The 52,589-nt window shown below is 40.5% G+C and overlaps 1 protein-coding gene across 2 annotated transcripts; it reads right to left on the bottom strand.

Annotated features, from left to right (window-relative positions):
* Positions 1-13,766: 13,766 nt before the first annotated feature.
* On the bottom strand, positions 13,767-34,389 carry POPDC3 (popeye domain containing 3). 2 transcript variants are annotated; one of them, XM_004264772.4, is made up of 4 exons: positions 33,710-34,389; positions 16,634-17,370; positions 15,599-15,707; positions 13,767-14,599 (listed from the first exon to the last, which is right to left on the bottom strand). In XM_004264772.4, the coding sequence occupies exons 2-4, from the start codon at positions 17,116-17,118 to the stop codon at positions 14,318-14,320; spliced, it is 876 nt and encodes a 291-aa protein (XP_004264820.1). In that variant the 5' UTR covers positions 17,119-17,370; positions 33,710-34,389; the 3' UTR covers positions 13,767-14,317. The 2 variants fall into 2 exon arrangements, with proteins under 2 accessions (XP_004264820.1, XP_049551274.1); XM_049695317.1 differs by lacking the exon at positions 33,710-34,389 and adding an exon at positions 17,681-18,077.
* Positions 34,390-52,589: the final 18,200 nt, after the last annotated feature.

Below are 52,589 nucleotides of genomic sequence, written 5' to 3'. Positions count from 1 at the left end.
CCCCACTTACCATCTAGGTGATTTATGATGGAACAGGAACAAGGTGGAAAAGATAGGTTTGGAAGGAGAGAGAAGAGGTGATGTTAACCCTGAGATGCTCATTCATTCATTTAGAACTACTGAGTGGTCTGAATGGTGGCAAATGCCTGGGGTCAGGAAGCAGCAGTGGGGGAGGAGTGCAGAGACCTCAATGCCACAGGCAACTGCAGGACACGGGGTTGGGGGGGGGGGGTCACCATCCCAGATGCCCAGAGACCAAGTGGCCAAACAACATTCAGTCAATCCAAGGAGGACTCACAGAACAGAGAGAGGCTGAAACACCTCTCCTGCTCTGCCGTGAGGCCTTGTAAATTTGTCCTGCACCTCCCAGAGCAAGGAGAGAAACACAGAAAGACTAATGGGTTCATTTTAAATGACTGTTTAAAACGGGAAGAAATTACTTTTAAGTGGTAGGATCAAGTGTATTATTCTGCCATCCCTGGGAAGAGGGGGTGAGAGCAGGATGAGATCAACTGACAGGTTAAGGGAAAGGTGTGTTTCGCATGTGTCTGATCAGTGTCTCCTCAATTTGCACCTGCTATACATTTTATTCATTTCTTTTTCAAAAAAAATAACGAGCACTAGCTATATACAAATCACTAGACCAGGAGTGATTTTTTCACAGAAAAATATAATTATAATAAAAGTATGGAGACTGGCATTAGGTGAGGTCACTGGAGCTCCCAAACTATAAAGTTTTGAGAAAGGTGAAATACAAGGACCAGTTATATTAGTTAATTTATCACTTTATTTTATTTTTTAAGGGTTTTTGTTTGTTTGTTTTAATTTATTTTGGCTGCGCCGGGTCTTAGTTGCGGCATGCGGGACCTCGTATTTTGTGGGATCTTTTTAGTTGCGGCACGCAGATTTCTTAGGTGTGGCGTGCGAGCATGTGAACTCTTAGTTGTGACATGCATGCGGGATCCAGTTCCCCAACGAGGGATCTAACCCGGGCCCCCTGCATTGGGAATGCGGAGTCCTACCCACTGGACCACCAGGGAAGTCCCTAATTTATCATTTTAAATGGAATTACTTAGAGGGAACACAGTAATCTGTTGCATGTTACCAGCACAAAATTCTCTAAGCTAAGTCAGCTTGCAGGTTTTCAACCCAAAGAATGATCTTGGAACCTGAAAACTAATCACTGTGCATTCTGAACAAGTGCTGTTTAACTCGCTTCAACAATATCGGGAAGAAAAACGGCTTTGAAAGTTATTTAAAGTAATAACAGCTCTGTATCATGCAGAAAAAAAAATGACGTAAAGAAAAAATGACATTATTACATGTCTTACATTTTATTTCATGATAAAACTGCTGATGGCATTGCATCACTGAAGTCAAATTGGGAGGGGGATTCAGTGCTGAAACTCAGATATGGATTCAAGAACAGGTGCAATTACTTTCCTTCTACTCAACAAATATTTACAAAGCAGCTGTCATATGCCAGGCACTGGTTCCCAAATGGTAAGCAAGATGTAGACTAGTAGGGGAGTTTAAAAACAGAATTCTTTTTCTCAGAAAAATAGACATTGTGCTTGTGCATTGGCTAAACTTTTATCTCAGATGAACCAAGTTATATCCCACTTCAGATATATTCCCTGTTCTTCAGAAACCGCCAGTTACCTCACATCAAAAAATACCTTCTCTATCTTGGAAACCTTACCAGTTACTATTTGAAAAAGCTTCAGTTTACAAAGTTTCATTGTACATAACATTTTATCCCATCTTAGAAAAGAGAGAGGGAGAGACCTTCAAGATGGCGGAGGAGTAAGGCATGGAGATCACCTTCCTCCCCACAAATACACCAGAAATACATCTACACGTGGAACAGCTCCTACAGAACACCTACTGAATGCTGGCAGAGGACCTCAGACCTCCCAAAAGACAAGAAACTCCCCACGTACCTGGGTAGGGCAAAAGAGAAAAGAAAAAACAGAGACAAAAGAATAGGGATGGGACCTGTACCAGTAGGAGGGAGATGTGAAGGAGGAAAAGTTTCCACACACTAGGAAGCCCCTTCACTAGCGGAGACGGGGGGAGGCAGGGGGGAAGCTTCAGAGCCACTGAGAATAGCGCAGCAACAGCAGTGTAGAGGGCAAAGCGGAGAGATTCCTCCACAGAGGATCAGTGCCGACCAGCACTCACCAGGCCAAGAGGCTTGTGTGCTCACCCGCCAGGACAGGTGGGGGCTGGGAGCTGAGGCTCAGGCTTCGGAGGGCGGATCCCAGGGAGAGGACTGGGGGTGACTGCGTGAACACAGCCTGAAGGGGGCTAGTGCGCCACAGCTAGCCAGAGGGAGCCCAGAAAAAGTCTGGACCTGCCTAAGAGTCAAGAGACCATTGTTTCGGGGTGCGCGAGGAGAGGGGATTCAGAACACCGCCTTAATGAGCTCCAGAGATGGGTGCGAGCCGCGGCTATCAGCGCGGAGCCCAGAGACGGGCATGAGACGCTAAGGCTGCTGCTGCAGCCAGCAAGAAACCTGTGTGCAAGCACAGGTCACTATCCACACCTGCCCTCCCGGGAGCCTGTGCAGCCCGCCACTGCCAGGGTCCTGTGATCCAGGGACAACTTACCCGGGAGAAAACACGCCTTAGGCTGTTGCAATCTCACACTGGTCTCTGCTGCCGCAGGCTTGCCCTGCATTCCGTACCCTTCCCTCCCCCCAGCCTGAGTGAGCCAGAGCCCTCTAATCAACTGCTCCTTTAACCCCGTCCTGTCTGAGCGAAGAACAGACGCCCTCAGGTGACCTACACGCAGAGGCGGGGCCAAGTCCAAAGCCGAACCCCAGGAGCTGTGCGAACAAAGAGGAGAAAGGAAAATCTCTCCCAGCAGCCTCAGGAGCAGCGGAGTAAATCTCCATAATCAACCTGATGTAGTCTGCATCTGTGGAATACATGAATAGACAATGAATCATCCCAAAATCAAGGCAGTGGACTTTGGGAGCAACTGTAGACTTGGGGTCTGCTTTCTGCATCTAATTTGTTTCTGGTTTTATGTTTATCTTAGCTTACTATTTAGAGTTTATTATCATTGGTAGATTTATTTACTGATTTGGTTGCTCTCTTCCTTTTTTTTTTGTATACAGGTATATATATATTTCCTTTTTCTCTTTTTGTGAGGGTGTATGTGTATGATTCTTTATGTGATTTAGTCTGTATAGCTTTGCTTTTACCATTTGTCCTAGGGTTCTGTCTCTCCTTTATTTGTTTGTTTGTTTGTTTGTTTTTTGTATAGTTTTTAGTGCTTGCTATCATTGGTGGATTTGTTTTTTGGTTTGGTTGCTCTCTTCTTTCTTTTTTATTTTTAATTTTTTTATTTTTAATAATTTTTTTATTTTAATAACTTTCCTTCCTTCCTTCCTTCCTCTGTTCCTTCCTCCCTTTTCTTCTGAGGCATGTGGCTGACAAGGTCTTGGTGTTCTCGCCGGGTGTCAGGCCTGTGCCTCTGAGGTGGGAGAGCAGAGTTCAAGACATTCGTCCACCAGAGACCTCCTGGCTCCACGTAATATCAAAAGGCGAAAGCTCTCCCAGAGATCTCCATCTCAACGCTAAGACCCAGCTCCACTTAACAACCAGCAAGCTACAGTGCTGGACACACTATGCCAAACAACTAGCAAGACAGGAACAAAACCCCACTCATTAGCGGCGAGACTGCCTAAAATCATAATAAGGTCACAGACACCCCAAAACACACCATCGGATGCTGTCCCACCTACCAGAAAGACAAATCGTACCAAGTATCTTTTCCAGCCACAACACTATGAGACTAGATATCAATTACAGGAAAAAAACTGTAAAAAATACAAACACATGGAGGCTAAACAATACACTACTAAATAACCAAGAGATCACTGAAGAAATCAAAGAGGAAATCAAAAAATACCTAGAAACAAATGACAATGAAAATACGACGACCCAAAACCTTTGGGAGGCAGCAAAAGCAGTTCTAAGAGGGAAGTTTATAGCAATACAATCCTACCTCAAGAAACAAGAAGAATCTCAAATAAACAACCTAAACTTACACCTAAAGCAATTAGAGAAAAAGAACAAAAAACTCCCAAAGTTAGCAGAAGGAAAGAAATCATAAAGACCAGATCAGAAATAAATGAAAAAGAAATGAAGGAAACAACAGCAAAGATCAATAAAACTAAAAGCTGGTTCTTTGAGAAGGTAAACAAAATTGATAAATCATTAGCCAGACTCATCAAGAAAAAAAGGGAGAAGACTCAAATCAATAGAATTAGAAATGAAAGAGAAGTAACAACTGACACTGGAGAAATACAAGGGATCATGAGAGATTACTACAAGCAACTCTATGCCAATAAAATGGACAACCTAGAAGAAATGGCCAAATTCTTAGAAAAGCACAACCTTCCAAAACTGAACCAGGAATAAATAGAAAATATAAACAGACCAATCACAAGCACTGAAATTGAGACTGTGATTAAAAATCTTTCAACAAACAGAAGCCCAGGACCAGATGGCTTCACAGGCAAATTCTATCAAACATTTAGAGAAGAGATAACACCTATCCTTCTCAACCTCTTCCAAAATATAGCAGAGGGAGGAACACTCCCAAACTCATTCTGCAAGGCCACCATCACCCTGATACCAAAACCAGACAAAGATGTCACAAAGAAAAAAAACTGCAGGCCAATATCTCTGATGAACATAGATGCAAAAATCCTTAAGAAAATACTAGCAAACAGAATCCAACAGCACATTAAAAGGATCATACACCATGATCAAGTGGGGTTTATCCCAGCAATGTAAGGATTTTTCGATATATGCAAATCAATCAATGTGATACACCATATAAACAAATTGAAGGAGAAACCATATGATCATCTCAATAGATGCAGAAAAAGCTTTTGACAAAATTCAACACCAATTTATGATAAAAACCCTCCAGAAAGTAGGCACAGAGGGAACTTACCTCAACATAATAAAGGCCATATATGACAAACCCACAGCCAACATCATTCTCCATGGTGAAAAACTGAAACCATTTTCTCTAAGATCAGGAGCAACACAAGGTTGTCCAGTCTCACCACTATTATTCAACATAGTTTAGGAAGTTTTAGCCACAGCAGTCAGAGAAGAAAAAGAAATAAAAGGAATCCAATTCGGAAAAGAAGAAGTAAAGCTGTCACTTTTTGCAGATGACATGATACTATACATAGAGAGTCCTAAAGATGCTAGCAGAAACGAATTTGGTAAAGTAGCAGGATACAAAATTAATGCACAGAAATCTCTTGCACTCCTATACACTAATGATGAAAAATCTGAAAGTGAAATTAAGGAAACACTCCCATTTACCACTGCAACAAAAAGAATAAAATACCTAGGAATAAACCTACCTAAGGAGACAAAAGACCTGTATGCAGAAAACTATAAGACACTGATGAAAGAAATTAAAGATGATACAAATAGATGGAGAGATATACCATGTTCTTGGATTGGAAGAATCAACATTTTGAAAATGACTATACTACCCAAAGCAATCTATAGATTCAATGCCATCCCTATCAAACCACCAATGGCATTTTTCACAGAACTAGAAGAAAAAATTTCACAATTTGTATGGAAACACAAAAGACCCCGAATAGCCAAAGCAATTTTGAGAAAGAAAAATGGAGCTAGAGGAATCAGGCTCCTGGACTTCAGACTATACTACAAAGCTACAGTAATCAAGACAGTATGGTACTAGCACAAAAACAGAAATATAGATCAATGGAACAGGATAGAAAGCCCAGAGATAAACCCACGCACATATGGTCACCTTATCTTTGATAAAGGAGGCAAGAATATACAATGGAGAAAAGACAGTCTCTTCAATAGTTGGTGCTGGGAAAACTGAACAGCTACATGTAAAAGAATGAAATTAGAACACTCCCTAACAACATACACAAAAATAAACTCAAAATGGTTTAAAGACCTAAATGTAAGGCCAGACACTATAAAACTCTTATAGGAAAACATAGACAGAACACTCTATGACATAAATCACAGCAAGATCCTTTTTGACCCACCTCCTAGAGAAATGGAAATAACAACAAAAATAAACAAATGGGACCTAATGAAACTTAAAACTTTCGCACAGCAAAGGAAAACATAAACAAAATGAAATGACAACCTTCAGAATGGGAGAAAATATTTGCAAATGAAGCAACTGACAAAGGATTAATCTCCAAAACTTACAAGCAGCTCATGCAGTTCAATATCAAAAAAACAACCCAATCCAAAATGGGCAGAAAAGCTAAATAGATATTTCTCCAAAGAAGATATACAGATTGCCAACAAACACATGAAAGGATGCTCAACATCACTTATCATTAGAGAAATGCAAATCAAAACTACAATGATGTATCACTTCACACCAGTCAGAATGGCCATCATCAAAAAATCTACAAACAATAAATGCTGGAGAGGGTGTGGAGAAAAGGGAACCCTCTTGCACTGTTGGTGGGAATGTAAATTGATACACTGTGTTCTCCATAGTGTTCTCCACTATGGAGAACAGTATGGAGGTTCCTTAAAAAACTAAAAATGGGACTACCATATGACCCAGCAATCCCACTACTGGATATATACCCTGAGAAAACCATAATTCAAAAAGAGTCTTGTACCACAATGTTCATTGCAGCTCTATTTACAATAGCCAGGACATGGAAGCAACCTAAGTGTCCATCGACAGATGAATGGATAAAGAAGATGTGGTACCTATATACAATGGAATATTACTCAGCCATAAAAAGAAATGAAATTGAGTTATTTGTAGTGAGGTGGATGGACCTAGAGTCTGTCATACAGAGTGAAGTAAGTTCGGAAGAGAAAAACAAATACCGTATGCTAACACATATATATGGAGTCTAAAATAAAAAAAAAAAAAATGTTCTGAAGAACCTCAGGCCAGGACAGGAATAAAGACACAGACGTATAGAATGGACTTGAGGATATGGGGAGGGGTAAGGGTAAGCTGGGACAAAGTGAGAGAGTGGCATGGACATATATATGCTACAAAACGTAAAATAGATAGCTAGTGGGAAGCAGCTGCATAGCACAGGGAGATCAGCTCAGTGCTTTGTGACCACCTAGAGGGGTGGGATAGGGAGGGTGGGAGGGAGACGTAAGAGGGAGGCGATATGGGGATATATGTATACATATAGCTGATTCACTTTGTTGTAAAGCAATTATACTCCAATAAAGACGTTAAAAAAAAAAAAAGAAAAGAGAAATAGCACTACAAGGAGCACTGAATTAGTTCACCTAGAATGTAAGTGGGGGAGGTGGCCTGAGATAAGATTTCTGGAGATATGAAAATATCTCAAATGAAATTGGACAGATCCAGAATTTAAAGAATTTATTTAAACTGCATCAAAGAAGCTTGGCCATGCTTTCTTATTATATAAACTTATAGCCATTTTAATAGACTTACATTTAATTGCACATTTCACTTGTAAAGCACATTTGAGCTCAAGGTAGTTGCTGATGATTTGGAAGAAGAAATGTTCGTGTTTGGAAGATGTTCCCCCACTGACAAACCCAGCAAATGTACAACTAGCATTTTGACTTTGAGTTTTCTTTCAGTTCAGACTGGGGGCATTTTACTTCTCTTAGAGTCACTTGGTAGCACCATGGTCAATATAGCATGAAAAAGACAAGGACACTGATTTGGAGGAACTGGCTTGAGTTGAGTGTCACCATTCACTGTGATTCAACCTCTCTAATCTTTTTGAGCCTACTTTTTTTAAAAATTTTTATTTATTTATTTTGCGGTAGGCGGGCCTCTCACTGTTGTGGCCTCTTCCGTTGTGGAGCACAGGCTCTGGACGCACAGGCTCAGTGGCCATGGCTCACGGGCCCAGCCGCTCCGCGGCATGTGGGATCTTCCCGCACCGGGGCACGAACCAGTGTCCCCTGCATCGGCAGGCGGACTCTCAACCACTGCGCCACCAGGGAAGCCCCGAGCCTACTTTTAAAATTCTTTTCCATTATGGTTTATTACAGGATATTGAATATAGCTACCTGTGCTATACAGTAGGATCTTGTTGTTTATTTATTTATATATAATAGTTTGTATCTGCTAATCTCAAACTCCTAATTTATCTCTCCCTTACCCCCCTTCCCCTCTGGTAACCATAAGTTGTTTTCTATGTCTGTGAGTCTGTTTCTGTTTCATAAATAAGTTCATTGGTATCATATTTTAGATTACACATATAAGTGATACCAATGTGGTATTTTTCTTTCTGACTTACTTCACTTAGTATGATAATCTCTAGGTCCGTCTATGTTGCTGCAAATGGCATTATGTAATTCCTTATATGGCTGAGTAATATTCCATTGTATAAATGTATATACCACATTTTCTTTATCCATTCTTCTGTTGATGGACATTTAGGTTGCTTCCATGTCTTGACTATTGTGAATAGTGCTCTGCTATGAACATTGGGATGCATGTATCTTTTCAAATTAGTTTTCTCCAGATATATACCCAGGAGTGGGATTACTGGATCATATGGCAACTCTTTAGTTTTTTAAGGAACCTCCCTACTGTTCTTAGTAGTGGCTGTACCAATTTACATTCCCACCAACAGTGTAGGAGGGTTCCCTTCTCTCCACACCCTCTCCAGCATTTATTATTTGTAGACTTTTTGATGATGGCCATTCTCATCAGTGTGAGGTGATACCTCATTGTGGTTTTGATTTGCATTTATCTAATAATTAGCAATGTTGAGTATCTTTTCATGTATCTTTTATTGGCCATCTGTATATCTTCTTCAGAGAAATGTCTGTTTTTTTGATTGTGTTGTTTGTTTTTTTGTTACTGAGTTGTATGAGCTGTTTGTATATTTTGGAAATTCCGCCCTTGTCGGTCATATCATTTGAAAATACTTTTCCCCATTCTGTAGGTTGTCTTTTTGTTTTGTTTATGATTTCCTTTGCTCTGCAAAAGCTTATAAGTTTGATTACAACCTCTCTAATCTTTATCCATAAAATGAAATTCTTCCAAGGAACAAAAAGATGAAATCAAGTGTAGACACATGCTTTGTAAACTATAAAGTATTAAATATACGTAAGATATTGTTTTGTAATTATATAACTTGGGAGATAAGTTTAGATTGAGTAAGAGTGGTAATCTCAAGTTAGATGACTCATAAAACATCTGGTGTTAAATCAAGTGAAGCTAAAAATCCTACTGTAAAATTACATAGAAACAAATATTTTTGGAATCCTATAAATAAAATTTAATTACATTTATTGAGATCAGCAAAGCTTGAATTGAAAGGGAGTAAAGGGAAGAATTATAGTTCAAGACACAAATGATCTGTTCTAAGGGGGAAAAAATGTTCCCTGTCAATCTTGAATAGCTAGCAGGTTTTAAAACTAGTCAAATTTAGCATAATAATAAAACTTCATTATGTTGAAACCGTGCTAATATTGTATGCAAATGTACAATCCAGCATGAAAATGACGGAAATACTCATAGTGAGATGACTAAGAGCTAAAGGAACTAATTTTCATTCTTGCCACATCTTTTCATTACTGTAAGATTTTTGATCTTGAAATAATACATAGTTTTATCAAATTAAACCTGTATTATAATAGATGCATATGATACTGATATTCGTTATTGATTATGTATGTGTGAACTTTTAGTAGAATGAAGAAAAATAATGGAATTAGGCCCATTGATTTCTCAAATTTGTATAAAAACTTTTAGTCTTTTACTAAAAAATAATATTAATTTGGGAATACCATTTCTGAAGATTAATTTCTTCTATAACCGTATGCAACATAATGGAACGTGGAACCTAGTTTGAAAGTGCAGTCCAATGCCACATATATATTTACGCCCTTGGTCAAACCAGGGGACTCAAGTACATAATGTTGTATAATATATTGCTCTTATAGTAGTACATACTCTCTGCCTAGTACTGTCTGTTTTTCTTATGGCTCTTGCCAGCTTAGTTGAGGGATTTCACTTTGTAACTGCTCTGTCAAATCAATTGTGTCCTGGTTCTGTGCAGTGTAACAGTATGACATCCAGAGCTTATTCAGATGAGCAAAGAGCAAATGAACTTGCTTCTGCTCCTCTGTTGAAGGGAAGAGAAATTTCTTCGACCTGTAAATGCTGAGAGCGTCGTACTATCCTTTACAGTAGATGAATCTCAGCACCGTGAGTTCCTAAGGGTGCAGAGTCCAGGGCGACTCACACTGGTCCCTTTTTATATTTGCACAAAGGTCAGATCAGGTTCAAAGGACTAGCTCCCCTCCACGTCCTGCCCCGAGGGGATAGGAAGCTTCCAAACATCCAGGTGAAATACAGGTGTGTAAGAGGAGCCTGCAGCTTCTGGGAACTGGCCTTGGTGACTGGGGTGGGAGTGTTTATGGGTTCATTTTAAGACAAAGCCCCTCCCTTTCCTCCTCAGGCTACTTCTCAGCTCTTCACAAAGCAATCACCCCAATTCCTTCAAGTCATAGGGATCATTCTTGGCCAGCACCAGCTGCGTGGGCCTGCGACTTATACAGTCACAGAGAGTCCCAGGCTTACAAGAGCCCCACGCTTGGCATAAATGCTCTGCTGTCTCGGTCTTGAAATTCCTAATACTCTGTGGACAAGGCGCTCCATTTATTTTTGCATATACAGATTTTGTATATGAAGCCGCAAAGCATTTTTAACACAAGGAAACAACTGGTTCCTCATCTTATTGCTCTCTTACCAGCGATAGATGAATCAAAGGAATTTAGGGCTGGAAACAATTAGGGTAAGATTAAATTGAGCCCCATTTTTAATAGAGATTCAATTTAAATGCACTGTGATATTGCACTGCTGGGGTACTCTTTCAGGATTATCAGTGCTTTCTTCTTTCCATCTGGGTTGATTAGAGTATTTTGAGATAGTAAAATGTGGTTTGCTAGACATTTCAAAGCAAACATACAGAGTAGAGACATAGAGGTCACTATAGGGTTTTTTATTTTTATTTTGTTAAGTGAGAAAAGCTGGGTGCAGCCAAGGTGTTGGATAGTAACCGAGCTGTTAATACCGAGGGACGGTGCCAGGCCTACACGAAAGTGCGAAGATGGAGAGGTTTCACGGCATCTCTTAGCTTCTCTTTATCCTGTTACGTTTGTACTCCTTCCTCCTCATCCTAAAAATGGTTCGATTTCTGGAAAACTTGTATTTATATTCTTCTCCTCCCTCTGCCACATGATTTGAGCTGAAAGTCTATATCCCATTTCTGTCTGGCTTTGTTCTCAGTTGACTTTCATGGTTAGAAAGCTATCTGATAATTAAACCCTGTTGTGTTGTTAGCCGGTAGTAACTTAAGGTATGACTGCTACTTGGGGTACTCTGTGTTTTGATATCTCCTACCACACAAAGTCTTACAGATGCAAAGAAATGAATTTCTCCCGGAGTCATTGTGAAGCCACTGAAGCCATTAGGCCCCCATATTACCTCTTTGCCCTCTCTCCCGTGTGCTCATTCGGCTCTAATCATGCCAGCCTCCCAGCCGCTCCTGCTTTTGCCTAAAGCCCGTGGGTGCTTTCTGAAGGCCTCCAGTGGCACCAGGCAGACAGCCGCCATTGTGTCTGCTCGTAAGTGCTGCCCACGATGGCCATGTGTGGCTGCGAGACAGAAGAACCTCCTGACTATTCGTCTAGTTCATGCTGAGTTTGAATAGCTCAGTAGCTCATCCAGACTAATGATTCAGACCTTGTCACACTGTCCCTCTTACAGCAGATGCTAACATACAAAGTAATGGACTTTACATAACCCCACCCCTTCTTCCCCATCCTCCTTGCTGACTCTGCTTCCTAGGCCACTGAGAAAATAGAAGTAATTATGAGAGAACTTTCACAAGCTCCCGTCACATCTCTCATTTGCCAGCAACTTCACTCCCATATACTCTGCCTTCTCTCCTTAACTAATGATTGTCTATTGACCTTGACTCATCTGCTCAAGGTCATCACTCCAGCAATTCACCCTTCCCTTCTGGATCATTCCCATCAGTATACAAATATGCTGGTATTTCTCTTTTCTTAAAAAAAAAAAACCCAGCAAAAACATCCTCTCTCTTGATCCCACTTCCTGCTCAGGCTACCAACCATATCTGTTTCCCTTCACATCAACACTTGATAAACATACTTACACTTGCTCTTCCAGCATCTTGCCTCACACTTCCCCTCAACCTCCTTCAGTCGAGTTTTTGTCCCCAGTCACTCCACTAAAACCTCTCCTGTCAAGTTCACCAGTGACCTCCATGCTGCTCAACCCAATGGTTTATTCTCAGACTTCCCATCACCTGACTGTCAGCTACATTTGAAGCAGCTCATCATTCGCTTCTTGAAACACTTTCTTCCCTTGGCTTCCAGGACTGCACACTCGTGGTTTTTTTCCTACCTCACTAGCTGCTCTTTCTTGCACCCTCTGCTGACTCTTTCCCACCTCCCTGTCCTCTTAACAAGGGACTGTCCCAAGGAAAGGTCCTCGGGCCATTTTTTCTTTTGAATCTACATTCACTCCCTTGGCCATTTCAACTAGTCTCATCGCCTTAAATATCACCTATAGGTGAAATACCCCTAATCTTTATCTCCAGCCCAGACCTTTCTCTTGAACTCTAGACTCCTCCAACTATTTCCTCTACTTCAGAGTTGAATAAGCATCTCACACTGAACCCTGATCTCCCCTTCCAGGTCCCCTCCTGTCCCCATCTCACCCAGTCTATTCTCAGCAGACTAGCCAACGTGATTCTATTAAAACGTAGGGCAGATCACATCACTCTTCTATTTAAAACTCTCCAATGGCTTCTGGTCATTCTCAGAATAAAAGTCCAAGTTCTTGTCATGCTTATTAGGCCCCCATATTACCTCTTTGCCCTCTCTCCCGTGTGCTCATTCGGCTCTAATCATGCCAGCCTCCCAGCCGCTCCTGCTTTTGCCTAAAGACCTCATTTGCTCTCCTTTGGCCCAGATGGCTCTTTCCCCAAATAGCTGCATGCATCGTTCCTTTGCTTCTTTCAGGCCTTTGCTCAAACATTACCTTTCTCTCTCGGGCCTTCCTTGACCACTATTAAAATTGCAATGCCCCTTCCTAGCCACCTTCCCTGATTTAGCTTTCTCCATGGTACTCTCTCTTTCTACCTCTAGGTGTTTCTGATTTATTTTATTATCTGTCTCCCTCACCTCCAGAATGTGAGCTCTATGAGGGATAGGATTTCTGTTACCTGAAATATTCCCAGTGCCCAGGTCAGCACCTGGAGCCACAGTAGGTGCTCAGTATACACTTGTTAAATGTAGGATGCTATTATCTTTCCACCAAAGAACACGGCCTGCACATGAGCTTCAGAAAACCAGTGTTTTCCAGGTAGGGATCAGATCTGTCTCTTTACAAAGCTGAAGGAATGGCTGGATGGCAGACACCCATGCTTGCGGCGGCGTGCTTGCGGTGGGTGGAGCTTTCAGTAGGAGTCCCTCACTGTCTAGCCAAACCACCCCCTCTTGCCCTTTCAGCCGAACATGGAAAATTGAGATGCTGTGCTACATTTTTACTATTTATTCACAAGTATTCTTTTTACTCAGTAATTAGTATGCAGCTTTATTTTTCATGAAATGCCTCTTTTAAAATATGTTATTGTAATGATTAGGACTTACTGTAATGTACTGTAATCATTACTGTAATGATTAAGCGGATGAATTATTTGTAGCAATAAAATAGTCTTCAAGATTGGCATACTGTTACCTCTTGCATTTATTCTGCTTTCTAGTCATATTAAATAACTTCACATTTAAAATAAGTAAGTGCTGCTCACCACAATAACACATGTTGCTTTCATCAGAGGTTGTAGCAAAAAGTGAATTCTGGAAACACTGGTGTGGACAGTAGCTACCCACTCTCCTGCTGAGAGTACTTACTGGCTGCTTCTTGAGAAGCAACACCTAACTAACTCAGTAGGGCAAGGCAGCAGATTTGAATAAGTCTGAGGACATATTTGAGAACGCAAAATTGCATTCTCCCAGTGCTGATGCAGAAAAGGACAAACTGCCCACAGTTACTCACCGCCCCCCCATATATTCCAATGAGAAATACAGAAAAAAAACTTGTAAAATGTCTTCACAATGCACACATTGAGATGAATGAAACAGCTGGCAGTGGCATCTCGCCTCTGGGTTGGATTTATAAAAATATTAGTGAGCTCAATTTTCTGTATTTTGCTATTTCATTCGGGGAGTGATGAAGAGAGTCTTTTATCGTTATAAAACTGCAGGCTTCGGTGTCATTTATCACAATGTCGTCTGGAATTCTGAAAATGTTCTGTCAGGGTTGATCTGGACGTTTCAGGACTTGACATTTGATAGAAGTTGGGTAACCGGATATCGTAATGGTATCTTTTTCCTATGTATACCCTGTCATTCAAGGCATAGAGTTTATCTGCAATGTCACTGCCAATTAAAACTGAAAACAGGCGGGAGATGTAACGATGCTGAGCCAAGAGCAAGTACAATTTCTTTCTCCTCCAGGACACATATCGACAGTCAGTTTCTGCTGTGAGCGTTACCTAAACGAACATAAGACCACACGTAATCAGAGATGAGGAAGCAAGAAACATCCTGCCCTGTGGTTTTTTTTGGCCCCAAATTTTAAATGAATTTCTTGTGCTGATTTTAACTTTAAAAAAGCCTACCAACCCACAATATATTGTTAAAATAGAAACTACAAAACTTATTACTATCTGTGTAATTTATAACATGAATAATCACAATGTTGTGCCCATCTCCAGTTTATCTATTTTCTAAGTTTGGGTATCTAGATTTTGCATTTCAGTGAAGTGAGAGTTACTTGATATTAAAACATAATAAAGTTGGCTAGTGTTAGAGAAATATTTCCAAGTCAGTCCTGAAGACTGTAAACATTTAACCCTAATGCAGTTTCTGCAGTACCGAATAGAATTAACCTATTCTGCATATGTATATGAATTTGTATCACAAAGACACACACATGGATACACACACATGTATGTTACATGTTATAACCAGAGGAAGTATACCATAATAGACAGAACCTACTGAAAGGATTATCTTTCAAAACTACCAGATATGGCAGCAGAGTAGTGACAGTAAGCTTAGCATTTTGTTGCTAGAAAACAACTGAAATTCATCAGTATTTTGAATTTTAAAAGTCACTTATTTTGTAATAAGGGCAGATTTTTTGTTCTTGGTGTTTTTCTGAACTGTGACAGGTGGCAGTGTTTAGAGTCAAATATCAATTAATTATATTTGAATTCCCATATACTCAGTTAAGCAAAGAAAAATTTAAGAATATTTATCACAGACTCCTTTCTGTCATATGTAATACCCAATCTTCTCCTTGTTGCCGGACCTATAAAGTGACATTAATCAGCAAGACTCAAGTGGAACTGGGAAGACATGCGTGATACTAAGTACATTCCAAAGTTAAATATAAATCATTCCTATGTCATCTGCTGCTCTGTTTGCTTGTTTGCCTGTTTTTAAACAGGAAGAGGCAGTGTTCACAGTGTGGCCTAGTTATTCTTTACCTGAAAAATGCCTTCCTCTGTGGGTTTCAGTGAGTCCCATTCAGGAGAATCCAGGAACTGGAAGGGGAAGATGTAATGCAGAAATTCGCCATCAACTGTCACTCTGATCCTACAAAGGACATCAGTTATGAGGGAAGGAGAAAGAGAGCACTAAGTTGGGGACGAGGATACGGAACAGTATTTCCGATCTCTGATGTTTTTTATGACTTTTAAAATCTTTAAGGGCAAAATATTAAATTCATACATTACAATAAGTGACAAAAATCCCCTTTAAGATTTATGTACCGCTGTTCCTCCCATGGTTAGGATTCTGGAACAGTGGGTAAGATTCATCAGAAAATTCATCAAACTGTACATTGATGATATGTGCCCATTTCTGTGTATATAATATCTTTCAATTAAAAGTTTCAATGCACTCAGTCAGATTTTAAATTAAGCAGGAGAACACTGAAGAACATAAAGAAGTACCACTGGAAATACCTCTGTAAACTAAATATTTAACCTTTTAAAAAAACATGAATAATCACATTAGTATTTCTTCCTCCAAACTTTCTGTTTTCAAATTTTATATATAGTGCACGTCCCCTTCTAGCAAGTGGGCAATTGCTAGAATTTACTGAAAAAAATGATCATTATAAAATTTAAGTGTTCTTTATTATTTAGAAGAATGCCCTAGCAGAATCTGTTCAAAATACTTTGCGTGCTAACATAAGTATTCTATGAATTTAAGCTGGCATAATCCTCTTGACTCTCATGATTAGCTTGGAAACAAGTAGCATATCCAGACAAACCGATTCATACATTTGATTTCTGTGAAGAAATATTAAGACTCTAAATTATAACCTGCTTCAAGTAAATAATACCCTGTACTCTAAATGCCTATGTCCATGACTCATGTGTTAAGGGCTTTCTCATGCCTCAGCATGCTAAATGCTGCCCAGGACTATGCTGTGTTGAGATGGAAAATGCAGCAGAAAGAAACACAAGCTAGTAAGGAATAAAGAGGAAAGACATGCAAGCGTCAAGAGTACAAACCTTCCTGAAACAAGCAGGGAGAGTTTGTCAATGGAGGTTTTCCCCTGCATGGCATAACAGTGCTCCTTTTCCAAAGTAACCACTTCTGAGCTCATAGCAATAGTTCTGAAGTCAGGCAAAGAGGTCCCCAGAGGCTGGAAGAGGGAGCTGTACAACAGCTGAAATTCTCGCGCAAAGGTTATGCTGCGAACTTGATAGGCGATGTGAACGAACCGCATGAAGCAGATGACAAACAATATAAAATTCCAGGAAAATATGTCAGCTGCACAGACATCTACCCAAGCCCAGATAGCAGAACAGAGAAAACCCAACCCCAGCAAACTGAAGACGTAAAGGAGCCCGAAGAATCCACTGCCACCCATGAAACCTACTACAAATAAAATACTGGCAAGATGATAGATGGCTCCTTCGGCCTCTTGCTTCCAGATGGTGCAGACTGGGTGTTCATCTATTAGGTTCTTCCATAAACTTGAATTTCTTTCCATGGCTGTACTACCGTCTGGTGCACTTCTCAGTTGATGTTAAATGATATCGAAGCAAGTAATTAAGTCCTTTGCTTTTCCATCATCAGAGTTTTGCTCAGTCTTCACAAAACCAGAGAAAGCCCGGACACTGGAGTTGGGGTGATTAAGGGTTTGGTGTGTACGGATCTTGAAAAACTAAGAATCCCATGCTAGCATCCTTAAGTTCATCTGGGCTCCTGATTTAGAACTAGCCCAGAAATATTTTGTGGTTTCCTGTGTGAGAAGAAAACAGAAAGGATTCTAATTAAACAAGGAGAATTGAGAAGTGTATTCAGTGAGTCATCAGCATTCCTTATTCAAGTTGACATCCTATTTTCTATGAAGTTAAAATGTTTTCAGCACAAATACTGAAAGTGTTAAATTTCTAGGATAAAAAAATGCATATTTCAGAGTTAGGCTTATTAATAATAATAAATTATTTACAGAAATTTTAGTACTTGTTACAATTAACTAACTACATATTTTTCAAGAAAGCTAATAAGCGCTATAATCAGCTGGTCCCTGGAAGAGTAATTCGGTATACCTCAGAATCTCTTGGGACAGTGACTAGATAAGCAGATTCATAGACTGTTTCTGGATATACTGAGTCAGAATCTCTGAGGGTGGAGCCTAAGTGTTGGTATTTTGAACAAGCTCCCCACATGATTTTGATGCATCGATCCATGGCCTTCCGTGGCCCACCCTTTTAGAGATACTGTTTGACAATACGTTATTCACTCTTTATAGGTGAAGAATTCGAAGCTCAGAGAGGCCAAGTAATTTATCCAAGGCCACACAGTGGTTGGTGGCAGAGCAGAACTTCAGGACTTGAGCCTGTATGCTAAATCCAATCATGTGGTCTCCCATGAGAGATATTTTAAATCAGGCACTGTAAGGAGCCCTAATAAATCAATAAACATAAGAAACACACAATCAGGAGTCAGATTTTAAGGGCACATAGTAGACTGTGAAAATGTTTAATTAATTAGATCTAAATTATTTGAGAAATAAAAATTCAGTTCTTCTTCACTGTATTAGAGGCTATTTCAGGTTAAGGGTTGCATCCATATAACTAAATAAATAATAGTACAATTCCTGCTACTTACACATCTATTTACCAGATGGTCAAAAATGTTAGCGACTTGTTCCTCTGCACATATATTCTCTACCCTTTCAGCCATATGGTATAAATGCTAATATGTGATCTGACTCAGGAGAGATTTAACCATGATGACAGAGCTATAGGATATGTATCATTTATCACCAGGTTTCTTAACAATAAATGGTTTCAGTGTGAGGCATTCATCAGATTGACTTTTTTGAAACCAAAATAACATTCAAGAACCTTGAACTTGTGTGCTATGTTTAGTGTTTTTATCTTGAGATGGATTTTTCCAGAACACCTGTTAATAAAATATCAGATATCATAGATCTTGTCTCATAGAAAAAAAGTACACAAACAGAGGTGAAAATGACTTAGCTGAAGTGAAAAAAGGAATAGTGTTGCTACCAACAGAACTAGAAATGAAACTAAAGAAGCTGCTGCTGCTGAAGTTCCTGGTTTTTCATCTTGGACAGTGATTCTCTTCTCAGCAAGTAATGACATTAAGAACATCACCAGGGCTTCCCTGGTGGCGCAGTGGTTGAGAGTCCGCCTGCCGATGCAGGGGACACGGGTTCGTGCCCCGGTCCAGGAAGATCCCACAGGCCGCGGAGTGGCTGGGCCCGTGAGCCATGGCCACTGAGCCTGCGCGTCCGGAGCCTGTGCTCCGCAACGGGAGAAGCCACAAGTGTGAGAGACCCGCGTACCGCAAAAAAAAAAAAAAAAAGAACATCACCAGGTGAATCATGAAAAAAAGAAACAACAACACAGACCTATAACTTACAACCATATTGTTATCTCTACTTATGCTGCTTTCAAATACATTTTACACAGTCTGCATCCCTCTAATTATCACTCCACACATCTCTCTGTGAGAGATGAGATTCAAGGCAGACTGGCATGCTGAATATGTTTCATTTCTCCTCTTTAAACAAAACACAAAATTATATATTACTGCACATTCAAAACAAAGAAGCGTTTTTAAAAACTACAATGAGTAGTGACAACTGTGAAATGCAGACTGCAAATGTCAGTCCCCCTGCTGTTTAACTTTTAAAACTTGGGTATTTTAAATTCATCAGTTCCTTAGGATGCCAAGCACAGCCATGAAGCCAATATTAAAAAGCACCGCCAGTAGAGCTCTGAACTTGGGTTTGAACTTCCTGAAAAATTTATAATCCTCAACAAATTGTTAAAATGATGCTAACAGGGAGAGGCCACGTAAAATGTTTGTGGCAATTCAGAAGGGAGCTTATGGGAATCTTGTCCCCTTCAACTCTTGACTTGGGGGATATACTGGGCCACCTACATTCCTGGAGTGTGACCCATTATGATTATATGAGGAACTGTGTTTCCGGCCCTTCCCAGTCGGCTTCTGTTTCAATAAGCTGCTACCAAGCCATCTTCCTATCCTTGACACCGTCTCACTCAACAGGGAGTGCTGACTTGCCCTGATTAAATTACTCCACACCCAGCCTTTCTCTGCTTGGTGTGTTTTTATTCAGTCACCAAAACAGATGTACTTTATTAGAAGAGGAAGAACTGACAGGGGCAGGTGATGAGCCTGAGTGTTCCTCTGACATGTGCCAGCAGCACTATACGAATGCTGCACATGATTCATCAACCAGCTGGCTGCTTGAAAAGCCTGTAGGCCTTAAGTCATGTTTTTGGGTAAATAAATGCTGAAATGCCAAAGGAGCACAATGGATTTCTTAAGCACTAAAGTGGGTCTTCCCTGCAAAAGAAGTTAACACATGGGGATACAAGTGACGGAGACAAAATAAAGGGCAAATAAACAAAATATTTCCAAGTTTGCTCTTTAAATTGTAAGACCCTGAGTTCTAGGGAATAAGGAAATGTAAAGGCAGGCACAAAGATGCTCAGTGAAATGTGATCTAAACTGGGTGGCAAACTGATGAAGATCAGCTCAGAAATGGCAGTTACCGGTTCAGAACGTGGACATTTATTACCTCGTGGCATCACACTTACTGCTGTGAGGGAGGCAGTATCTCAGGCACCACGCTCAGCCTACAGATGAGCAAGGGGGGGCACCAGACAGGTTAGGTAACTTGCTTCAGGGAAAGGAGGCAGTAAGTCACAGGGTGGAAGTTCCAGTCCTCCACTCAGCTTCATGCCCTCTCCAGCAGGCAATGTGTCTTTCAAGGTTGTGAATCTGATTTAATGTGTTGGGAGACCAGTGGGATATTCTGCCAGGGCAGCTTGGCAGTAAAATAATAATCCTGACAGTGGATATTTGAGACCTGCTATATCTGCTTGTACTGCTCAGTCCATAATGCTTAGAATACTGCCAGGGACACAGACATAGAAAGGCACTCATGAAGTAATCTGCTGTATTATTATTCAACATTGACTCACTTCCTCTTCTAGATTCCAGAATTCTTAAGGGGCAAAGACAAATGTTTTTGTACTTCTGACCCTTGGCCCTCAGTGAATGTGGATTGAACACACTGGTATAGAGGTACAAGCCCACTCTGCCTTTTCCATCCCCACTCTCTATCCGATTCAACAGATGTTCTAACATCTTCTGTCACCTAAGGGAATAGAAGTGGAGGAGACCTTGACTGAGGGATTGGGACATCACTTATTTAAGATGTCTGGCACAACTCCAAATTCATAGGAGAATCCTTCTGTCTTTTTAGAACGTTCAGTTCCTTAAGAGCAGTTGAATTCCTGATCTGATTAAAACAACTCTGGTAGCATGTGGTATTGTGTTAGTTTGGGTTGCTAGGCAACGAAGAAGATCAAAATTCCATGAATATTCTACTCATTAATTGGAATCATATCCCAACTTTGGTGTGTGTTCCATAAAGGAAATAATCATGAACTTAAAGCTAGTTTTTGCCCCCCAATATATATGATCATGCCCTAATAGCTGGAAGCTGTGAATGTAATCTTATTTGGAAAAAAGGTCTTTGTAGATATAACTAAGTTAAGGATCTCCGGATGAGAAGACCATCTTAGATTACTTGGATGGGCCAAATCCAATGGCAATTGTTCTTATAAGAGACACACAGAGGATGCGGATAGAAGAGGAGGATAGAAGAGGAGGAAGCAATGTGACCACAGAGGCAGAGACTGGAGTGATGCGGCCATAAATCCAGGAATGCCGACAGCCACCAGACACTGGAAGAGGCAAGGAACAGAATCTCCCTTAGAGCTTCTGGAAGGAGTACACCTACCAATACCATGATTTCAGACTTCTGGCCTCCAGAACTACGAGAGAATAAGTTTATGTTGTTTTGGAAAAAAAAAAAAAAAAAAAAAAAGCTAGTTTTCTCTGCTTTTTTTTTTTTTTGCAGTACGCGGGCCTCCCACTGCTGTGGCCTCTCCCGTTGAGGAGCACAGGCTCCGGATGCGCAGGCTCAGCGGCCATGGCTCACGGGCCCAGCCGCTCCGCGGCACGTGGGATCCTCCCGGACCGGGGCACAAACCCATGTCCCCTGCATCGGCAGGCGGACTCTCAACCACTGCACCACCAGGGAAGCCCTCTCTGCTTATCTTTAAGGAGCTGCACTTATTCAGCAACTATGTGCCAGACATGTTTGAAAAATTATCTCATTTAACCTGCACAACCCCATGAGGAAAGTACTATTATCTCCATCTCACAGATGAGAAGACTCAGAGAAGGCAAGTAAGCTTTTCAAGGTTACCACACTACTCATATTGGAACTAAGATTCCATCCAGGCCTGCCTGACTCTGAAACTCACAGTTTAAACTGCATCATTCTGCTTCCACAGTACCAGGATTTAGAAAATGTAGGCCTCAGTTTCCTCCCTGCTATGTAGATGAACTCAGACATATTTATTCATCAGTAAAGCAGAGGTAATATCACCTATTCTGTCCACTTTAAAGGGTGCTGGAAGATTCAGATGAGAAAATCTTTATTAAAAATTCTTAGCAAATTTTTAAATAACATAGAAATGCCATTGCTGTATTTGTTGCTTGTATGTTATAGAGCTGAGCCATTTGGAGAATACAGTTTTCAAAAGTTTTCTTTCCTCAGAGGATTACAGTTGAAGACGAACCATCCTTATACTGTAAATTCTAAATTTACTCATTTCTGCAGGAGTGATCTCTATCATTCTTACCTATCTTGTGTCCTGGCCACCTACTGCTGGCAGGTATAGACCCAGAACCAACCCATCCTTAAGTCTTCACTTTCCAGTGGCCAAGAAGCCAGTCTCTGGAAGCCAACAACAATCTTGTTCCTTAGATTAGTGTTTAGTGCTTCCCAGCAGGTGTGCCCAGATCACTTCCATCAGAATCACCTGGCCAGAGCCAACATCATCTTCAATGGTGAAAAACTGAAACCATTTCCACTAAGATCAGGAACAAGACAAGGTTGCCTACTCTTACCACTATTATTCAACATAGTTTTGGAAGTTTTAGCCACAGCAACCAGAGAAGAAAAAGAAATAAAAGGAATCCAAATCGGAAAAGAAGAAGTACAGCTGTCACTGTTTGCAGATGACATGATACTATACATAGAGAATCCTAAAGATGCTACCAGAAAACTACTAGAGCTAATCAATGAATTTGGTAAAGTAGCAGGATACAAAATTAATGCACAGAAATCTCTTGCATTCCTATGCACTAATGATGAAAAATCTGAAAGTGAAATTAAGAAAACACTCCCATTTACCACTACAACAAAAAGAATAAAATACCTAGGAATAAACCTACCTAAGGAGACAAAAGACCTGTATGCAGAAAATTATAGGACACTGATGAAAGAAATCAAAGATGATACAAGTAGATGGAGAGATATACCATGTTCTTGGATTGGAAGAATCAACATTGTGAAAATGCCTATACTACCCAAAGCAATCTACAGATTCAACACAATCCCTATCAAACTACCACTGGCATTTTTAACAGAACTAGAACAAAAAATTTCACAATTTGTATGGAAACACAAAAGACCCCGAATAGCCAAAGCAATCTTGAGAAAGAAAAACGGAGCTGGAGGAATCAGGCTCCCTGACTTCAGACTATACTACAAAGCTACAGTAATCAAGACAGTATGGTACTGGCACAAAAACAGAAATATAGATCAATGGAACAGGATAGAAAGCCCAGAGATAAACCCACACACATATGGTCACCTTATCTTTGATAAAGGAGGCAAGAATTTACAAAGGAGAAAAGACAGCCTCTTCAATAAGTGGTGCTGGGAAAACTGGACAGCTACATGTAAAAGAATGAAATTAGAACACTCCCTAACAACATACACAAAAATAAACTCAAAATGGATTAAAGACCTAAATGTAAGGCCAGACAATATCAAACTCTTAGAGGAAAACATAGGCAGAACACTCTATGACATAAATCACAGCAAGATCCTTTTTGACCCACTTCCTAGAGAAATGGAAATAAAAACAAAAATAAATAAATGGGACCTAATGAAACTTAAAAGCTTTTGCACATCAAAGGAAACCATAAACAAGACGAAAGGACAATCCTCAGAATGGGAGAAAATATTTGCAAATGAAGCAACTGACAAAGGATTAATCTCCAAAATTTACAAGCAGCTCATGTAGCTCAATATCTAAAAAACAAACAACCCAATTCAAAAATGGGCAGAAGACCTAAATAGACATTTTTCCACAGAAGATATACAGATTGCCAACAAACACATGAAAGACTGCTCAACATCATCAATCATTAGAGAAATGCAAATCAAAACTACAATGTGATATCATCTCACACTGGTCAGAATGGCCATCATCAAAAAATCTACAAAAAATAAATGCTGGAGAGGGTGTGGAGAAAAGGGAACTCTCATACACTGTTGATGGGAATGTAAATTGATACAGCCACTATGGAGAACATTATGGAGGTTCCTTAAAAAACTAAAAATAGAATTACCATATGACCCAGCAATCCCACTACTGGGCATATACCCTGAGAAAACCATAATTCAAAAAGAGACAATAGCCAGGACATGGAAGCTACCTAAGTGTCCATCGACAGATGAATGGATAAAGAAGATGTGGCATATATATACAATGGAATATTACTCAGTCATAAAAAGAAAAGAAATTGAGTTATTTGTAGTGAGGTGGATGGACCTAGAGTCTGTCATACAGAGTGAAGTAAGTCAGAAAGAGAAAAACAAATACCGTATGCTAACACATATATATGGAATCTAAAAAAAAGAAAAAAAAATGGTCATGAATAACTTAGGGGCAGGACAGGAATAAAGACGCAGACCCAGTAGAGAATGGACTTGAGGACATGGGGAAGGGGAAGGGTAATCTGGGACGACGTGAGAGAGTGGCATGACGTATATACACTACCAAATGTAAAATAGATAGCTAGTGGGAATCAGCCGCATAGCACAGGGAGATCAGCTCGGTGCTTTGTGACCACCTAGAGGAGTGGGATAGGGAGGGTGGGAGGGAGACGCAAGAGGGAAGAGATATGGGGATATATGTATATGTATAGCTGATTCACTTTGTTATACAGGAGAAACTCACACCATTGTAAAGCAATTATACTCCAATAAAAACGTTAAAAAAATTTTTAAAAACTTTATAATCTTAAAAAAAAAAAAAGAATCACCTCGGTGGCTTGTTAAAATGCTCCTTCCCTGGCCCCACCCCAGAACTACTGAGCCAGGAAGGGACCCAGAAAGATGCATTTCTTTTTTTTTTTTTTTTTTTTTGCGGTACGCGGGCCTCTCACTGCTGTGGCCTCTCCCGTTGCAGAGCACAGGCTCCGGACGCACAGGCTCAGCAGCCATGGCTCACGGGCCCAGCCGCTCCGCAGCATGTGGGATCTTCCCGGACTGGGGCACGAACCTGCGTCCCCTACATCGGCAGGCGGACTCTCAACCACTGCGCCACCAGGGAAGCCCTAGAAAGATGCATTTCTGATAGGCTCCCAGTTGATTCTTATGCACACTACAGTTTGAGAGCCATTATTTTATCTTGTTCCTGAAGGATCTTTGAATTATCCTTGCTTGCAGAGCCTCAGCTGTGTCCATTCCTGGCTGACCACTGGCTGTCCTCCCATGCTGGTTACTCCATGTAACGTTCCCTGATCCCTAGTTGTCTGTCCATGGCTGTAGTGCTGGTGTCCGTGCACCGTTCTGCTATCTATTCTGTCCAGTTGGCATTACAACTTAAGAGAAGAGTCCTAGTCTTAGCTGTGCCCCTAAACAGCGTGTGATTTTAAGCTTCCCAGACCTGTTTCCTCATTGATAAAATGAAAGAGTTGGACAAATAATGTACGGTTCCTTTTAGCTCTAAAATAACACAACTCTCCATGATAGGAAATAGAACATTATTCCTAGCATAGGTCAAAATGTAGAGCTGAGGGGCAGAACTGAATTATGACTGCAGATCTTAATACCAGGTTTATGACTGGGGCCCAACTCTAGAGACTGTTTAATTATTTAAGAACTGTGGTAGGGCCCAGGCACTGGAATTTTTTCACAAATTTCCCAGGGATTTTATTATGCAACCAGGGTTACAGACTTTTAGGGGGATAGGGTTGAGAGACACCAGAACATTCTGTAGAGTAAAGGGTCTGAATTTTAATCCTTATTATTATTTTTTAAAAATTTATTTTATTTATGGCTGCGTTGGGTCTTTGTTGCTGCGCACAGGCTTTCTCTAGTTGCGGTGAGCAAGGGCCACTCTTCGTCGCAGTGCACAGGCTTCTCATTGCAGTGGCTTCTTTTGTTGCGGAGCACGGGCTCCAGAGCGCAGGCTTAGTAGTCATGGCACACGGGCTTAGTTGCTCTGCGGCATGTGGGATCTTCCCAGACTAGGGCTTGAACCCGTGTCCCCTGCATTGGGAGGCAGATTCTTAACCACTGAGCCACCAGGGAAGCCCTAATGCTTATTTTTAAAGGGCTGGAAAGGCCCATTTTCTCCTGTGTGTCTTCATTTCCATGCTTTGCTCAGGTCGGGAGGCATTTTTCTTCCTCACCAGTCATCTCCAAGGGGGCTCAAGGTTTGTGGATATGCTGCAGCAGCCTTTCCTTAACATGGTGGCTGAAGTACACCTTCTAGGTTCTGAGTTTTTATGGCCTTTATTATCGGTCTACACGGCTTCCACTATATATTATATTGCCCATTATATATATTTTCCTTTTTAAAGTGTCATAATTTGCTTATTCTCTCAGTTGGGGTATATATTTTAAGTATTTTTTATATAGCAATGATAACAATGCTCAGGGAGAAAAGCAGTGTGTAGAATATAGTTTTGGAACAAGCAGGTTAATAAGCCAGGAAGTCCAAGTGAGATGTGATCAATACCTGAATCAATGGCTTAGGTGTTGGACTAAGAAAAAGCATATATTAGACCATGAGGAAGAAATGAAAGGAAGATGTGTCTCTACTGAGACAGAGGAACAGAAAAGGGATGAAGATGCTTTCATCTTCCTTTCATCCCTTTCTTTCCCGAAGCTCGGAAAGAAATCAGAGGAAAGGGGGACTCATTTTGAGTCATGTTTAACCTGATGCACTTGGTCTAGCAACAGAGTTCACAACAGAAGATAAGGGGCAGGATGGAGGGGTATGTAACAGTTGTCTTGTAATAACACAGGACAATCCTGAGTAAGGACTGGAGCTGGCAAGACTATCTAGAAAGTTGAGTACAAAGAGAAATGAGAGTTGAAATTAAATGCCCATGATCAGAGGCCTTAGAATTCTAGGGGTGTGCTGGCTATTGCAGGAGCCACATGTGGCTGTTGAGCCCCTGAAATATGGCTGGTCTGAAGTAAGATGTGCTGTGCACAAGGGATTGAGAAGACTTAGTACAAAGATAAGGAATAAGTCGTGAATAATTTTTATATTGGTTACATGTTGAAATGATAATGTTTTGGAAATACTGGATTAAATAAAACATGTTATTAAAGCTAATTTCACCCATTTCTTCTTATTTTTTAATGTTGCTACTAGAAAATTTTAAATTACATATGTGGCTTGCATTATATTTCTCTTGGACAGTGCTGGTCTAGAGCCTCTCAAGCAATAAGAGAGAGGAAATGAAAAGACTTGACATGATGCTGTGCAAACAGTGCATATGTATAGCATATAAATGTATAGATATGGAAGAATTATCTAAGATTAAGAGCAAAGAGTTGATATCAAGGTAAATGATATTGGCTACAATATTCATATGCTACAGTCAGATGTTATCCAAGGCATAGATGTGTCACCATCTGGTTTCTGCCTAAAAAGATGGCCAGCTCCACTACAGCTCTTGGCCTCTTTATCCTACCAAGGAAGGCACTACTTTTTCCTTTTCCCTTAGGAGAATTCTACTTTTCTAAGCAATTATATTACATGGTCTTGTTTTATCATTTCATCTTCTGATGATACCTCATGGTATACACTGTAAATCTCAGACAGACAATCTTATAAATTTTATGCTGGAGATTGGATTGTGGCCTTCTGGATTCCAGAAGGTCCACACCAGCCTTTATTTGCACATCATGCCTAAGTCTCTTCATGTACCACTAGGCTTCTAGGCTGGAGTATGCCTTTGACTCTTCATACCATGCCCACAGGCTACGAAGGGCTTCTCTGATTCTCTTGTCTCAGCTAAAGTCACACTTGATTATCTTCAGCCATGTTTGCTTTCTCACTTTATCATGTACGGTGGTAGGGAGAATTCTAAGATTCCTGCCCTGCTTGTGTGCACGCCCTATAATCCCCTTCCCTTGAGTCTGGGCAGAACCTGTGAATGGCATGGGACAGATGCTCCCTTGATTAGTTAACATTATATGGCCAATGGTGCTGGAGTAGTCACCACTGCGATTATGTTAAGTTATATAACACTCCACTGTAGGACTTGAGAGGGATTGGAAATTAGACAAACATATTCTTACTGGCCTAGAATAAAGCAGACACCATGCTATGACATGCCTATGGGGGCCACAAGGCAAGGAACTGCAGGCAGTATCTGTGAGCTGAAAGAAGTACCCAACCAACAGATACCAGGATAATCAGTCCTACAACCACAAGGAGCTGAATTCTGCCAGCACCCTAAAAAGCTTGGAAAAGGACCCTGGACTCCAAATGAGGGGTGCAGTGTGGCTGACACCTGGATTGCAAGCTTGTGAGGCCCTGAGCTGAGGATCCAGTTTAGCTGTGCCTGGACTTCTGACTCATAAAAACTGTGAGATAAAAAATTTATGTTGTTTTAAGCCACTAAGTTTGTGGTAATTTGTTACAAAGCAATAGAAAATGAATACACACACAGTATACACCAATACTAACTATACATGAGGCTTTCCATTAATCTAATAATCTACATTCTATGACGGACTTGGAATATAGGTCTGTGGAGCAGAAGACACTCAATCCTTGCTAGATTTAAATTAGGAAAATCAGGTGGTAACAGGTCTTCAGTCATATCTGGAAAACAGGAGGGCAGCAACGAAGACCCAACGCAGCCAAAAAAAGAGAAAAAAAAGAAATTACAATTTTTGGAGCAACAGAAGGATAGGTTGAGTCCTATGTTGAATCATGCAGTGCCCTATAATTCTTAATTCGAAGACACAGCAGTAAATCTCTCCTTCTCAAGCTCATCATTTGATTGCTTTAAACAAACAACCCCCATACTCTGCTTCAAGTTCTTCTGACTTTCCATGTCCTGGAAATGGTTAAAGGCATAAGCAGGAAGCCATTCACCTTTGATCACCTGTTATCATGTCAAGCAGTAAGTTCACCTAAGATTCCTGATGAAAGAGGCAAGAGAAGCTGGAATCACGAATGCGTTAACAGTTTTTTCTTGATATGAATCCAAGGTAGACACCTTCACTTACCTCTCCTCCAAGTGTCCTATATGCAACAAATGAACTCACTTTTTCTATGTTTATTTACTTCAGGTTCTCATTTTCCTTCCTGGCAAACACACCTATTAAGTTCATGTGTGCTAGCTAATTGGCTATAATCTTTCCTTTGTCATTTTTTCGGGCTTAATGAGCACGTGGATCACACACCAGGGTCAACGATGTTTGAAACCACCAAACCAGCCACTACTGGTGCTAACAGGAGCACTTCTGCAGGGAATGACCATTTCAAGTGTTCGTATATAGACAGGAGCTTTCTCTTTGGCTGTGAGAAAGATTGTTCACTGGTCCTCCATCCACGTGCTGAACGATCTTTCCATTTCTTTGATTTCTTTCAGCCTCGTTATTGACTTTGTAGTACTTGAGCTTATTCCAGCCATAGATGTTTCTTTTTTGTGCATTTCCTGTCATGATCTGCAATGTGTATTATTCCCTTATTCCTGCTGCTCAGGAAATACTACATATTCTCTTGATTCTTTCAAAATATTTGATTATCTCAAGCTTCTCTTCAATATTGAAGCTTTCCTTTTGCATGCACTATTTTTCTTTTTTGAATCAAGATGCTTAAACATTCTTGGGATGTTGAATGAGTGTGTTTTTATGTAGAAAAATTCCTAAGTGCAAAAGAATAGCAAAACACAATCTTGCAGGATACCACATGGTGAACCAAGGTAGCTGGTAAACGTTGAGGTCTCTGTGTGTTGGCATTTTGTGTATTCCTACAGGGCTCAGTTAGCTGCTTGCAGTTTACTGTGTTCACCTGGTGTTTCTGGCTGAGTAAATCATGTATAAGCAAGTGCAAAATTTGTGTTATGCTCAAATTGTTCCCTAATATTTCAGTTGCATTGGAATGACGCTGGTTTTCAAAACAAGCATTATAGCATAATTGACTGCATCATCAACTTTCAAATGGCCAGGAAAATATTACTAATTAACATACGCAGTAATTCAATAAATTCCTGCCCTCATGGGGCTTGCATTATAGTGAATTTCAAATGTTGACATAATTAAAACCCAGCTTCAAATTATGAGATCTAAAATAATCTAAAAGTACGTCTTATATGCAAAAAACTTAAGCTACTTAAAACTCATTTAAAGTCAGTTGTTGCATATTGAATTTTAAAATAAATGCTACATTTTAAAGGACAGTCTAAAGTCTTGAAAACCAAAATGCAAACAAACTTGTTTTTTAGAACTTCCATCAAACACCAAAAGCAAACAGACAAATAAACCCCCAAACATTATATGTGTCATTGGAGTACCACATTACACAGTAATGTGTCTGTATCCTTCTGGTTGTATAAATGCAAAAAAGACATATGGAATGATCTTCACTTAATCTTAAGGGTGGTTATTCTTGTATGGTGGGACACTAGTTTTTTCTTTGCACATACCTGTATTGTTTGCTTACTTTATTTTTTATTTATTTATTTTTTTGGCTGTGTTGGGTCTTCATTGCTGCGCAAGGGCTTTCTCTAGTTGTGGCGAGCAGCAGGGCCTATTCTTCCTTGCAGTGCATGGGCTTCTCATTGCGGTGGCTTCTCTCGTTGCAGAGCACGGGCTCTAGGTGTGCAGGCTTCACTAGCTGTGGCACGTGGTCCCTAGAGTGCACGGGCTTCAGTAGTTGTGGCACGCAGGCTCTAGGGCACAGGGCTTCAGTAGTTGTGGCTTGCGGGCTCTAGAATGCAGGCTCAGTAGTTGTGGTGCATGAGCTTAGTTGCTCCGCAGCATGTGGGATCTTCCTGGATCAGGGATCAAACTCATGTCCCCTGCGCTGGCAGGTGGATTCTTAACCACTGCACCACCCACCAGAGAAGTAACTGCTTCCTTTATAATACTCTTACAAAACCAAAAGGTGGTTTTATATTAATTTGAGAATTTTTAAATACAAAAATTTCAGAGAATAAAAATCCATGAATCCAACAACCAGAATTAACAAATATCATGTGATATTTTTGGATCCTTTTAAAATAAAAAAAATTTTCACAAAAAATTGAAGATCACCACGGATTGCTCTCCAGTATCATTCCCCACCCATCCATTCACTCTATATAATTGTATTTTTCTTTCCTGTCCATATAGAATAATTTTAAAAATTCCAATTAAAAATGAAATGCTAGATTAGAAATATATCTTATAAGGTGGGGTTTTGTTCAGATTCACTCTTAAATTTTTGTTCTGATGAATAATTTTAAACATATTCCAAAACAGAGAAAATAATATATAATGAATCCCTATATACCCATTACCAAGATTCAACAATTGTCAAGATTTTGCCACATGGAGTTTCTGAAATCAAAAGCAAAAAATTGTGACCTACTGTTCAACCTACAGTTTGTTCAGTCAATAAACAAACACCTACTCAGGAAGACAGGGAGAACTAAGATGAGCTGTGCTCTTATTATGTGCCAGACACTGGCTCTTGCCTATGCTGACCCACTTAGGAGTCACAACAACTCTGCAACCCAAATAGTATTATCAGCATTGTTCAGAATGGAAAATGAGGCTCAGAGAGATGAAAGTTCTTCTATAGGCTCAGCTGCTATAGACCATTTTCTAGACCATAAATCCCTCCTCCCCCGCCAATTTCAGAGTGTGTGTGTGACAGTCACTAGAGGTTATTCTGCTGAAAAGCACAAAATGAGAAGATCTCACTTTGGGTCTGTATGAATTGATCCCTGAATTCTCTGGGCTGGAGGAGGATCCAGCATTGTTACAGGAATTTTAAGTCAGCAACTTTTGGTTATTTAATTTATAAAATAACCGGTTGTAAATTTCACTTTAAGACATTTTTGTCTAACTACTTAGATAAAAGAGAGAAATATTTTCCCCTTTTCTTTAAAAAAAAAAATCACATTAATGACTCAATATACTCTTGTAAATTCTTACTTATTCTCTATAGCTCATAATCCCAGCTGACCAACACCCATAATTACAAAAAAAGATTTCAATCGCAATTTGCAGGCTTGCAAATCTATCCTGGATATTTTCCAAAGCTGTTTCAAAACTTCTTGCCTGTCATGTCGCTATGTGTTGTTATACTCACATACTACAGCAAATGCTTCATAACCATTCTTGATCTTTCCTGGGGACTGTTTCAAAATAAGCAGACGTGAATGCTCCAGTGTGTCAACCCTATTAGTCAGTCTTGTGATAAGAAGCATGGGATTTGGGCTTCCCATGACACATTTTTATTTAATAACATAGAACATCACCATTTAGAAACCCAGGATGCACAATGATTCAGCTATTTTGAGAGACTGATGAGATTAAAGAAACTCAATTATCAAATGTCTCCCAGTTTATATGTATAAAATTTTAGGACAGATAACATCTTACTCTAGATTTCACTTAATATTTGTATCCCAAACTCTTCAAAAGACAAACCCAGTCTCCCAGAGAAGGAAAGAGGCTTAAAGATCGTCTGGGATCAGCCAGACCTCTTCATTTTCCAAATGTGGAAGGAGATCCAATTTTTGTTTTGTTTATATTTTGTTTCAGGTAGTTCTTGTTTGGTTTTCTCTTGCCATAAAGAACAGTGCCAAGTTCCTGTACTGTCACACCAGGGATATGTTCATGCAACAGTCCTTGGTATTAAAAATAACAGAAAAGAAAATAGCCACCAAACTTTAGTATGAACAGAGAGCAATAATTTTTTTAAGGCTGCCATAAAACTCAATTGCAGTGTGCAAGCCTGCAAATTGAAAATACCTAACCACAAAAGTTGGAGTGAAACGTCAGGAAGGAAGGCTGTCACATTCTAGAAGTTTAGAAAATCAAATTCGGTTATGTAGAAAAGTGGGTTTCTAATTATACCTTTCCATTTATTTACATATAGAACTTTTTGCAAAATATCTCCTGACTAAAACAGTTTTTTTTTTTTTTTGGCCATAGTCCTATTACTGTATTTGATTCTGTGCCTTTAATCTTTTCTTAAAATACAGACCCTCAAAATGTATCATACCTCTGTAACCGACCTTGGTGAGGAGGTAATTTAGTGGTTTTCAAACGTCTTTTTCTTTCCTTCCTTCCCTTTTTTTTCAGGGGCATTCCCCAAATAGAGTAAACAGGTCAGCGTGACCTTGGATGAGGTAGCTTTCTCGGTCCCCAACTCAGCGTGAAACCCTGCCCCTAGTCAGACCCTTTGCAGAAGGAAACTTCCCGCCGCTGCCCCACTTCCCCAAGGCCAACCTAAAGATATCAGGGCCCCCAGAAGCAGCTTTTCTCCCTCGAAAATCCGGCCGTTTGGGGGGACTCCAAGGTGCCCGGGGCAAGAGTGGGACCAACAGCAGAGGTGGGAGGAAGATTCACCTCTATGCGAGGACGACCCGAGCGCCCAGGGCCCGCGCGCCGACCCGCAGCAGCGATCCCCCCACGACCGCCAAGCTCGAGCGGCGCCCCGCGGACCCGGGGCTAGCCGCTGGCTCGAGCGGGGCTGGAGCCCGGCGGCGGAGCGGCGCGCGCAGTAGCACCGGCGGCGAAGCACCGGCGGTGCCGGGGGTCTGCGGCAAGCGGCCCCCACCCGGGGGCGGGGCCAGTACAGAGGCCTCGCCCGGCGGGCGGCCCCGGCGTTGCCAGGTGTGAGGGTGCGGACGGCGGCGGGAGAGAGGCGGCCGAGGCGCCCCGGCTCCCTCCTTACCTGGCCTTCCCCGGCCCCGCGCTGAGCTCCGGCCTCGCGCCCGGAGAAGTTTCCCAGCCGAGCGCGCCGGGCCCTGGCAGCCGGCGCGAAGCCCCCGGCGCCCGGCTCGCGCTCTCCTGGCCGACCCCGGGCAGGCGCCCGCATCCGTGCCCGGGCGCTCGGTGACCGCAGCCCGGCTCCGGAGCGGCGCGGCGGTGCAGGCGGGGGCTGGGCACAGGCGCGCGCCCCAGGGGCGGCGGGGGTGGCGGCGGCCGCGGGCGCGCGGGGCCCGGGCAGCCCCAGCCTCCTGGGAGTCGCCGGACTGCTGATCAACTTAGCGATCGCGGCGGACCAAAGTTTGCGAAGATGGGTTTCCCGAAGTGAACACCAATCACAGTTATAAAATGAACCTCGTATTATTCGCTGTTATCCTAGGCAGTGAGACATGGGGTTGACTCCTGGGATGGAAAGCAGCTGTACGTCTGCCCTCTTGCTACCTCACACCCAACCCCACCGCCCCGCACTGTAAACAAAAAGAGGTGAAATTACCTGAGAGGGGATGGGAATATTTGGGTGTATAGGACAGAGAACGTTTAATATCTTGATTCAAATCAATGAACCTCTGAATAAAGCAAATGTATAAAGAGCATGGACGATCACAGAAGGAAAAAAAAAAATACAGATGATAAAAAAGTTCAAATCAGTGATGAGCCAGTGCATGCAACTTAAGGCAAAAATCAAATGCATATTTTCCTCCTATGAAGTTAGTGAAGTTTTCTTTGGTTTTGGTGGTCAAACCCTATGGTGGTTGGTGAGGGAACAGTGAAATACAACTTACTCGAGGGTTTCCATCTCCTCCCCTCTCTCCGCACCCTCATTCGTGTTATATAACTGTGTTGGTGACAGTGATTCCAGGAACAAAATATTTACTGAGTAATCAGTGTCTCTTTTGGTCCCCAGAATAACAGTTAAAGTAATATAAATGGTAAAATTAACCTCCTTTAATTGTTACTGGGACTGAGGGCCAAAAATTAACCATATTCCTACAGCCCGTGCACAGCTAGAAACCGCTTGTCTTCCAGGCTTTTGCTCTTACTCTTCATTCTAGGGATTGACTCAGAGATGTTGGAAATCCAGTTTAAACTGGATATGGCTGGGGAAGTGAGAAGGTCATGAGCTTTGACATCAGATGTATTCTGGGTTTAGATTTTACTTCTTATTTAGTGTTGTACATTACAATGTTTTTAAGGATTATATTCATGGTCATTTTTAATTTAAAAACTCAGAAGCAGCAAAGATATGCTTGTGTGATAGATTGTAAGGTGGCTTCATTATTCCCACTGCTTCCTGGGTTTCATGCCTTGGTTGGATCCCCTCCCCTTGAGTACATTTGGGACCTGTGACTTGCTTGTAAACAATAAATACAGCTCAGGTGATGGATGCCACTCCTGTAACTACATTACTCTACAAAAGACTTGGTCTTGGTAGCACACTCTCTCTAGAGACTGTCCGTTTTGGCTTGATGAAGTAAGCGTCCATGCTGGGGAAGTCTACGGGGCATGGGGCTGTAGGTGGCCTCTAGGACCAGCCTCTCACCAACAGCCAGCGAGAAGCCAGGGCCCTCGGGTTCTACAAGCACAGGGAAATGAATTCTGTCGACCACCTAAGTGACCTTAGAAATGTTCTTCCCCAGTCAAGCCTCCAGATGAGAATGCAGAACAGAGGACACCTTAATTTTGGCTTCGTGAAACCCTAAGCAGAGGACCCAGTTAAGCCATGCCTGGACTCCTGACCCAGCAAAATTGTGAGGTAGTAATTGTGTGTTATTTTAAGCCATTAAGTTTGTAGTAACTAATACAACTTGTATGTGTGGTTCAGGTATTCAACATATTAGTACACACAGTGTAGTTCCTTCTTTGATAAACTTGGTGTTAAATATTGCTGTCCTGATGCCTTCTGTTTTTTCTCTTTTACTCCTTCACATACATGTCCCTGCCTAATCTTCACTGCAAAGTCTTCATGAGACAAAAACTAATGAAGTGGTGCCCTATGGATCGCCACAGGTCGAGGGCTCTCTGGGACTTCCAACTGCATTTCTTTTTTTTTTTTTTTTTTTGTGGTACGTCGGCCTCTCACTGTTGTGGCCTCTCCCGTTGCGGAGCACAGGCACCGGACACGCAGGCTCAGCAGCCATGGATCACGGGCTCAGCAGCCATGGCTCACGGGCTCAGCCGCTCCGCGGCATGTGGGATCTTCCCGGACCGGGGCACGAACCCGCGTCCCCTGCATCGGCAGGCGGACTCCCAACCACTGCACCACCAGGGAAGCCCCCAACTGCATTTCTGCTTCAAAGATTGTGTATCTGAGATCCATAGCCTTCATCCCTGCAGGTCCTTTGGGATAGTCTCTTGACTAAACCTCTGTGGCAGGACAGAAACACAGTCAACTCAGGTTGTACAACTCAAGTTGCAACTGCAATGTGAAGAATACTTATGGTAAAGATCTAGGAGCAATTAAGTACTAAACCAGGTCTCATTTAATCTAGTGTACTTGCTTGTTAATTGCCTCTACTTCCAGGTATGAATTCAGCCAGGCTTGCTCACTAACCCCTTCCTTCCTTCCTTTCTTCTTTTTTACCTTCTTTCTTTCTTTCTTCTGTGTTTCTTTCATTTTTTAACCCCTATATAATTCTCCATAGTTCTATTTCTCTATATCACTCATTTTCATTTATTTATTTATTATTTATTTAAAAGTATAGTTGCTGTACAATATTGCGTGAGTTACAGGTGTACAATATAGTGATTCACAATTTTAAAGGTTACACTCCATTTATAGTTATTGTAAACTATTGGCTATATTCCCTGTGTTATACAATATATCCTTGTAGCTTATTTTGCACTTAATAGTTTGTACCTCATAATACTCTACCCTTATATTGCCCCTCACCCCTTCCCTCTCCCCTCTGGTAACCACTAGTTTGTTCTCTATATCTGTGAATCTGCTTATTTTTTGTTATATTCACTAGTTTGTTTTATTTTTTAGATTCCACATTTAGTGAGATCACACAGTGTTTGTCTTTCTCTGTCTGACTTATTTCACTTAGCATAATGCCCTCTAAGTCCATCCACATTGCTGTAAATGGCAACACTTCATTTTTTTTAATGGTGAGTACTATTCTATTGTATATATATGCCATTTCTTTATCCATTCATCTGTTGATGGACACTTAGGTTGCTTCCATAGCTTGTCAATTGTAAATAATGCTGCTATGAACATTGTGGTGCATGTATCTTTTTGAATTAGTGTTTTTGTTGTTTTTGGATGTGTACCCAGGAGTGGAATGCTGGGTCATACGGTAGTTCTATTTCTAGTTTTTTGAGAAACCTCCATAGTATTTTCCATAGTGGCTGCACCAGTTTACATTCCCACCAACAGTGTAGGAGGGTTCCCTTTTCTCCACATCCTTGCCAACATTTGTTATTTATATTCTTTTTAATGATAGGTGGGAGGTGATATCTCATTGAGGTTTTGATTTGCATTTCCCTGATGATTACTTGAAAGCTTTTGCACAGCAAAGCAAACCAACAAGGAAATGAAAAGACAATGTACTGAATGGGAGAAAATATATGCAAATGATATGACTGATAAGGGGTTAATATCCAACATATATAAACAGCTCATTCAACTCAACATAAAAAATCAAACAACCCGATGAAAAAATGGCGCAGAAAAACTAACTAGACATATTTCCAAAGAGGAAGTGCAGATGGCCAATAGGTACATGAAAAGATGCCTTCATTTTCTTTTTATTAACATAAATTTTTATTATACCAGTAACATATTAATGTAATATCATATATTAGTGTATATTGTGTGACATCAAACTTCATTTGTCAGCTATCTTTTTTAGAGCAAAAACTAACTTGGAACTCATTACTTTTTTCATATATATATAAAATATATATGATATATATGATTATATATATATCTGTATGAAATACATATGTATATAATTATTCTTTTAAACTACTTCATGCTATTATGATATTATTAGTGTATCACAATGTATTCATCCCCTTAACTATTTAGATTATTTCTGGGGCTTCCCTGGTGGCGCAGTGGTTAAGAATCCACTTGCCAATACAGGGGACACAGGTTCGAGCCCTGGTCCAGGAAGATCCCACATGCCACGGAGCAACTAAGCTCGTGTGCCACAACTACTGAGCCCATGTGCCACAACTACTGAGCCTGCGCTCTAGAGCCTGTGCTCCATAACAAGAGAAACCACCGCAATGAGAAGCCCACGCACTGCAACGAAGAGTAGCCCCCACTCTCCGCAACTAGAGAAAGCCCGTGCGCAGCAACGAAGACCCAATGCAGCCAAAAATAAATAAATAAATTAAATAAATTAAAAAAAAAGAACTATTTAGATTATTTCTGATGTTCTGATATAAGCAAATGCTGAGTGCATGATTCCTTTGGCACATGTATGATTATAATCTACATAATCCCTAATGTAGATTAAATACCAGAAGTGAAACTCTGGGTATGTCCATTTTATTTTTATTTTTTATTTTTTGTATTGAGGTGTAATTTACATACATTATATTAATTTCAGGTGTACAACGTAATGATTTAATGTTTGTATGTGTTGTGAAATGATCACCCCAATAAGGCTAGTTAACATCTGTCACCATACAGAGTCACAGAATTTTGTTTTCTTGTGATGAGAACTTTTAAAATCTACTCTCTTAACAACTTTCAAATATGCAGTACAGTATTATTACCTGTAGTTGACATGCTGAACATTACGGCGTATATCCTTTTTTTTTTTTTTTTTTTTTTTTTTTGGTACATGGGCCTCTCACTGTTGTGGCATCTCCCGTTGCGGAGCACAGGCTCCGGACGCGCAGGCTCAGCGGCCATGGCTCATGGGCCCAGCCGCTCCGCGGCATGTGGGATCTTCCCAGACCGGGGCACGAACCCATGTCCCCTGCATCAGCAGGCAGACTCTCAACCACTGCGCCACCAGGGAAAGCCCCCATTTTAATTTTATTAACTACTGACTAATTGTTCTCCAAAGTGTCTGTGCAGCCCACACTCCTACCAGCTGTGCAGGAGAGAGCTCCTTTCTGCACAGGCCCCACTGACACTTGATATCACCCACTTTAACATTTTTGCTCTAGCTCTCATATTTCTTTTCTCCTTTTTCTCATCCTCTTCATTCTCCTCCTTTTCTCTTCTCTCCCTCTCTTATTTTCCCTGGCTCTTGTTCTCTTTCTCTTGGTTTCCTTTGCTCTTTTGTTTCCTCATCCTCTTTTGGTTTCTTTATTCATAATTTTTTAATTTTGAAAATTTAATTTATAATCTGATTTATTACTTAATGAAGATATGAAAATATCCCCCAGCAAATGTACATTTACAAAATTATTGTCAAAGGTTGCAGTGTTTTCTACATCATTGTTCCACCATACTTTTAAAAATTGAGGTAAAATACCCATAACATAAAATTAACCATTGTTAAGTGTACAATTCAGTGGCATTTAGTACATTGACAGTGTTATGCAACCACCATCTCTATCAAATTCTAAAATATTTTCATAATCCCAAAAGAAATGGGTATGGGTACCCCATATTCATAAAGCAGTTACTCCCCAGTTCTCCCTTCTCCTAACCCCTGACAACCACTAATCTGATTTTTTCTCTATGGATTTACCTATCTGAATATTTCATATAAATGATTCATACAACATGTGACCTCGTATATCTGGTTTCTTTTACTTTGAATGTTTTTGAGGTTAATCCATGGTGTAGCATGTACCAGTACTTCATTCTTTTTTAATGGCTGAATAATGCTCTATTGAATGGATATGCCACACTTTGTTTATCCATTAACCAGTTGATGAACATTTAGGTAATTTCCATCTCTTGACTAGTGTGAATGGTGCTGTGATGAATATTTGTGTATAAATTTTTGTTTGAATATCTGTTTTCAGTTCTTTTGGGTCTCTACTTAGGAGAGGAATTACTGGGTCATATGGTAATTCTATGTTTAACTTCTTGAGAAACTGCCAATCTGCTTTCCATAGCACCTGTACCATTTTACATTCCTACCAGCAGAGGATGAGTGTTCCTGTTTCTCTGCCTTCCTGATGACACTAGCTATTTCTTGTCTTTTTTTTTGTTTTGATTGTAGCTATCCTAGCAGGTATAAAGTGGTATCTTGTTGTTTAGATTTGCATTTCCCAATGACTAATATGTTGAGCACCTTTTCATGTGTTTGTTGGACACTTGTATATCTTCTTTGGAGAAATGTGTACAAGTGCTTTGCTTATTGTTTTTTATTATTATAATCCTTTTTAAAATTTATTTATTTATTTATTTATTTTTGGCTGCATTGGGTCTTCGTTGCTGAGGGCGGGCTTTCTTTAGTTGCGGTGCACGGGCTTCTCATTGTGGTGGCTTCTCTTGTTGCAGAGCACGGGCTCTAGGCTCACGGGCTTCAGTAGTTGTGGCTCACGGGCTCTACAGTGTAGGCTTAGTAGTTGTGGAGCACAGGCTTAGTTGCTCCGTGGCATGTGGGATCTTCCTGGACCAGGGCTCGAACCCGTATCCCCTGCATTGGCAGGTGGATTTGTAACCACTGCACCACCAGGAAAGCCCCATCCTTTGCTTATTTTTAAATTGGGTTGTTTGTCTTTTTGTTGTTGAGTTGTAAGGGCTCTTCATATATTCTGGATACTGGATGACTCCTATCAGATGTATGATTTTCAAATATTTTCACCCATTCTGTGTGTTGTCTTTTCACTTTCTTGATAGTGTCCTTTGATGCACAAGTTTTTAATTTTGATGAAATTTATTTTTTCCTTTGCTGCTTGTGCTTTTGGGGCCATTTCTAGACTCTATTGCGAAATGCAAGGTTACAAAGATTTACCCCTATGTTTTATTTCCAGAGTATTATGGTTTTAACTCTTACATTGTTGATGTATTTTGAGTAAATTTTTGCATATATTGTGAGATAGAGGCCCAACTTCATTCTTTTGCACATAGACATTCAGTTGTCCAGCATTATTTGTTGAAGAGTTTATTTTTTCCCATTGAGTGGTCTTGGCACCTTTGTTAAAATCAGTTGACCATAGACGTACGGGTAAATTTTTGGATTCTCAAGTCTATTCCATTGATCTTTATGTCAATACCACATACTGTTTTGATTACTAATAAATTTCGTTTCTGGTAAATGTTAAAATCAGGAGGTGTAGGTCTTCCAATTTTGTCCTTTTTCAAGTTATTTTTGGCTATTTGGGCTCCATTGAAATTCCATTTGAATTTTATGAACATCGTTTCCATTTCTGCAGAAAGCTCATTGAGGTTTTGATTGGGATTATAATGAATCTGTACATCACTTTGTAGTATAGCCATCTTAACAATGTTAAGTCTTCCAATATATGAACATGGGATATTTTTCATTTATTTAGGTCTTCATTAATTTCTTTCAGCAACGTTTTATAGTTTTCAGTGTACAAATCTTGTACTTTCTTGGTTAAATTTATTCCTAACTCTTTTGCTTTCACTCTCCATCTATCCTTTTTCTTTTTCAGTTTTTTTTGTTGTTGTTTTGTCTCAGAAGCTGAACATTTCTCCCATTTAAATACCAAGTCCAACGAATGGTCAAGAGCATTATTCCTAATAGCCAAGAAGTGGAAACAACCCAAATGTCCATCAACTGATGAATGGGTAAACAAAATTTGGTATATCCATACAATGAAATATTGTTCAGCCATAAAAAGGAATGAAGTGCTGATACATGAAATAACATGGATGAAACTTGAAACCATTATGCTAAGAAGCCAAACACAAAAGGCCACATATTTGCCTTTCCTTTTTGGAGCAATGAAATCATCTGGAATTAGATAATGGTGATTCAACATTGTGAATATGGTAGAAAACCACTGACCTGTACATTTTAGGAGGGTAAATGTTATGGTATGTGAACTATATCACAATAAAAAAGTAAAAATAAGTTAAAAAAAGACAAAGTGCGTTACACAGTTTTAGGTCAAAGCACTTCTTAGAGTTGTCTAGACTCTACCTCCTTAGTCTTCCTGCAATCTTCTCATAGAAAATCTTTGAGCTTCTCTTTTCTGTGCACATGGCAGAATCAAAGCTGTCAGAACTGCTTCCAGAACTGAAAGTGCCAGTGTTTTTTGGTGGATAGGATCCCAGCAGGCCTTAGGGCAGCAGGACCTGGGCTGGTGATTTGGCAGGGGAATTAGGAAACCTCTTGAGGTGCAGTCCAGCAGAGTACCTGTCTTGGCTAGATCTCCATCAGCACCCAAGAAAAACCTGTCATCTCTATTGCTGTCTGCAATAAGTGCTATGTGGTGTGTCTATGTTGTTCTTTAGTTTGTTTTTGGCTTTTTTCCTCTGCTTTCCCAAAGCTTTGTGGGTTGTCTCCATTTGAACATGCTCTTAGAGTCAGTCCCTTGAGAGATTGGAGAGCTCCCAGGTTTTAGGTGAAGGTCACATCTTGGGGAAGAAGTTTGCACCTTTATCCACCCAGAAGACCTTAGTCTTTGTTTAACAGCAGGAATAGCTGCTTGGAGTAGATTGGGGGATCTCTGAGGCATTCAAAATTCTTATGAGTTTAGCGAACACTGATATTAGGAGAGCCTCTGGTTAGTTTAGAATTTCACTGCTTCTGAACATCCACCTTGAGATATTTCCCGAAAGATGGACCATGAACTTCTGTGTGAGGCCCAGACAGTTTTCAAAGTTTCAGTCCTCATCCCGGGATATATCCTTATATTACGTAGGGCAGAAGGCAGAAGATTTAGGTTAGGATAGAGAACTGAATGTTTTGGAAACAATAATACCTAAATTTTTACATCATCAAAAGTATAGCATCATTGTTCTTAAACAAATTTTGTTCTGAACAAGACCTAAATTCAAGAAATTCAGTATGTAGCTAAACAACAGTTATTTTTCAAATGGTAAATAAAGCTGATTGATATAAAAATTACAGTTAGATCTAGGCAATATCGTTACGGAGCTGATTAAAGAAAGGTAAACACTGATGTATAAACAAATGAGCAATAACTGACTATGAAATATTCCCATTCCACCTGATCAAATAAAAAAGTATTTGTAGTCAATTATATCTCAATAAAAATTAATTGTAAAGTAAATAAAAATGGGGAACATTACAAATGAAGAATAACCAATAATAAAGAAATTTATTTAAATATTCACTCATCAAAGGTGCATTCAAATATGCAAGTGTACAATTAAACTCTTTTTATAATATCAAGACCATTCAAAGAGAATATTCTTCTGTGCATCCTATAAAGAGGGTGTTGCCACATGAGTAGTTGTAACTGGAACACAAATCTTAATGTCTGGTCCATGTAAGCAGTTGTTCTCTCTTAGGAAATGGGATGGAGAGCTAACTGTTATCTAACAGCTACTTCTCTACTTTGTGTAAAAGAGGTTCTTAGAAAAAATATGAAGGTCAGCATTTGAGATCCAAGTCAGCATTTGTGAAGAGGCCTCACTCTACTCCATCAGAAAAACTCAGCCACAGCCAGCCTTTGAGGCCAAGAACCAAATGAGTGGGGTGACCCTGCCATTTATGGGACCTGGGAGGGGCTGAGGTTTTCTTGGCTTGGTTCATGGTAGGGGGCAGAGACCAGAGTTACCCTTTTCTCTCTGTGCTCCTCAGATCACTTCATTGGTTGCAGATCCATTCATTCAACAGATAATTATGAAGTGCCACCATGTGCCAGGCACAGTTAGTTCCGGGCACAAATGGGTGCAAAGCCTTCATTATGGCTCTATGGTACATAGCCATATGTACCGAGAAAATATACTCAGGAAAAAAGTAGATTAGCCTTTAAATGTATTCTGCCTACATCTCATATTTTTAAATATGGGATTCAAGTGACTTGATATAGTTGCTTTAATGTGTGGGATTAGTGAATAGGACATGTCTCATTTTCTGCCTAATAGGTAATAGTTGGAATTGAGGCACAATGCAAAGAGAAAAATATATTATGTAAAAGTATCTCACAATAGTAAGCCCTATGTTAGGGCTTGTTTTTGCTAAGATTTTAATTAAGAAAACACATTTTAAAATTCAGTAGCCTTAAAGGATTTTTATTTATTTATTTTCTTAATATGTATGTAAGTATGTATTTATTATTGAGATAACATTGGTTTATAACATTATTTAAGTTTCATGTGTACGACAGTATATTTCTACTTCTGCATACTCTACAGCTTGCTCGTCACCATACAGCTGACCCCCTTTACCCATTTCACCCTCCCCCTACCTCTTCCCCTCTGGTAACCATTACTCTGTTCCTTAGAGGATTTTTAAATCACAAATTATCTCTGGGTTCCAGAAGGGAGAATTAGTGTTCAGAGTTAGGAGAAAAATGGAAATCTTGCTGAAAAGTAGAAACACAAACCAACTAAAGTGAAGAGAAAACAAGAGGATAGAAGTGTGCATTCCTCTGTAAGGACTTTGCATTTTGTATTGACTATTTTTTAATATTATACTACATTCTAAACACAATTCTATTAAGAAATTGTAGGTGAAAACTTTATTGTTTAGATGTGTTGGTCTTTTAAAATTATGTCTTTCATAAAGCTTAGTAGAATGTTTATATCAGTATCATCTTTAATAAGTTAGAATGAAAATTACAGAACTAAAAAGGTTAGTATGGGCTTCCCTGGTGGCGCAGTGGTTGAGAGTCCGCCTAACGATGCAGGGGACACGGGCTCGTGCCCCAGTCTGGGAAGATCCCACATGCCGCGGAGCGGCTGGGCCCGTAAGCCATGGGCGCTGAGCATGCGCGTCCGGAGCCTGTGCTCCGCAACGGGAGAGGCCACGACAGTGAGAGGCCCACGTACCGCAAAAAAAAAAAAAAAAAAAAGGTTAGTAGACCCTTACAGAAGGTCATCAAAATGAAGTGTGGCTTAAGCACAAACTCTAAACAGTTCTAAAAGTAGACAGATAATTTTACCATTAGCCTGGTGATGAGGTGTGGTAGGCCACTGTTGAATTTTCAGATTAACAAAGCCCACAGGGGCCTTATAAATCTAGAGGCTTGTCGTTCATGTTAATTTTTGTAAGTTCTTCTTAGGTTTTAATATTAACCATACCTCTGGGGCTGTAATCAAGATGATAAGATGATCTAGCTGAGGGACTTCCCTGGTGGTCCAGTTGTTAAGACTCCACGCTCCCAATGCAGGGGGGCCGGGTTTGTTCCCTGGACAGGGAACTAGATCCTGCATGCTGTAACTAAGAGCCCACATGCCGCAACTAAAGACCCCTCATGTTGCAACGAAGATCCTGCATACCACAACTAAGACCCGGCACAACTAAATAAATAAATAAATATTTAAAAAAGAAAAGATGATCTAGCTGATTTTGATGTTCCTGAATCATTAGATTTTTTAGCCTTTTTTTTTTTTTTTTTAAAGAAAGGGAAAAGAAAATATCTGACTCTTTAAAAGTACCATACTGGGGACTTCCCTGGTGGCGCAGTAGTTAAGAATCCGCCTGCCAATGCAGGGGACACGGGTTTAAGCCCTGTTCTGGGAAGATCCCACATGCCACGGAGCAACTAAGCCCATGCGCCACAACTACTGAGCCTGTGCTCTAGAGCCTGCGAGCCACAACTACTGAGTCTGCATGCCACAACTACTGAAGCCCAGGCACCTAGAGCCCATGCTCCACAACAAGAGAAGGCACTGCAATAAGAAGCCCACACATCTCAATGAAGAGTAGCCCCTGCTCGCTGCAACTAGAGAAAGCCCACGCACAGCAACGAAGACCCAACGCAGCCAAGTAAATAAAATAAATATATAAGTAAATTTTAAAATTTATAAAAAAAAAAAAGTCTCATACTGTATTGGACCTGGAGGAAGTGTCAAGTAATTCCTGTCTGGATTGCTTTCAATAAGTGAGATGATGCAAATTAAGTCCTTAGCACAGCATTTGGCACATAAGCTATCTCATTATTATTGTTACTATTATCCATATCATAGACTATTATATAGCTGAGTTTTATAAGGAAAAGATATACTATATAGTAAATACATGATCTTTTAAAAATTTATTATTGATTTATGGCTGTGTCGGGTCTTAGTTGCGGCATGCAGGATCTTCGTTGAGGCATGCGGGATCTTTCGTTGTGGCACGTGGGCTTCTCTCTAATTCTGGTGTGCAGGTTTTCTCTTCTCTAGTTGTGGCACGCAGACTCCAGGGTGCGTGGGCTCTGTAGTTTGCAGCACGCAGGCTCTCTAGTTGAGGCCCGCGAGCTCAGTAGTTGTGGACCGCGGGCCCAGCTGCCCTGCGGCATGTGGGATCCTAGTTCCCTGACCAGGGATCAAACCTGCGTCCCCTGCGCCATAAGGTGGATTCTTTACCACTGGACCACCAGGGAAATCCCTTCTTTTTTTTAAATTGAAGTATAGTTGATTTACAATGTTGTGTTAGTTTCTGGTGTACAGCAAAGTGATTCAGTTATACATACATATACATATTCTTTTTAATATTCTTTTCTATTATGGTGTATTACAGGATACTGAATATAGTTCCCCGTGCTATACAGTAGGACCTCGTTGTTTATCTGATCTTCTCTATATTGTTTATCTTATTTTATACACTTTTCAGTTTTTTCCTTTTCTGTATTAAGTATATTGTATGTATAATCAGGAAAAAAAGCAATTAAAAGAAAAAGAACCCTTTAGAAAGAGCAAGGCCACAAGAAAGGATCTGACTTTATTGTGGACCAGGGATTTGAGTAATTGGTCTCTTTTGCAGGCCTGTTTATACAGAGGTATGGGCTGGTCTGGTGACGACAGGTATATGGCACGGGCCATCAGGAACATTCCCCTGATTACACCCTATTACGCCCCACCCCCCGGGCCCTGTGCGCTTCCTCTAGGCCAGGGGTAGGCATGGATACTCACTGTTGGCCGTGGAGCCGGTGCCCTTGGGGCCGCCTCTCCAGCAAAAGTGCCTGTGGAGCCGTCACTTTTCCCGTGAATCTGGTGTCTGGGCCTCATTTCCCCATCATTAAATGAGAAGACAGTAATGTCGGGTTCCCCTTTAGAGAAGCATTCTAGGAATCAGCTGAGTAGTATCTGTAACTAGCTGGTGGGCGAAATCTCTCTAGCTTTGCTCCATTTATTAGTGATGTCCAGGGTGGGTTCCTAGAACTGTGGATGGAAAGGACTCTCGGGAGGCCCCCATCCAGCCCCTCTTCAAGGAAGGCTGCAACCAAGCCACACAGACTGCCAGGATGCTTCTTCCCTGGCTTCCCTGCATAATTTATTTATGGCTCTAAAACCCAGCAGAGTCAGTAATGTCCTATCTCTCTTTATATCTTTCCACTCTTAAACTGCGTCCCTATTGGGACTATTTTCAAACGGGTTCCTTAGTCTTTGGACTTCCTCCAACTTCTCTGCATTCAATGCGAGAAGCTCTAAACTCAACCTTTCCTCTAATAGATGCTAAGCAGTCTTTCTTGAGCAGAGTAAAGGACAATTTGTATCCTTCAATGTCGTACAAAAGTTATTCTCGGCAGAGGGAGCATGTGGAGGGAAATTAGGGGCTTCGGTGAGCTGAGATCAAAATTCTGCTCCACAGCCCACCTGCCAGAGACCACAGGCGAGTCAGTTATTTGCTTTGCCTCAGTCCTTAGAAGGTGAGAAAGGAATACATACTAATACTTCATAAGGCCACTGTGAAGAGTAAATGAGATAGTATATATAAAGTGCTAGGTTTATGTTGTGCATGTTTTTTTCATACAAAACTGGCTTAAGTACAAGTCAGTGTCTTCATCTGGTGTTCAGCAGAAGAAATGTCATCTGCTCCAAAGCTGGAGAAAAAAGTGACTATAGTGGGGCTTCCCTGGTGGTGCAGTGGTTGAGAGTCCGCCTGCCGCTGTAGGGGACACGGGTTCGTGCCCCGGTCCGGGAGGATCCCACATGCTGCGGAGCGGCTGGGCCCGTGAGCCATGGCCGCTGAGCCTGCGCGTCTGGAGCCTGTGCCGCAACGGGAGAGGCCACAACAGTGAGAGGCCCGCGTACCGCAAAAAAAAAAAGAGAAAAAAAAAGTAACTATAGTGGATTTACTGACAAACAGAACTATCGTGTGCTCTAAGAGATGTTCAAGAGTAATTTTAACTATGTTTAATGTTTGCCTTAAATGCTGATTTTAAAGCCAAGCTCTATGATAAGATCCAACTTCCTTGAGTAAGCGTTTACCTTACCATTTTATAGTTCTCAGCAGTTTACACTGCAGTTCCGACAAGTCACTTTTTAAAGCTTAGTGATTTTGGAATCATTGGCCCAAAGATAGATAACCTAACACTCATAGTCCTCACGAAGGGATAGCTTAATTTTGAAATATCTCCTTTAATTCCCAGAAATCCCTGTGAAATAAGAGAAAAAAACATACATGAGCAGTGTTTGAAGTAGTCACTGCATAAGAGATAAAAGGTGTATCTCCAGCTTTGTAGGACAGACTAAAAACTCTGTTGCAAATGAGACAAAATCCCACAGATTCAATAACAAATAAATGAAGAAAAAAACCCCAAACCTTAGCATGTTTCCCATGTGTCCATCAAGATAAATAACAGATAACAACTGCTTTTAATATAATAGATGAGACACTGTTCTAAGCAAATTGCATGTATTAGATATTTAACCCTCCTATGAATTTATGGACAAGTATTGTTTCCATCCTCACTTTCTAGGTAAGGAAGCTCAGGCATGGAGAGATTAAGTAATTTTTGCAGGTTTTACGGCACACGTGGCAGAGCTGGATTCAGATGCAGGCAGGGGGTTCCAAGAGGCCACACCTTCTGCCCCTGTACCACCTGCTTCTCTTGAGTGTCGCTGGCTGGGAACTGCTGGCACAGCCCAGCCTTTATCCCTAATGGGGAAGCAGTTGTAGTACAGGACTTAAATGCACATATTTTGGTGTCTAAAACATTCCTCTTTTAATCCTTGCTCCACCACTTAGTGGAGAAGCAGGAAGGGAAGTGATTGCTTTCCCTGCTCCCTCCATCTCAAACCCTGGCTGGTAAAGAAACTGAGATCTAAAGGATTTCGATATTTAAAATAGAAATCAGGTTCTATACCCAAACACTGAGTTGTTTTGCCACCTCTGAGTCAGCTTGCCGTAGTCAAATCATCATGCATTCAGAAAGCTTCCTATACGTCAGCTGTCTCCGATGCACTCAGTGGTGTCTGGTTGTCTTGTTGTTGTTTTTAATAATCTACTAAGTATACATGGATAAGGCAGTGTGAATTACGGAGAAAGTTAGTGTATTAACACTTTGAGTTCACATTAATTCAAATAAGATAAATTGTTACTATTTTTCTCTGATTTGGTGCCTAACCTTCATTATCACTTGAAGTCTAAGTATTACATTGATTTAATAGTTAAGCAGCTAGTAGGTATGGTTACCACTTGTTGAATACTTACTTTGCGCTGGGAGCTTTACTTAAATTATGTCAATTTCTCAGTGAGGTTGGGAAGTATCTTTACCCCTCATTGTTGATGGGACATTGAGGTATAAAGCAGTCTCCAGCAATTAGCTTCAGTTCCCATTATAACCTAGAGTGATGGAGGCAGTGTTAAAACTGAATCATTCTGATGCCCTCGTGTGCATATTTACCACAATTTTCTACTGCTTCCCAAAGAATAAAGGCAAGGCTATGTTTATAGCTTCTGACTTGCTACACTACAGCTTTAAAGGTCAGTATCTGTGGAATGTGTATTCTTTTTTAACATCTTTATTGGAGTATAATTGCTTTACAATGTTTTGTTAGTTTCTGCTGTATAACAAAGTGAATCAGCTATACATATACATATATCCCAATATCTCCTCCCTCTTGCGTCTCCCTCCCACCCTCCCTATCCCACCCCTCTAGGTGGTCACAAAGCACTGAGCTAATCTCCCTGTGCTATGCGGCTGCTTCCCACTAGCTATCTATTTTACATTTGGTAATGTATATATGTCCATGCCACTCTCTCACTTCCTCCCAGCTTACCCTTCCCTCTCTCTATGTCCTCAAGTCCATTCTCTACATCTGCGTCTTTATTCCTGTCCTGCCCCTAGATTCTTAAGAACCAGTTTTTTTTTTTTGATTCCATATATATGTGTTAGCATACGGTATTTGTTTTTCTCTTTCAAACTTACTTCACTCTGTATGACAGACTCTAGGTCCACCTCACTACAAATAACTCAATTTCGTTTCTTTTTTTTTTTTTTTTTTTTTGTGGTACTTGGGCCTCTCACTGTTGTGGCCTCTTCCGTTGCGGAGCACAGGCTCAGTGGCCATGGCTCATGGGCCTAGCCGCTCTGCGGCATGTGGGATCTTCCTGGACCGGTGCATGAACCCATGTCCCCTGCATCGGCAGGTGGACTCTCAACCACTGCGCCACCAGGGAAGCCCAATTTCGTTTCTTTTTATGGCTAATATTCCATTGTATATATGTGCCATATCTTCTTTATCCATTCATCTGTCGGTGGACACTTAGGTTGCTCCCATGTCCTGGCTATTGTAAATAGCGCTGCAATGAACATTATGGTACATGACTCTTTTTGAATTATGGTTTTCTCAGGGTATATGCCCAATACTGGGATTGCTTGGTCATAGTTCTATTTTTAGTTTTTTAAGGAACCTCCATACTGTTCTCCATAGCGGCTGTATCAATTTACATTCCCCCCTGCAGAGCAAGAGGGTTCCCTTTTCGTCACACCCTCTCCAGCATTTATTGTTAGTAGATTTTTTGATGATGGCCATTCTGACCAGTGTGAGGTGGTACCTCATTGTAGTTTTCATTTGCATTTCTCTAATGATTAGTGATGTTGAGCATCCTTTCATGTATTTGTTGGCAATCAGTATATCTTCTTTGGAGAAATGTCTATTTTTGGTCTTCTGCCCCATTTTTTTTTTTTTCTACCCATTTTTGAATTGGGTTGTTTGTTTTTTTTGATTTGAGCTGCATGAGCTGCTTGTATATTTTGGAGATTAAACCTTTGTCAGTTGTTTCATTTGCAAATATTTTCTTCCATTCTGAGGGCCTTCTTTTCGTCTTTTTTATGGTTTCCTAGGCTGTGCAAAAGCTTTGAAGTTTCATTAGGTCCCATTTGTTTCTTTTTGTTTTTATTTCCATTTCTCTAGGAGGTGGGTCAAAAAGGATCTTGCTGTGATTTATGTCATAGGTTGTTCTGCCTATGTTTTCCTCTAAGAGTTTTATAGTGTCTGGTGTTACATTTAGGTCTTTTATCCATTTTGAGTTTATTTTTGTGTATGGTGTTACGGAATGTTCTAATTTCATTCCTTTACATGTAGCTGTCCACTTTACCCAGCACCACTTATTTAACAGGCTGTCTTTTCTCCATTGTATATTCTTGCCTCCATTATCAAAAATAAGGTGATCGAAGATAATATATGTGTGTGGCTTTATCTCTGGGCTTTCTATCCTATACCATTGATCTATATTTCTGTTCTTGTGCCAGTACCATACTGTCTTGATTACTGTACCTTTGTAGTATTGTCTGAAGTCCAGGAGCCTGATTCCTCCCACTCCGTTTTTCGTTCTCAAGATTGCTTTGGCTATTCGGGGTCTTTTGTGTTTCCATACAAATTGTGCAATTTTTTGTTCTAGTTCTGTGAAAAATGCCAGTGGTAGTTTGATAGGGATTGCATTGAATCTGTAGATTGCTTTGGGTAGTATAGTCATTTTCACAATGTTGATCTTCCAATCCAAGAACATGGTATATCTCTCCATCTGTTTGTATCGTGTTTAATTTCTTTCATCAGTGTGTTATAGTTTTCTACATACAGGTCTTTTGTTTCCTTAGGTAGGTTTATTCCTAGGTATTTTATTCTTGTTGTTGCAGTGGTAAATGGGAGTGTTTTCTTAATTTCTCTTTCTGATTTTTCATCATTAGTGTATAGGAATGCAAGAGATTTCTGTGCATTAATTTTGTATCCTGCTACTTTACCAAATTCATTGATTAGCTCTAGTAGTTTTCTGGTAGCATCTTTAGGATTCTCTATGTATAGTATCATGTCATCTGCAAACAGTGACAGCTGTACTTCTTTTCCGATTTGGATTCCTTTTATTTCTTTTTCTTCTCTGATTGCTGTCGCTAAAGCTTCCAAAACTATGTTGAATAATAGTGGTGTCTAGTTCCTGATCTTAGTGGAAATTGTTTCAGAGTTTCACCATTGAGAATGATATTGGCTGGGAGTTTGTCATATATGGCCTTTATTATGTTGAGGAAAGTTCCCTCTATGCCTACTTTCTGGAGGGTTTTTATCATAAATATGTGTTGAATTTTCTTGAAGGCTTTTTCTGCATCTTTTGAGATGATCATGTGGTTTTTCTCCTTCAGTTTGTTAACACGGTGTATCACATTGATTGATTTGCGTATATTGAAGAATCCTTGCATTCCTGGGATAATCCCCACTTGACCATGGTGTATAATCCTTTTTTTTTTTTTTACATCTTTATTGGAATATAATTGCTTTACAATGGTGTGTTAGTTTCTGCTTTATAACAAAGTGAATCAGTTTTACACATACATATGTTCCCATATCTCTTCCGTCTTGCATCTCCCTCCCTCCCACCCTCCCTATCCCACCCCTCTAGGTGGTCACAAAGTACCGAGTTCCTCTCCCTGTGCTATGCAGCTGCTTCCCACTAGCTATCTAATTCATGATTGGTAGTGTATATATGTCCATGCCACTCTCTCACTTTGTCACAGCTTACCCTTCCCCCTCCCCATATCCTCAAGTCCATTCTTTAGTAGGTCTGTGTCTTTCTTCCTGTCTTACCCCTAGGTTCTTCATGACATTTTTTTTTTCT

Source organism: Orcinus orca, chromosome 12 (genome assembly GCF_937001465.1).
Source record: "Orcinus orca chromosome 12, mOrcOrc1.1, whole genome shotgun sequence".
NCBI classification, from domain to species: domain Eukaryota; kingdom Metazoa; phylum Chordata; class Mammalia; order Artiodactyla; family Delphinidae; genus Orcinus; species Orcinus orca.
Note: the sequence above shows the minus strand (reverse complement) of the source record. Positions and strands in the feature narration are given on the sequence as shown.

Excerpts from the sequence above, each read along its gene's own strand:
- POPDC3 (XM_004264772.4), bottom strand. The coding sequence starts at position 17,118 with ATGGAAAGAAATTCAAGTTTATGGAAGAACCTAATAGATGAACACCCA. Across the intron at positions 15,708-16,633 it reads TCCCTGCTTGTTTCAGGAAG|GATCAGAGTGACAGTTGATG; the intron begins GTTTGTACTCTT and ends TGTCCTTTGTAG. Across the intron at positions 14,600-15,598 it reads CAGAGGAAGGCATTTTTCAG|GTAACGCTCACAGCAGAAAC; the intron begins GTAAAGAATAAC and ends ATGTTCGTTTAG.